This window comes from Henckelia pumila, chromosome 2, assembly GCF_033568475.1.
Source record: "Henckelia pumila isolate YLH828 chromosome 2, ASM3356847v2, whole genome shotgun sequence".
Lineage (NCBI taxonomy): Eukaryota > Viridiplantae > Streptophyta > Magnoliopsida > Lamiales > Gesneriaceae > Henckelia > Henckelia pumila.
The window spans coordinates 128,172,432-128,243,286 of NC_133121.1; the positions used below are offsets into that span (position 1 = coordinate 128,172,432).

Below are 70,855 nucleotides of genomic sequence, written 5' to 3' on the forward strand. Positions count from 1 at the left end.
AGGCAATGGGCGATGGGAGCCATGCCGAAGAATCATGCACCGGTGCCGTGGGTTCTAAAAAGATGAAGAAAGCCTCCGGTCGATTGTTTACAGTTCCTGTAAATCAAATTGAAGGTTACAACTTTGAAATTTCAAATTGTTGGTCTACGAGTGGAGGTTCGTTCTACAATCAAGAAACAAGTTCAGTTTCCCAGAAAGTTGTTAAGAATAAGCCTCCACCGTTGAAGTCTTCAAGAGGGCGTACGCTGACGCTCCCGATGAAATTGAGTGACTCGGTTTTGATTCCCATGAAGAAAGAAAAATCAGATTGTCGTGATGATCTGGATAACGGTTTGGCTGACAGAAGCGAGCATAATGACGACAATATATGCAATAAAAAATTTATGCGTGGAGAGTTTTATGATGACGTTTATTTAGTAAAAAAACGGCGAATTGAAAACCGTTCAATTCTCAAATTGCAGAACATGATCGTGGAACCCTATTCCAGTTCACGAAGTTCAGTTACATTTTTAAATGAAGGGAATCTTTTTGTTTCTCCAGCAGTGGAAAATGGTGGGGCGCTGAACGAATGTTTGAGTGCTAAGAAATCAGTGAAGGAGAAAAAGGTTGAAAAGAAGGCTGATTTTTATGAACCTGGTGATTTTGTCATGGGAGATATAGTTTGGGCTAAATGCGGTAAGAACTTTCCTGCTTGGCCGGCAATTGTAATTGATCCACTCTGGCAAGCTCCTGAAGGCGTGCTAAGGGCTTGCGTTCCTGGCACTCTTTGTGTTATGTTCTACGGATACTCAAGGACTGGACAAAGGGTAATTCTCTGTTTAACATTTTTTCGTTTCATGCATTTTCTTATATTTTTTGGGCATGCATAGTTTTAGATTTAAATTTTTAGTGGGAGAAATTTTGTGGGCAATTACCTTCTTTGGCTTTTGGCGGGAAATATTGCAGTTCTTGGTCAATGAAGAGGTCAACCATCATGCAACTCGTATTAATGCATTTCTAGTCTAGACAAGATATGTGTGTCGTGAAGATTATGAGTGTTGTAATTCTTTGTATACGGACCAACACGAGGAAACCGTCTCCCTTTCTTTGGGTAATGTACAATATCTTTACTTATATTTTACAGGATTATGCATGGATAAAAGCTGGAATGGTCTTTCCATTTCACGAGTATATGGACAGGTGGATATTAACTCACTTGTTGTCATGAATGCTAATCTAGGGAAGTCGGACTTTTAATCTCCTTTTTTATTTAGATTTCAGGGACAGACTAGGTTGTATGGTAGCAAGCCCCATGATTTTCAATTGGCCATAGAGGAGGCAATTCTAGCGGAAAATGGCTACGCACAATCGGCTGTTGGGTCTGTAAAGGAAGTTTTACCCGTGGCAGATGAAGCTGAAGCTGAAGAGGCCACTGGTTCAAATCAGGAGTCAGAATGTTGTACTATTCAGCAGGCATGTTTCTACTTTAGCCATGGGATTATGTCATATGGAAGTACCATATCCATTCTTTCTTGAAGATGGTTTGGATCTTAGACTAGTATAAATCTGTTTTCAGGATTTTCAGTTTCATACCATTGTCATTGTCATGGTAGAAACCACTTTTATGGTTACTAATGTTAAGTTGCTCCATCAATTCATATTACAAATTCTTTTGGGCTTGGGAGAGACAAGAATCATTAAATTGAACTTCCTATATCTGCAGCAGACATGTATTCTGTTTCACTCTTATTTACCTGTCTTTTTCTGTACTATTCCCTGCTGCCTTGCAGCTCTCTTGATGTCTCAATCTCTTAGTATGTCTTTCCAAATGTGGTCAATTTCACATTGTTTCAATATCAGGATGCATATGATAAAAGGAAAGACACCCGAACTTGTGGCAGCTGCGGGCTGACCTTTCAATGCAGAATGTTGAAGAAAATAAAGAACACGAAAACAAAAACTCATTTCTTGTGTGAACATTGTATTAAGGTGATGCGGTATACTTCTTTTTGTGATTGATGTAACCATATATCTTCTGTTATTTTATGCGTGCTAGTTTATTCTGACAAATTATCTTATTGTAGTTAAGAAAATCAAAGCAATTCTGTGGTATTTGCAAGAAAATTTGGCATCATTCCGATGGTGGCAGTTGGGTGAGACTTTTTGCATTTTTTTATGGATTGCGTGTTTCTTCCTGCTAATCAGTTGACTGAGTGACTTAATCCCTTTTGTGCGCATTGTTGAATTAGGTGTGTTGTGACAGCTGTGATGTTTGGGTCCATGCTGAGTGTGCAAGCATCTCTAATAAGTCATTGAAGGTTTTACCATGTTCTGTTGTATTAAGATGTACTTAGGCTTGCTTATAGCATTTTCCTGTACCAGGTTATGATTTATGACAGTTGACAAAATATCGTGGCCTGTAGGATCTGGAAACCGCTGATTACTTTTGCCCTGAATGCAAGGTTGAGCCCTCCTCTAAAGTGTTGGGTTTGGATAAGTGGCAATTATGTGTCAGGTAACCATCTCAGGGGCTGTCATTTTATATTTTGTTGCTTGAAAGGTTATCTCTTCCCCCCTAATAAAATTATTTATTCACACCTGTGTTGATATTTCGTGACCAGGTCCGCTGAAAAGGTTGCACGTAATATGCCACCTGACAAACTATCAGTTGTCTGCAATGGTGTCGGAGGGATTTATTATCCAAATCTTCATTTGTAGGTTTTAACTTTGATGAAAGGGATTTTGGTTATTGTTATTGTTATTGTTTTCAATGTTTGTTCTATCTGTAAGGTGTTTATTCCTTTTCTGGCTGTCCCTTTTGCATTTAAAATAAAGTACTACTGCTCCTTTATACTTCTCATGATCTTAATGCACAAATATTCATTTTAAGCCTTCATATTAAATTGACCTTTATAAATTTATACTAATAATACATGAAAAAGTAAAACATGTTTCATCATATTCTGTCACAAATAAGAAAACTCATTTGATCTCAGTTATACTAGCGAATATTATCCTTGTGATAGATAAACTACGTGTCCTGGTAATTTATTGGAGCTATTTTCCACAGCTACTAAAAATTAGTTTATTCACAAAAATTGTTATGTGATTTGGTTGCTTGTTATATCGAGGTTTCAGTGGCTTATAACCCCCAAAAGAAAATTTAAAAATATTAGTTCCAGATCACGAGTGCAGGTGGTTTTAGACTCCTTTATGCTACCCATATCTGCTTTCACAAAATGTCTCACACTTGGATTAGAGAAAGTTTCACTTTCACTTCACTTGTTTAGTTGTTTTAATTGGGATGATAATAAGTTTACTGGTTTGCTGCCTGCAGTGGTTTAGTTATTTCATTATTCGGATTAAGAGTGAATTTTTTTAATTTATTTTAATCTGTTCTCTACTCAGGGTTCAATGTGTCTGTGGCCCATGTGGTACAAAAAAATATGGGCTCAGTGAATGGGAACGACATACAGGTTGTAGAGCAAAAAAATGGAAGCACAGCGTTAAAGTGAAGGGTTCTAATCTTACACTAGAAAAATGGGTTTGTTCTTGATCTTTATGTTCTAATCTTTGACACTTCTATGATCAAATGTTTACAACGTGATTTTACATTTTTATCTCCACTTTTGCTGTAAACGGATGAACTCAGCAGTCTGATTTTGTATCTTGAGGAAATCATTTTCTCTTAGGTTGTGTTTGAATTGATGGATCCATGATTTTAAATTTCGATTCGTTTGGACGGACAAGATTCTAATAAATTTTAAATCCACTCAAAATCATGTCAAACAATTTTCGTAGTACTTGTGGTAGATTTCAATATAATCAAAATTGGTGTCATTTAAAATTCATTCCTTGAATCATTTCTCACCCATCAATCCATTTTCTCTTATTTAAAATGTATGTTCTTCAGTTTATCTACTAACATGTTGCAGATGGTTGAGCACAATGCACATGGCTTGAACCCTATGCAGTTAGATAAGCAGCAGCTCTTTGAATTTTTGAAAGGTAATTAGCATTTTTTTCTTTGCTATATTTGGTTTTACATATTTCTTTTTATCCTTCATCATGCATTTGGAATATAAATATAAATATAAACTTATTAAAATACAAGTTCTTACTAGTTTTCCTCGACAGAAATCTACAACCCTGTTCATGCGAAGTGGACAACAGAGCGATGTGCAATTTGTAGATGGGTTGAAGATTGGGACTACAACAAAATGATTATATGCAACAGGTTTTGATATACACAAACTTAATTTTTTGGTTTCATAGACGCCCGATTAGATATGTCAAAACAAGCTAGCGGAGGGTTCGACTTTTGGCTACCAACCCAACCCAACCCACCCTACTAATTTTAGGTGGTGGGGCGGGCTTGGCCAATTTTGTGTAATTTGGCGAGCTGACCTGCCATTTTGGCGGGTTTGGAAATTGCCAACTTAACCCGCCTATTTTTTTATGGCATGGCGGACTTAGCCTATTTTGACATCTCTACACCCAATTGAAATGAAATTTAGTTTAGATGTCACCTCATGTTAATCGCAGAAATCTTTTTCATGGTTTAGATGTCAAATAGCTGTGCATCAGGAATGCTATGGAGCAAGAAATACTCAGGATTTTGCTTCATGGGTTTGCCGAGCATGTGAAACTGCAGAAATTGGAAAAGAATGTTGCCTGTGTCCTGTAAAAGGCATGTCATCTGGTTGCATTTAATATTTTTCTTCATTAAACTTATGTGTAAAAAAGTTTTTTCCCCCAAAATCTTTAAGATTGAATGTTGCATCTACAGGGGGTGCTTTGAAACCAACTGATATCGATCCTTTATGGGTTCATGTTATATGTGCATGGTTTCGTCCTGAAGTTGCATTCTCGAATGCGGAGATAATGGAGCCTGCAGTTGGACTTCTTAGAATCCCACCAAATTCATTCACAAAGGTGCTGGATTTTCAGAGAACGGACAGATCCATGGTTAATTGTGGATTTATAGTTCATATAATTAATTTTTGAGATAATGCATTCATAGAGTTCTCTAGTGCCTTGAGGTTGAGATAAATTTTGTTCTGCATATAGATAAGCTGTCATTGTCATATTGTCTTCATCTGAAAATTTTTCATCTAAAATGATCTTTGTTTTTTTCTAAATTTAAATTATATTTGCAGGCATGCGTCATTTGTGAGCAGGTTCACGGATCTTGCACGCAGTGTTGCAAATGTTCCACCTATTTTCATGCTGCATGTGCTTCTCGTGCAGGATATTGCATGGAAGTGAGTCTACTCTCTGTTTATAACCCACAACCCAAACCCACCCACCCAACAAACCCCAACAAAAAAAAAAATAAAAATTCACCAGGAAATGGATTTTGAAATTGCCTTTTAGTTACTTAGAAATAATAAGCTTGGGTTCTGAGCACTTCCGTTGGCACATATGCCTTTGATTTTCAGTATTTTTTCCTTTTTTTCCCCTTATTTTAATTAACTCACAAATGATTCTTAATTTCAGTTACATTGTTTTGAGAAGAATGGGAAGCAGATAACCAAATGGATATCTTACTGTGCTGTACATAGGTATAGACTATGCGCGACTTTGTTATAATTACCGTTTATACACAAGTTATGTGTGACAGAGAAGATGAGTATAGAATGCTTTGATGTGTTCAAATACTAGTATTGATGTATATCTGTTGGTGGGGTATATGAGATTTTACCGTGTTCCTGACATTTTAGTTGTTTGGTTGTGGTCTCAGGGCTCCTAGTACCGAGAATGTTCTGGTAATTCAGACTCCAAATGTGGTTTTCTCTAACAAAAGCTTGCTTCAAAGCCAGTATCAAGAGCAATGCTCGAGAGGTTCAAGGCTCATCTCGTTGAGGCCTCCTGAGTGTTCTGATTCATCTCTGGCTGATACCAATGAATTTGATGCGATGTCAGCAGCAAGGTGCCGCTTGTATGCAAGATCTAACATTAAGGTAATGCAATTATGTGTCTTCTCTGACATAATTGTTTGATGCATAGATTCAGCATAAAAAATTGTATTAACACTTTTGCTTATGGTTATTTATTTTTATTTTTCTTATTTCACCATTTTTTTATTCTCTCTTGAGTAGAAGACTGGACAAGAGTCAGTATTCCACAGATTGAAGGGGCCAAGTCATCATTCTCTAGATGATATTGAAGATTTAAACTCACACAAAGTAATTATTCCCTTTATGAATATTCTGTTCTGATGACGATTGCAATTTCCCTTTGTTTTATGACCATGTCTTATCAAGAATTTGCAAACCAATTGGATCAATTTTTTCCCTTTCCTTTAGGATCCCGTGGATGCAAAGGTTTTTTCAACATTTAGAGAACGGCTAAAGCACTTGAAGGTAAATTTCAATTCTGCACCGTTTAATTTCATTTCTTGTAGGAGTAGAGGGGGACTTGGTTTATCCTTCATTTTTCCTTTTAATTTTATTCCTTGGATGAACAAACAAAACATCGAGAAAAATGTTCCAAGTCAGTCTCTTCTCTAATTCCACAATTGGAGATGTTGGATAGATCTGACCCTTCTCTTCTCCAAATACTCCCAAGTCAGCCTCCTTCCTCTTAATGTATCCCTTGCTTTCTACCAAACCAGTGGACCTCCAAATGCCACCTTTGGCCCTTATCGTTCTCCAAATCCTCCTTAACCAAACACACCCTTAAAAAGTCTACCTATCGGGTTCTCCCCTACCCACCCACAAAACATATATATTTACTCTCATGTATTGTGTAATAAATTACTTGGTTGATGTTTTCAGAAAACAGAAAACTATCGGGTTTGTTTTGGTAAATCAAGAATACATGGATGGGGCCTTTTTGCAAGGCAGAACATTCAAGAAGGAGAAATGGTACTACTTTAAAGGCTCACCTGTTATCATTCTTTAAATGGCACAATCTTCAATAACAGTTCCTTTCCAGGTTATTGAGTACCGTGGTGAGCAGGTGAGGCGTAGTATTGCTGACCTAAGAGAGGCGCGTTATCGATTGGAGGGCAAAGATTGCTACGTAAGTGCATTTGTTAAATGTGCTAATGATCTTGCTCTTGTATGGTCGAAGTTCATCTGTGTGATTACTTTATAATTATTTTTGACAAATTCTGATGTGTGTAACTTCATTTTTGCGTTGATGTGCTCGTTAATGATAAATTTAGAGGCTCTTGGATTCTTTTTCAGTACTCTGACCAGTTCTTTAGATTTTTTAACTGGCTTGTCTATGGTCGTTAAATTTTCCTCTCTTCTCTGCTAGTTTTTCCAGTTTAGCATCTGATATCTTGACTGTATAAATTTGATTCCGTTAGTCTCTGTTTTTTGAGCGTCTTAATCACCTGATGCCATGCGTTATGCAGCTTTTTAAAATCAGCGACGAAGTTGTAATTGACGCAACTAACAAGGGAAACATAGCCCGCCTGATTAATCATTCGGTATGCTCTTCTTTTTTGTTCCATTTGGCATTGTAGATATTGGTGCTAATATTCTATTGGCTAGTAAAGTATCAATCATCTAGCTTTGTTGCAGTGACAGATGAAAATTGATACTATATTTTTTTCACTATGTTCTTGATTCCTCTTTTCGACACATTATTCCCATACACCGTTCTTTATACTAATGCTTATCTTGTACAGTGCATACCCAACTGTTACGCTAGAATCATGAGTATGGGTGAGGAAGAAAGCCGGATCGTTCTTATAGCAAAGAGCAACGTATCAGCCGGCGATGAGTTAACGTACGACTACTTTCTTTGTTGTTTAACCATGCCGATTACTTCCCAAGTTCCAAAAAGTTTTGTTTTTTGTTTTTGTTTTGTTTTTTTGTCGATCACTAATGCGTTATAACTGTACCTTATTGTCTAAACAGGTATGATTACTTGTTTGATCCGGATGAGCACGACGAGGTTAAAGTCCCTTGCCTGTGCAATTCCTCTAACTGCAGGAAATTTTTGAATTAGTTTTTATATATAGCAACGGAGAAGGCCAATCAATGGCGGTCATGCCTACACAAGATTTATGACAACCATACATACATACATACACCATAGTTTCCATAACTTTTAACTTGGAATTTTTTTTTTTTACAACTTTGTGTAGAGCCGATACAGAATATTTTCATATGTTCATTGAATTTTTTCATTCTTTCAGTTGTTTCATGTATTTTCTCCTTAATTAATAATAATATATTTGGCTTTACTAGAATTCGTTCGGAGTTGGGCTCTAGTCAGGTCTTATGCGTATAAATAATTTATATATTATTATTTGATTTAAACTCCACAAAATATTATATATTAAGTTATTAACCAAGAAAACAGAGATGACCATCCCAGCATACAATATTCTACTACAATATTGTCATTATCTCACAAAATATTGATTAAACAATCTTAAACAAGGTTTAATTACACCCTCACAATGCTAAATTAATCCGTCATTATCAACTAACTTTGTAGAAACCGAATGAATCTACCAATCCTTCTCATTTCCATGGCTGCCTTACCAACCAAACCATACATGCCATTATCCACCTGAAATTTCAATTATTCATCCACTCCCAAATGAATTTACATACGGGAATTCGAATTCTCCAACTTCCCTTCCTCTTCTGCTTCTTCTTCTTCTTTTCATCTGTGCACACCAAGAAGCAGTGTCCAACTTCTTACTGTGGCAGCAACAACGCCCTGCCGATTCGGTACCCGTTTAGATTACATGATATGCTTGATAACCAACCTCAAAATTGTAGCTACACTTATCTAACATGTAATGATCAGGCCATGGCCATCTTAAACCTGCCATATGCTGGAGACTTTTACGTGCGTGGCATAGACTATGATTCCTTGATCATCAAACTCTATGATCCCGAAAACTGTCTCCCGAGGCGGTTTATGAGTTTCAACCTCTCCTTTTCTTACCCTTTAGAGGCCTCACAGTATATAAACTACACCTTCTATAGCTGTCCTAAGGAGCTGGCGGAATTAGCTAATTTAACTGTCATTGGTTGTCTGAGCAATTCCTCCACCGCTACAGTAGCTACTAGCGTTATTCCAAGCCTGGTGATGAACAAATTGTACAGGTGCAATGAGATTACGACATCTTTCATACCAGTTTCAGGGTCTGATTCATATGATTTTGTTGGAAACCAGACAGACTTTATCTTGAGCTGGAGTTCATTTTCTTGCAATGGCTGTCCAAATCCGACACGTGTGTTTACACATTCTTTTAGTTTCTTTGTTCTATAATCATATTTTTGGCAATTCAAATCTAGCTCCAATGTAGATTATGATTTTTTGCAGGTCTGGTGTCCATAGGTCTCATTGAAACAGCCATTGCAATGTTGTGGTCTCTTCCACTCGTACTTGCGCCGTTAATCTGCATTTCTTGTTGTGTGCATTTCACCAAAGAGGTTCGATTCGGAGATGGTGGGAACAAATCCTCTAACGTAACATAAGCTTGCGAATACAACTCAGCTTTTATAAACAAAACTCGGATTCGTAGATGCTAGATAGCAGATTGACTCACAACAGAAGCCACCAAGAATACCGCTCGGGCGACTGCTGTCACTCCATCAAGAACTTGGATTAAACAAAGTCATGAAAAGCAAGCATTTTCCAATGTGAAATTTTCATGGTTAACGGATGTAACTTGTTTCTTGGGGTGCATTTCATGGAAAGTTGTTGTATGGGATAAAGGGAACGGTAACTATGTAAAATGGGATGATAATTTCAATTATTATAAATTTTAAAGTTTTATTCACATTTTAACTTTTAAGTATGCCCTATTGCAAGATTGTTGATATCGCGCATATTCCAACTCAAATTCACTATATTTAAGAGCCCGTTTGCTTTCACTAGTTTTTTTTTACAAAATAAGTATTTTTTTTAAGTTGGCTTTTAAAAACATTTTTTTTAAGTAAAAAGGTGAAATAATTTTGTGTTTTATAAACATTACCAGTGAAAGAGATTTGCTAAGAGCAAAATAAAATCTTATGATCATTCTTATTTACGAGTGTATCTCTAGATTTGTGTAGTAAGGGTTGCATCACTGCGTTTTTTATTCGTTTTTGCATCAAGAAGTTCTTTTTGTTGCATTATTCCTGCATCAAGAATTGCCAACATACATAGCTAATATCAATGAAATTTGCTACTACCCATCTCAGACTTCAAGAAACTGTTTATTTCTTGTACATATCGTGGAATTGTCACAATCACTTGTCTTTATACTGTTGAGACTCCGTTATCCAGATTCCAAACAAACTTCCTATGTATTTTCTTGTTCCTGATGATTTGAACGAGGAGTAAGTAAATATACACAATTTTCTTACAAGCTTTTATGTACTTAATCTTCACAGGACCACGATTCCTCTACCTGTTTTCCAATCTGGAAGTCTTACATGGGAATTCTTGACACACTGTTCTTTTTTTTCTCAATCTTATCTGTTGTGCATGCTCAAAAACAAAATGTTTGTCCAACTATATTTTGTGGAGAATTCTCTCTAGACTACCCTTTCATACTACCAGATATACTACCCCAAAATAATTGTACTTACACCAATCTTTCTTGCAATGCCACTCTAAATTATGGAACACCAATTGTAACTCTTCCTTATGGTGGTGACTTCTACGTACGGTATATCGACTATTTGGATCCATACATAGAGCTCTATGATCCTGAAGGTTGCCTTATGAAACGTCTGATGAACACATTGGACCTATCATCTTCTCCTTTTAAGGTCATTACCTATGAAAACTACACCTTTTATACTTGTCCTTCAAGTCCAAATAATACAACGCCCTTGGATACGGTCATCATCAAATGCCTTAGCAATTCCACTAGTCTCACTGTGGCTACTTCTTACCCCACATCCGATTTATTTTCAGCATATAATTGCGAGGTCTTCGGCAGTTGGCTACTCCCGGTTTTAGGGTTGGGACAGTTTGATCTTCATGGAGGCGATGATGATCTTTATTTGACCTGGAATCAAGCTGTTTGCAAATCCTGTGAAGACACTACCGATACAGGACAGAATACAGGTAAACTCAATTCCTAGTTTTTCTTGAAATCTTGATCAAAATCAAGTTAATACTAATTGAAAAGTTTACTTATCCTTAACCTATTAATTCACAGATGATTCCAACAGTTTTTGGGGAGCATATGTTGGATCACCAATTTTCATGCCGTCGGCAGTTGTTATAGGCATAGTATTCACAATCTGTTTACTGCTCATGCTCAAACGTAGAGGCGGCAGAGATGAGATAAATGCACCCGATATCCATCCAGAGACTGCCGCCGCCACTACAGCACCACCACATCAACAAGGGTTGGATGACTCCAAAATCAACACTTGTACAGCATTGGTAGTCATTAATGAAAGTAAAACAAATTCAGGGCCAGATTCTTTTTCTTATATGTGCCCAATATGCTTGGAAGGATACAAGTCCCAAGATATTGTGAGAAGCATAGCCAAATGTGAACATTGTTTCCACGCCGACTGCATTGAATTGTGGTTAAGAAAAAACATCACATGTCCTGTTTGCAGAACAACTCTTTCTGATGTTGAATGATAACAGTCTGATATTTTAGATTTTGAAATTGTTTATCCATCCTATCCTGCTTCATACTTAAATCTTTTATTTAATTTTTGAGTACTTTTACGGAATGAAACTATATACAGCTGATAGTGACTAATTTATACAAGGAAATAGGATGGGAATGGAGTTTGCTTTTCAAGTTATATGTTTCCTTTTGCATGCAGAATGAATGGATTTACTGAATAAAAATTCAATCAATCTTTTCAAATTCCAAATGAAATGAATCATTTAGAGGACATTTGTCTCATTGAAATTGTCTTTTACTTTGTAAACTTTGATATAGTCCAAATTCCAATCCCATTTTTTCTACATATTTGGCCGGCCTGTCAAACCGTTCTCTCTATCATGCAAAATGGATGGAAAAATCCATCCAATTCTCCTCTCTCTTTTCTTCTTCACTTTCCCTGCAACAATACATTCCAAGGATTCATGTCCAACTTCAAATTGTGGAAAGTACTTAGTTTCCATCACCTACCCTTTCAAACTCGAATCTGATCAACCCCCGAAAAACTGTCCAAATTTCATCAACCTAAAATGCACTGATGATGGTCGTACCATGATAAATCTTCCTGCCTCTGGTGATTTTTATGTAAGTTATATTAGTTACTACGCACGAAAAATCTCCCTCACCGACCCTCAAAACTGCCTGGCAAGAAGGCTTATGACCAATTTTTCATACTATCCTTTAGAGGCTATTAATTATGTAAACTACACGTTTTATACATGTCCTGGAGAATCTGCATACAGAGATCTAAGCCATGATGTCATCCGCTGCCTAAGTAACTCGACAAATGCAACTATAGCAACAGACAAAAACTCAGCTGAGTACTTTGAAGAAAGGTATGGATGCAAGCCAATCGTCAGCTCATCGATCCCTGTTGATTATGATTATTATGAACTTTTTGATGAAATCCAGTTGACCTGGAATGTCCCTCTTTGCAAATCTTGTAAGCAGTATGGTATTCCAGCTTCAGGTGAAATTTGAAAATCCCGTTTTTAGTTCATTAAGAAACATGACTTTCATCCTCTTTATTTTTTTTTTCCTCCAAATTTCAAGATTCAAAGATATTCTGATTAATGAATCCTAACTAAATAACAGATTATTCTAGAGATAGATCATGGCAGGCGCGGTATGCTGCGTCACCTATGTTCATTCCATCCATGATAGGCTTTGCCATTATCTTTATAATCTTTTTACTGTGCCTGGGAAAAAGGGTAGGCAGAAACGAGGTAAATTCCGACTCCTTGACGTCGGAGCAGCCACCAAATCCTGCCTCAGCCACCACTTCAGCACCGCGACAAGGAGGAATGTGTTAGGTGGCAGCTAATTGGTGGAGGTTGACAGATAGGAGCTAGTAGTTGGGAAGTGGGGAGGTGATGCATTTAATTCACACGGTTTGGGAGCTCTATAAATAGAGCTCCCCATTCTCTGTTTCTATCATCCCAAATTCGAGAGAAGCAAATAGCAAGTGAGGAAAAGAAACAAAGAGTTTCTTGAGTGTTCTTTCTTGTGTGAGTTAGAGAATTATTTCTCGGTAATACTCGGCGAGTGGGATAGTGAGAGATATAGTGTTTTGTATACACTTGTAATATTTCTCCGGTCATAAATATTGCAGCAGCTCCGTGGACGTAGCCTATATTGGGTGAACCACGTAAATCTTGGTGTTCTTGTTGATTGTTTTATTCCGCAATTATTATTATCGTCATGATCATTTCGGCATAATCCATAACAACTGGTATCAAAGCTGTTACGGTGTTCGGGAGCCTTGGTGAAAATATTCTTAAAATTCTGAGTATGCTCTGTGGTTGCAGCCTTGTCTGATCTTCCACATCAGAAAAGATTTTTTGAAATTTTATTAAGGCAGGTGAAGCGATGGTCGGAAATGACGGATCGGGACCGGGAATCAATAAGTTCGACGGTACAGATTTCACGTTCTGGCGGTTACAGATTAAAGATTATCTGTATAGCAAGAAGCTACATCAACCTCTATCCGGGGAGAAACCAGAAAAAATGGAGGATGATGAGTGGGAGCTTCTTGACCGACAAGTGTTAGGGGTAATACGATTGACCCTAACAAAGAACGTGGCACACAACGTGGCGGAGGCAAAAACCACGGAGGAGATGATGTCCATTTTGTCGGACATGTACGAGAAGCCATCTGCAAATAATAAAGTGTTCCTCATGAAAAAATTATTCAACTTGAAGATGGAGGAAGGTGCTTCGGTGGCGGCACACATCAATGAATTCAACACGATTGTTTCCCAGCTAACATCGGTTGATATCAAGTTTGATGATGAGATTCGTGCACTTATTCTTTTGGCGTCTTTACCAAATGTTTGGGAGCCGATGCGGGCAGCGGTTAGCAATTCTGCTGGAAAGGGAAAGTTACAATTCAACGATGTCAGAGATCGAATCCTTGGTGAAGAAGTTCGCAGGAGGGATTCGGGAGAAGCAACATCATCGAGATCTGCCCTAAATCTCGAAAACAGAAGTAGGGGCAGAAGTGCTGAAAAGAATTCTAACAGATGGCGTGGCAGATCCAAATCAAGAACTGGAAAAGACAAAAATACCTTCGAAAAGAAATTGAAGTGCTGGAGCTGTGGTGAAACTGGTCACATGAAAAAGGACTGCAGATCACCCAAGAATAATGCAAATGCTGTTACTGAGGATGTACATGATGCCTTAGTACTATCCATGGAAAGTCCGGTTGATTCTTGGGTTATGGATTCAGGAGCTTCATTTCATACCACCGGTGATCGTGAGGTATTCAGTAATTACATTGTTGGTAATTACGGAAAAGTTTTCCTGGCTGATGGAAAACCGTTGGAAATAGCTGGTATGGGTGATATCAGTTTGAAAATGTCAAACGGATCCATCTGGAAGCTCAACAAAGTGAGGCATGTACCAAAGTTGACCCGAAATCTGATCTCAGTGGGACAACTCGATGACGAAGGCCATAAAGTGACCTTTGGTGACGGCTCTTGGAAAGTGAGCAAAGGAGCCATGATTGTTGCTCGAGGAACGAAAACTGGAACCCTCTACATGACTTCCAGTTGCAGAGACATGTTAGCAGTTGTGGATGCTGGAGCTAACTCAAGTCTATGGCACTGTAGACTTGGACATATGAGTGAGAAAGGAATGAAGATGCTGATGTCAAAAGGGAAACTACCGGAGTTAAAAAATGTCGAACACAAACTGTGTGAAAGTTGTGTTCTTGGAAAGCAGAAAAGAGTGAGCTTTTCGAAAAGCGGTAGAGAACCGAAAGCAGCAAAGTTGGAGCTGGTTCATACTGACGTGTGGGGGCCATCTCCTGTGACATCCCTTGGAGGCTCAAGATACTACGTCACATTCATCGACGATTCGAGCAGGAAGGTTTGGGTTTATTTTCTGAAAAATAAATCTGATGTTTACGAGACCTTTAAGAGGTGGAAAGTCATGGTGGAAAATGAGACCAACTTGAAAGTGAAGTGTTTACGGTCTGATAATGGTGGAGAATATGAAGATTTTGAATTCAAGAAATATTGTGCACAGAACGGGATCAAGATGAAGAAAACCATTCCTGGTACTCCTCAACAGAATGGTGTGGCTGAAAGAATGAACAGAACCCTGAATGAACGTGCCAGGAGCATGAGATTGCACGCTGGACTGCCAAAATCATTCTGGGCTGATGCAGTTAACACTGCAGCTTATCTGATCAACAGAGGACCTTCGGTACCACTTGATTGCAGAATACCAGAGGAGGTCTGGAGCGGCAAAGGAGTAAACCTTTCGTTCTTGAAAGTGTTTGGTTGTCTCTCATATATTCACATCGATTCAACCAACAGAACGAAACTTGATCCGAAATCAAAGAAGTGTTTCTTTATTGGTTATGGAGATAATGAGTTTGGTTATCGGTTCTGGGATGACCAAAATCGAAAGATCGTTCGGAGCAGAGATGTCATTTTCAATGAACAAGTTTTGTACAAGGACAAGTCAGACATTGCAGCAGGAGATAAATGTCCTGAAGTCCAGAAGTCAAATGAAGTGCCATTGATAGATATTCCTATGAATGAGTCGGAGGATAGTAACCATGAAGAAGAAACTGCACAAGAAGCTGATCCACGAACTCCGGTGATTGAACTCAGGAGATCGTCGAGAACAATCAGACCACCTCAGAAATACTCCCCTGCACTTCACTATATTTTGCTGACTGATAAAGGTGAACCGGAAACCTTTGAAGAAGCAATGCAAAATGATGATTCAACCAAGTGGGAGTTAGCCATGGAAGATGAGTTGGATTCACTGTCATCCAATCATACTTGGAAGTTGACGAAACTTCCGGAAGGCAAGAAAGAATTACACAACAAGTGGGTGTACCGGATCAAAGAAGAAGTTGATGGCAGCAAACGGTACAAAGCAAGACTTGTTGTAAAAGGCTTTCAACAAAGAGAAGGAGTTGATTACACCGAGATTTTCTCTCCAGTGGTTAAGTTAACCACTATCAGAACAGTACTTGGACTAGTGGCTAAGGAAGATTTACATCTGGAGCAGTTGGATGTAAAGACGGCGTTTCTTCATGGTGATTTGGATGAAGAAATTTATATGAAGCAGCCACAGGGATTTGAAGTACGAGGGAAGGAGAAAATGGTATGCAAACTTCAGAAGAGCTTGTACGGTCTCAAACAAGCTCCAAGACAGTGGTACAAGAAGTTTGACGGATTCATGAATAACAACGGTTTCCTGAGGTGCCAGGCAGATCACTGTTGTTATGTGAAGAAGATTGATGGTTCATATATCATTCTACTGCTATATGTGGATGACATGTTAATAGCAGGAGCGTGTCTGGAGGAGATTGATAAGCTCAAGAGAGAGTTATCAAAAGAATTTGATATGAAGGATTTGGGAGCTGCAAAACAAATTCTTGGTATGAGGATCTTGAGAGATAGGGTGAACGGAGTCTTGAAGCTATCTCAGGCAGAGTACGTGAAAAAGGTGCTTAGCAGATTCAACATGGATGAAGCTAAACCTGTGAGTACTCCTTTGGCTAGTCATTTCAAACTAACCAAAGCCCAATCACCATCGACGGAGCAGGAGCATGCTTATATGAATAAGGTTCCTTATGCATCTGCTGTCGGAAGCCTCATGTATGCAATGGTGTGCACCAGATCAGACATAGCACATGCAGTGGGAGTTGTGAGCAGGTTTATGAGCAATCCAGGGAAACAACATTGGGAAGCAGTGAAGTGGATTCTCAGATATTTGAAAGGTACTGTTAGTTCATCTCTGTGCTTCAGAAAGTCAAATTCAGGCTTACAGGGTTTTGTAGATTCCGACATGGGTGGTGACTTAGACGGCAGGAAGAGTACTACTGGATATGTGTTCACATTAGGTGGTACGGCAGTAAGCTGGGTGTCCAAGTTGCAAAAGATTGTTGCACTTTCGACCACTGAATCTGAGTATGTTGCAGTGACAGAAGCTAGCAAGGAGATGATATGGTTGAGATCATTCCTTGAGGAATTGGGTCAGAAGCTTGAGGATAGCACATTACATTGTGACAGTCAGAGTGCTATTCATTTGGCAAAGAATCCTGTTTATCATGCTAGGACGAAACATATACAGGTTCGGTACCATTTCATCAGATCTGTTCTGGAAGATGGAATCTTGATGCTTGAGAAGATTCCTGGAAGTAAAAATCCAGCTGATATGTTCACAAAGGCGGTGACCACTGACAAACTGAAGTTATGCTCGACTTCAGTCGGACTGCAAGTATGAAAGAGAAAACATGAGTTGCTGCATTGATTGTGTGAAGTCATGATTGAAATCAAGTCTTCAAGTGGGAGATTTGTTAGGTGGCAGCTAATTGGTGGAGGTTGACAGATAGGAGCTAGTAGTTGGGAAGTGGGGAGGTGATGCATTTAATTCACACGGTTTGGGAGCTCTATAAATAGAGCTCCCCATTCTCTGTTTCTATCATCCCAAATTCGAGAGAAGCAAATAGCAAGTGAGGAAAAGAAACAAAGAGTTTCTTGAGTGTTCTTTCTTGTGTGAGTTAGAGAATTATTTCTCGGTAATACTCGGCGAGTGGGATAGTGAGAGATATAGTGTTTTGTATACACTTGTAATATTTCTCCGGTCATAAATATTGCAGCAGCTCCGTGGACGTAGCCTATATTGGGTGAACCACGTAAATCTTGGTGTTCTTGTTGATTGTTTTATTCCGCAATTATTATTATCGTCATGATCATTTCGGCATAATCCATAACAGAATGGACGACTCTGAAATCAATATCTGCACAGAAATGGTGGTTCTTTGTGAAAGCAGAACAAATCCAGGGCCTGATTCTCATGCCTGTCCAATATGCCTCGAGTTATATATTCCTGAAGATATTGTAAGGAGGACAGAAAAATGTGGGCATTGTTTCCATGCTCAATGCATTGAATTGTGGTTAAGGAAAAACATCACCTGCCCTGTTTGCAGAACAGCCCTTCTTGATGTTGAATCATGATATATATTTTTTTAGTTTCAGATGATTTATTATATTATTTTTCTTCTCATTGAAAGAATAGTTTTGGAATGATTTTTATACGAGAGATTAAATAATTTAATTTCTATATTAGAATTAGTGGTCATGACATGATGTAAGATGTATTAGTTAGTTGTACTTGTAGTTAACTTTAACATAAAAAGGAAATGGAAATTTTAGAGGAAATGCATCTAATCAATTAAGCTTTATGTACATATAATATAATGTTTACCCATTGATTCTACTTGAAACCTCAGTTGGACGTTTCCTTCTGTTTTATCCGTTTATCATTTCTCTAATTCTTAACATGGGAATTTTTGTTAGCCAAGTGCCACAAGCCTTCCCAAAGGTGAAGGGGTCAATTTTTTATTTTTTATTTTTTTTGGTTATTATTATTTTTTACATGAATTGTACGGGTCAAGGTGGGAGTCTCATGTCCATAGTCTACTACCAATTTAGTAAATAATTGTTAACTAGTCGAACACTCATTTGTCGTAAGTTTCTTGTTCCCTCGCCATTATGTCAGCATGGTTCGATTTATGAATTTAGACAACTGAACACTTTTTAACATATTTTTTACGGACAAAATTAATATGATCCAAGTTGGGGTTTCGTGTTCAAAACCCAATTATTATAAATTATCCCCGCTACTTGAAAAAAATTCTGCTCGAGCCAAGGCCGGATGGTACCATTTATAATCAATAATTTTTTTTTGGAAGAAATCAATATCAAATCTATCTGACATACTGTACGCTACATTCAATGGTCCAATTTTAATTTCGTGGGTCCACATATTTTCATAGGCCTCACATGTTCAAATCAATTTTGGATCATTAGATCTTACAGTAAAATACTACTATTGTGCTAGCATGAACTCAACAGTGAGACACATATAATGCGTGAGCCGTGATATTAATGCCTAGAAAATCACTTAATTCAATATCATTCTATCAATCTCATTTTTTTAAAAAAACTAATTTCTATCAATCTTCGTTCAAGCTCGAGACTCACGAAGTAGGTATTCAATCAGTGGAAAATAGCTAACTACTTCTGTTAAATATTTTCTATAAATCAACTATTATTTAATTTTGATTACATATTATATTATATTGTCTTGTTTTTCAAAAAATACAGGTTACCAACTATTAATTTAATTATACGAGTCCATAAACAGAAATTCCATGCAGAAACCCAAACGTCATGCCTTTTTCCAATAGTTCTGTATAGAAGTAAAATAAGTAGTCAGCGTTAGGTAGTCGGTTAACGAAGAAGAGACTGGTAGATTTGGTCACCAAGAATTTTAAAACTTCTGAGCAAGAGATTTTGATTCAGGGGTTTTTATAAGATAAGATAAGATGGCCAATTTCAATTCTTAATTACTACCAGACGTTCTTTTTTTGAAACAGTGTATTGATGGCGGAAACAGACAAGTTCATTGTAGAGATTGAGAAGGCAAAGGAAGGCAAAGATGGGAAGCCATCAATTGGGCCAGTTTATAGAAATGTGCTTGCTAAAGATGGATTCTTTCCTCTCCCTCAAGAACTTGATAGTTGTTGGGATATTTTCTGGTAATGAAATTTTAATCTTTTTCTTGTGCGATTGATACTTTCTTGAAAATCGAAAACAAGAAGGAAAAAAAAAATGCTAATTTCCAAATATGAAACGAGAGAAGAAAGTTTTTTATGCACTTTCTCTCCGTTTTTGCTTGATATCCAAGCATGCCGTGTTAGATGACTCTGCTACTTCGCTTGCATTGCAATCCATTTTCAGTTCATTGGACACCTGTGAATGTAAATTGTTTGCAAGCAGATGTTTGGATGTTGGTGTGCATTTTTGTCTATATCTCAGTTTTGAAGGAGAATATACGTGATTGGCAAGGGATCTCTCTGCTTGGGAATTGGACTAGTGTTTCCTTTGTGCACTGATCAAGCGCAGAATGTTGATATACTCATAAGTTTTTGTGACCTCATTTGCAGTCGGTCTGTGAAAAAATTTCCCAATAATGCAATGCTTGGTGAGCGGGACATGGTGACAGGGAAGGTATGAAAATATTTTAATGCTTCTATATCTTCTATTTTATATTTTTGTCCAGGGGCATTGGTGATGCTGAAGAGGTGGGGCAAACACGGGCTAATGTACTTTTTTTGTTCGTTTTTGAATTTTGAGTACTTGCAGGCAGGTTCGTATGTGTGGTTCACTTATCAAGAAGTTTATGACTTAGTTCTTAAAATTGGAGCCTCCATTTGTTCTTGTGGTTCCATGCAGGTAAGATTTTCAGGCTTCAACTTCAACAGGTAGATGCTCTTTAAGACATAAAACGAAGTTTTGATATGTAGGCTGGTTTGTGCCATGCGTGTTTGATATGTAGATTGAGCTAATAATACTCCAAGTTCGGCATGTTTTATTGATATGTGGACTGGTTTGTCCCATGCCTTTTGATGCACCACTCAATCTTTTTGATGGAATCTATTCTTTATAACTAACTCATTTTTGTTTCACATGTTTGATTCAACTCCTTTTATATGTGTTGATGTTCCTTTCCGCACAATTAAATTAAAACTTCAACGCAAATTGAGACGAACCTATCGATCATAAATTCATAATGCGTGTGTTTGTTTATTGATTATTCTATTTTGTACAGGGTGATAGGTGTGGGATCTACGGAGCAAACTGCTCAAACTGGGTTATAACTATGCAGGTTATTGAAGCTTATTTGTAGGACTAAAATTTGAATATTATTTGTATCGGACGGTTATGATTGTTGACCGTCCAAGCCATAAATTTTCTGTGTGTTTCATTTCCACCATTTAATCAATATTCTCCTTTTTTATGTATGGAATATTGAATATATGACCCGTTTGATGCTTGCATAATGAGTGATTCCTTAATGGGGGAATAATATAATAGTAGGTATATCTTTTGCAGGCTTGCAATGCTTATGGTCTGTACTGTGTTCCCTTGTACGATACTCTTGGTAAGTTCCTGAGTAGTCTCCGTTCACCATACAGACTAAGAATTTGTTAGGCATGGTGAAATATTTACATATACATCATTTCCACAACCGTAATGGGAATTTGGCTTTTGAACACTGTATTACATTCATGGTTTTAGGTGCTGGAGCAGTGGAATATATTATTAGCCATGCTGAGATTTCTATTGTTTTTGTGGAGGAAAACAAAATTTCTGAGGTAATGATTTTATTGCAATATTGATCATCAGGAAACTGTTTTTTTTATTTTCAACCTCTTATATTCAGAAACTTGATGCACCAACTGCTTCAGTTATCTGACCGCTTTTAACAAAAAATGCAGGTACTGAAAACATTTCCTAGCACTGAAAAATACTTGAAGAGTAAGTTGCTTTTCAGGATTTTATTATAGGTAAATCAAACAATAATCCTTTTAAGTCACTAATTCATTGCTATAGCAATTGTAAGCTTTGGAAAGATCAGCCCACAACAAAAGAAGGAAGCTGGAAACTTTGGCATCAAAATGTATTCTTGGAATGAATTTTTACTTCTGGTATGCTGATTCTTTCAACTAAAATGAGACTATTATTAAAATTTGTGTCTGTCTAATTTCCCTCTTCCCTCCTTGTGGGATTTGCGCAGCATATACATTTGTGTTGAATTGCAGCATTTCCATGCATAACCGGGTAGTTAATATTATTGTATTATCCTTAAATTATATTCCAGGGAATTGACAAGCGATTTGACATTCCCACCAAGAAGAAAACAGATATTTGTACAATAATGTACACAAGTGGGACAACAGGTGATCCAAAGGGAGTCGTGATTTCCAACGAGAACATTCTTTCAGTTATATTTGGAGTAAATAACCATTTGGAGAGCATGAATCAAGAGGTGAATTCATATTGTCTTCATATACTCTTTGTGCCTAACCGAGCTGCTAGAATCAGCCTCTTTTTCACCCCTTTAATTGAAAAATAAGAATGCATTAAATGTGTCTCTCTCAATCACAGTTTTGCGAGACAGACGTATATTTTTCTTTTCTCCCTCTGGCACATATATTTGATCGGGTAACTGAAGAGTTGTTCATATCGAAAGGCGCTGCAATTGGATTTTGGCACAAAGTATGTGTAAGATAATAGATTTCAGATTCCTAAGATTTAAATTTTGTAAACATTGACTCAATCGTTATGAATGGTTTTCAGGATATTAAGTGTTTGCTTGACGATATCAAAGAGCTTAAACCAACAGTATTCTGTGCTGTTCCTCGTGTGTTGGACAGAATATATTCAGGTTTTTGTGAACTATGCTTCACTTGCAATTGGTAAAAAGGTCCCTTAATGTGTTCACATTGATATTAAAAATTCGCCAACTTCCATCCACTCCACCTCCAACCTCAAATTACACTTTCAAATTCAGAACAACTTAGTGTAGTCTGAAGTCTGAACTTTTCCCAACGCGTGACACTGCAAATGCCTGTTAAAGTGCTTAGTCCAAAAACAAGTTTCTGCAGATGATGTGTGAATCAGGTTGTCTTGTGTTTATATTGGCAAGTTTTACTGTTTTTCAGGTTTGATTGAGAAGATCTCTGCAGCCGGGGTCGTCAAACATGCACTCTTTAATATTGCTTATTCCTAGTAAGAATCAAAATTAATAATGATGCTTCCTAGTGTGAATCAGGTTGCCTTGTGCTGTATTCTATTCGTGATGCACTCTTAAACTTCAGAAATGGCAAAAAATTATCTAGGTTCTAGGATGTTGGTTATGTAAGAATCAAAATGCTGGAAACATATGATACGAATATGTGTGTTATAGTATTATATGGTCATTTACTCCATCCATCTGACAAACATATGAAAAACATATTAAAATTTGCTTGTAGGGACGATTATAGATGAAGTCAAAGGTTTGATTCCTTAAAAATATTTCTTTCATGTATTGATGATGGTGTACTTCGATGTTGCAGCAAACTGCGTAACATGCATAAAGGCTATAAACATGTGGAAGCAGCGCCAATTTTTGACAAAATTATTTTCGACAAGGTGATGAATTAACAGCTGTTGCCAGCTTATGGTTCTTAAGTTTTTCAGACTAATTTGAATGTGATCCCAAGTGTCGACGACCCATTGAGTTGTAAATTTTAGGTGAACGAAGGTTTAGGTGGGAATTTACGGCTCATCTTATCTGGAGCAGCGCCTCTTTCTCACAGTGTGGAAACCTTCCTCCGTGTCGTGACATGTGCTCATGTTCTTCAGGGATATGGTTGATAGCATACTAAAACTAAATTTATGTGGCCTAAATCTTATGTCTTTGATAGTGAAGATGGATACATGTGATGTACTGTGCTGTAGGTTTAACTGAAACCTGTGCCGGGTCTTTTGCTGCACACCCGGATAAAATGGCGATGATTGGTACTGTGGGCCCTCCACTGCCTATGGTAGATATATGCCTGGAATCAGTTCCTGATATGGAATATGACGCCCTTTCAAGTACTCCTCGAGGAGAAATATGCATCAGGGGGAAGTGTTTGTTCTCGGGATACTACAAACATGAAGATCTCACCAGAGAGGTGATGGTTGGTGATTGGTTTCATACTGGTATGTTATTTAAGTACTACATTGTTGCTAAGTTTCTTGATGTGTTATGTTTAGTAATATTGTTTGCCCTGAGCCTGCTACAGGTGACATAGGCGAATGGCAACCAGACGGTAGCATGAAGATTATTGATCGCAAGAAAAATATTTTTAAGCTTTCTCAAGGGGAATATGTATCTGTTGAGAAACTGGAGAGCATTTACTCTCTCCCCCCAAGTATTGATGCGGTTCGTCCTTTCTTTCAGGACTCCATTTTTCAATTAACTTGCTCAAGTTCTTCTCCCAACAATGTCCAAATCATGTTTCAGATATGGATATACGGGAATAGTTACAAGTCATTTCTTGTTGCTGTTGTGAACCCGAATTTGGAATCTCTTAAACAATGGGCTCAAGCGAACGAAGCTACCATAGATTTGAATGGCATGTGCTCGGATCCAAGAGCAAGAAATCATGTTCTTGGAGAGTTAACTAGTATTGGTGAAAAGGAAAAGGTATTTGATACTGATTTGAGGCTTCATTCTCTTCTTTTCTGGTCGATAAAATGTTTTTGTCCAATTGTTTATTCTTAGCCCATTATGTCTGGTTCTACGCTCAAAATCAGTGGTGAAACTAGAGAGAGGATTTTAATTGCTTGTGTTTGGCAGTTAAAGGGGTTTGAATTCATCAAAGCTGTTCACCTTGACCCGATGCCATTTGACATAGAACGTGATCTTCTAGGGCCAACTTACAAGAAGAAGAGGACCCAATTTTTAAAATATTATCAGGTAGTTAGTTCTGCACTATATACTCTGAAAAATAAATGTTGTTTTAGAAAATTATTCTTACAGGCTTACATAGAACCCTGACTTGGTGTTGAATTGCAGAGAGTCATCGAAGATATGTATAGGATCTGATTACCTTCAATACCCTCTTTTCAAACAAAGAAGAACACTAGAAAAAGAAAGGCAAATGCGCGGAGGGGAAAATCTCAGTTTTTTTATTGTCTGCATGGTATTCATGTGTCTTGTTTTATGATTGTACATTGTAAATGCAGAATATTGCTATTTTGTTAAATGAGTGAATTCGAGTAGTTTAACAACACAATGAACTCTTGAATCTTCAAAGCATGACTGGTCAAGATTAACATCTCTCTTGTTATTGTCTAACCTCTTTCAATATGCAATCATATGTATACTATTCCTCGAGAGATTAGTAGCAGAAGACATAATAGAAGCAAAAGGGGGTTACCAAGCTGATCATGAAAAATAGGAGGCATAGGATCAAGATGTCCAAGCTAATTGAGTTCTGATCAGTACAAAAACCTCAAGAATATAGAAACAACAATGGGCTTCATCAGAGTCTCCAGTATACTTGCTGATTGCCCTTCCTCTTTTACCAAAGCATAATTAACTCAATATTCTGCCTTTTTTATAGGCATCTCCATCATTTTTCCTGTGATGCTGATGACATGCTGCTTGTGTAAAGCAGGTACCCATGCCCGCCACTGTCCTGAGTCGACCCTAGCATGAACATTAGTAATGCTTATATAGCAATGCAGTAGTTAAAGCAGACAGAATAACGATACATATCTTCAATCCTTTATTTATCTGATTGATCACAAAAAATCCAATGCCAAAAGCTAGCTTTAAAAATCTTGCAAAGACGTATCTCTCCTTTCTTAGCTAATGGCTGCTCCAATCAACAATTTATTTGTTTAAAGGGCAGTAAACTGATCACTGATAAAACATTCACACTTGCATGAAAAAACAAAAAACAAAAAAACAAGTACTAGCAAAATTGGCTCTATTTCATTCAGTCAAGTTGAAATACTTTTCAGTTTTCACCTGCATTTTCTCAAATGTATAGTTAAACTTATTGTGTATTTTAAATTAATGGTAAAACCGAAACTCTTACACAAAACAAGGCCCAACCAGTTAACTTATATATTTTTTCTTTAAAAAAATTGTAAAAACTATTAGCACACATGTAATATCACCCGTTCATTGCGAACCTCTTTTAGAGATGAACAGGAATGTATGACACTTGGTCAGCAAACAATCTATGAAGCCAACTGGACAGCATAATATAACTCGTCGAGGCCGAGTCAAGAAGGTTAGTTCCAAAGTTGATGGCAATGCTTCCGATATTGTCTACGAAGGCTCCAATTACCCACTTTCCAACAGACGAGAGATCCAACTGTACAGATGTTTGGATATCACTATTAATTCATCAAAAAACATATTTGACCACACAAAATGTGTCTTAGAAAAATGCTCAGGCAAAGTATATTAAAATTTGTTGATGTAAAATATACAATATAAAATATGAGTTTGAATAGAAATAGGAAGAAAAATAATAGGAAATCTGGAGCTGTTGAAGGGGAATAGGGAGAGTCAACTATCATATGCCTATAGTCGATTCATAATCAGCAAACATGGCTCAGTCATACCTGAAACCTACAAGAGTCCCAATTTTGATATTTTGATCTTTGGTGCATGATTCTGAAATAACATCATAAAGCTAGAACAATTGTCGGTGTTAAAATCATAGCTGGTTTGCCAATTAAGACCACACGAAGCATCTTTGGCACACCGAACTTGAGCTTTGGCAAGAGCAATAGGTCCTCGGTTTCATTTCTGGGATCCACCAAATTGAAGTATCTCACAGAATATATCGTGACACTAGTCCTAAGATGAGATCATGCAAAATTATAAAGCTAATATTTGATCAGGGCCGGTAGTGAAGCATAGAGTTCAGCAAAGCACTGGAAGATCCAGTTGAGCAATTGTTCTCTTGGTAGTTCCAAAAGTAGTCCAGCCTACACCACACGAAATGAAAGATGTGAAAAGGCATAATTTGTAGGTCATTAATGATGTTCTCACCAAGTTACTCATGCAAGGAATTTTGTGAAAGGGAAAATAAATAATGCACAAGAAGACTTCAAAATGGAAACTAGACAGAGTTAACTTGTTTAACTGGCAACAGGCAACAATATAGTACACTATACATTTTCATTTGTAAACCACCAAGTTTGAAAGCAATACAAAAGCATTCTCCAAGCTCTCTAGTGTTCTTACAAACACTTACACACACTTGCGCAACAAAGTTTGCTTTCCTAGTACTCGCGAGGGGCGAAGTCAACGAGCGAAGGCCGTACGTGATCTTAGAAGGACTAAGTCCGTGACATTCTGCTCCTATAAAAATTGATGGTGTAATGATTCAAGAAGATACTAAACCTATTCACACAAACACGTACAACCACCTGGAGATCCTGAGGATTCAACTTCTTTCGAAATCCTTCATTAGTGAATATCTTTTTTAAAAAATAAAAATAAAAATTTGCATACCTTGATTGATCCATCCTCATAAATAAGAGAATTGCGGTGTATTTCAGACACCATAGAATCTCTTATCAGTCCGAAAACCTTTTCACTCATGTTCGTTTTCATGCAGACCATCTTCCCTGAAGCATATACATTAGTGATTCCCAAATCTGCGGACATTCTCCTGACATATAGTTTCTTTAAAAGAATTTCCATGGAATAAGGCTCTTTTCCATATTGGCGGCGCAGATTTTCAGTAAACTGAACGAGCTCCCACATGTCTTTCTCTGCAGCTTTCTCAGCTTCCTTGACTGTTTCCAGAGGATTCTCTAGATAATTGATGTATTCTGAAGGGAGATGATGATGTAAATTCATGTCGAACTGCATCGTGTCAAGGATGAGGGAATGAATGTGAATCCCAGAGTTAGTCATATATTCTGCTACATTTGAAAGAGATACACAGAAACAAATACCAGAAAAAAAAATACAAATATTCCAATTCATAAGAAATGTCATTTAAGACAACACTTCTTTTTATCCATGTGGTAACCAGATTACAAGAAAGAAAAGGAATAAAGTAGACCATGTATAGAACATAAACAGAATATAAACTAAATCAATAGGCCCCTAAAAAATTTAAATTGGCTGTAAAATGTGATCGTCTGTGGGCTCATTCACTTCAGCTCATGGGTATTTTACACATTTCTAGGTCTTCCTTCCCCATACATTGCATATGATGCTCCTAATCGACTCAGCTGCTACGAGATTTAACAATATGATGCAAGTCACTTGGAATGGTGAATAAAATCCTGACCTTTGAACAAGTTAAAATAGTTGATAAACTATCAAACATTGCAGTTTGCTTTTTTTCATTTATGATTTCATGTTTTAGATAATAATGTGACAATCTAGTGTGATAACCAATTTTTTTGCATGAATACAACATTAGCCCAAATTAACTAATTGCAACGTACTGATTAAAATCACTTTCATGGATACACGATCACTACATTGTTCTGAAACACTTCGGACAAAGAAACACATTGGAGAAATCATACTTCTAGAACCTAAAAACTGATGTATTCACGCCCTACTGAAACTAAAACAATCACCTAGAGATACTACTTGATATTATTAATAAAGGTTACAAGGTTTTCGTAAAAAAAAAAAAAAGAAACTGAAACAATCACACGTGAGAAGAAAGTAAAGCATCGTTTCAAACTACATATATTTTTCATTTTATTATTATTATTATTTTTTATTTTTTATTTTTATTTTTTTAAAAAAGGCATTAACATTTCAATTTCTTGTCCTGGAATTCATTTACTTCAACTTCTTGAAGGCCTCAAGGTAAGCAGGAGAAAAAGCATGAAGCCAATTCAAATGAAGGATATAAAAATGAATGCTAACAGAATGGTCCCTAGTGAAAGAAAGGAGTGTTGATTATCATAAGCTTACTAAACGTCAATGCATCCTCGACTATCTCGAAGTGTACTGTAATATTTCTTGAAGCATACAAATGAAGAGTGATTTAATTACTTAATACAAATAAACAATTAAATTAAATACCAAAAAAAAACATTCTGGTTTAATTTTTTTTAGATATTAAAATTATTTTAAATTCAATCTAATAATTGAGTCAAACTATTAAAGAATTTGACTTCCCAAGGCAAATGGAATGTATACCTATGACAAGAGAGAAGAGATTGAAAAAAATATCCTTTCTTTTAAACAACAATTAAATAAGCTTCCAAAGGGAAAAAAGTGTTCTGGTTGCTTAGCACCAATACAACTTGCTAAATGGTACAGCAAGAGTAATGTTTTGAAGTGTCTTGTCAAAAGAGAGCACTACCTGCACAGATTGGAAAGAAACAGGGACCACACGGTGTTCATCAACCTGCAGGACAAAAATAGTTTGTGAATTGGAGAAAAATAGTAAGTCAACAGTGATGGATTAAGCTGCGATATTTGAGAAAGCGTCATAAAATTGTGCAAATACATGATTTTTTTCAAATGACACAGCGTGCCTTAACAAACCTTGGATAGGCTTTCAAAAAGCATTTCAAAGAAAAGATCAATCCCCACATTTCCGACATCCCCGGTTTGTTGTTCACCAAAGATGTTACCAAAACCTCTAATTGCCATATCTCTTTCTGCAAGGTGAAAACCTTGACCAAGATCCCGGCAATCTTCAAGTGCAGAAAGCCTTTCCTAAAGCATCAAAAATCATTTTTTATATCATAGAAGAGCGTGTTCTATCAGATTAATATAGATGAAGTACTGATATGATGGACAAAACTGTATTGTTGCATTGGTATTAACTGAAGCATGAAGATGGACATACAAGTGCCTGATCAGAAAGCAATGACTTGTCCGGGTAAAATAAGAACGCATGAGCCTCCTTATCTGCTCGGCCCACCCGTCCACGCAACTGGAAAATCAAAGGAATTGTCAAGGTATGTATGCAAAACATTACAAATGAAACAATATCATGAACAAGTGGAGTATTATTTTGTTCAGTATATACAGAGCAAACAAACTATGAAACTGAAAGTAGTCAGAGTTAGCAAGAAACTAAACATTGTTGCTTCTACATTGTGTTAATCAGCAGTTATCACGCAGGGTTAATTGAGCGAAGTTTAAAGTGAGAGCATCTAAGCTCTGGAACCAAAGAAAGGCTAAACACACAATATGTGAAAAATTAACATAAAACGTGAACAAAAGTGAAGAAATAGAAGGGTGCATCGTAGCTTTGGTTGTGGTAGAAAAAATAAACTCCAACACAATACAATTTCAACCGTTCAACCTCATCCTAAATTCTACCTGCTTGAAATTTCAAGAGAGTGTGAAAAACACCTGATACAATTGTGCAAGGCCAAATTGCTGAACTTCCTGGATAATAATGGTGTTCGCATTTTGAATGTCAAGTCCACTTTCAACTATATTTGTGCATATCAAAATCTTAATGTGTCCAAGGCAAAACTTTTCCATGGTGCCCTCAAGCTGTCTTGAGTTTTGCTGCAAAGGGACAAAAACTTACATGAAGAAAAGTTAAACAAGTCACGACACTTTTAGCCCAGTAAATTTTATCAACCAAATTACAGAACCATGCATTAAAGCCACATCACCTTTGTGGTTTTTCAAAAAAAAATCTCGAAGGTTTGCCTCCATAATTTCGACTGCTTGTTAATAGTCTCATCAAATAAAACTATGTCACAACTCACAACAAATATCAGAGCTTATACTGATGTACAATGTTGGTATTTCATCTAATACTAATTGCAGAAAAGGGTGAAATATGACATGCCTAAAATTGATAGGAAAAATCCTTTTGTCACATGTTGACTATAGTAATTACTACTACATCATAAATAACTTCAATCACCTCACATTCATGACATAAACCGCTCCTTCCTATAACACCCATCATATCATTTTAGATATTATATCAGATACCTTCTAAATGAATAAATATAATTCTTAAATCATTACGTCTTCCCATTATCTTTCATACAACATAATTTGGCTCCTCAGAAAATCTTTTTAACCAAATTGATTACTGAAAGTGATGTATCAACCATAATTATTTGCTCAACTTTTCTGTCTCAAGTCTGCATAGTGTGATTGACAAGGTCAGTTTGGCTATAACTGCAACTTTAACCACGATCATATATTATTTTATCTCAAGTCTCTTATAAAAAAGTTCAATCATCCAGGTTTCTCTAAGATCTTCCAAGCATGCCCATCAGCAATAATCATCAGATCCACTAAGCATCACTTTCTTCAACAATGTAAAAGTATCGTCATTACCACATATTTACAGTGAATGCACACTCACCAAAATGTGAAAACTAGGACAAACTTTTTTGGACTAACTGTTAGTTCCGACTCTAACCAGATACAGCATCATCCAAATATTTCATAAACTCTTGCTTAACACTTCATCTGGTCCCAGGTGTGAGTCATACACTCAAGAGAAAGTTTGGATGGTAACTGGAGCCCAATATAAATAATTAAGGGAGAATACCTTTCCATGAGCTATTGCTATCTCAATATGTGGAAAATGTTCTTCCAGAAATTCCATAACCATTTCAAGCCCTGTAAATGGTGCACAAGCTTATGATTATGTCTGTGGTGCTATGTGAAGACATGTCCTTATGCAATACATGGAAAGGTCTATATTGAGGCTACCTTTAATACGAGGCAAAACATAAAAAACCTGGCCACCACGGTCCAGCTCATACTTGATAGCGGCTATCACTTTGTCTTTCGTGAATGCAAAAAGATGGGTTCGTATTGGGACCCTCTCTGGAGGCGGTGTTGATATTAAACTGCAGTGAGAAAACAGAAAATGATAGGAGTGAAAAAGTTTGATACATAAGATGAAATTCTAAAAGGCATATATGAGCAATCAAGAGAAATAGGGATGCCAAACAAGCTAGCAGCCGCTTAAATTTTCTCTATCGGTAACAATGGATACCCAAGATCATTATTGTATAATGTAAGTGGTTAATAATGCAATAAGGTGAAACAAATTATTCAACTTCATAGAAATGCTTGTTTCTTACTCTTCCGTTAATTACCCCAAATTTATGTGGCATATTCTTATCCCAGCACTGCATTCATTCCCATAGAAAAGATAAATATTAGGAGACATCACATGCTATCATATTGAACAAGTACCTGGCATCACGAAACCCGGTTAATGCTAAATAAAGTGTTCTCGGAATAGGTGTTGCCGAAAGCGTGAGCACATCAACTGAACTTTTGAATGAGGCAATCCTCTCTTTCTGTTTTACTCCAAATCTCTGGATACAAAAATTGCATACAAGCAGGTGGGTAATGCTTTAAAAAATTAATAGAAGAAATCCAACAGTTGTGAAAATTATAACCAAACAATGGCTACTTGAAGATAGAGATTTCACATTTTCTCTTCTTCTGGTTACACGAAGTACTTTGATTATGTGTACATTTCTCCTGCTAATCTCATATACGAGTTACCCATATACCAATAGATACCTAATGTCTTTTGAGGTATATGGGATTCAAACCTAGATACCCAAATGAAATTTATCTTTTAAAAAAAGTAAAAAACCCACTACCAAAAATGGACTTTCAAATGTAGAGAAAGATGATGGTGAATATGCATTACTTATATGGAAATCCATATAATGGCACAATATTAGGTAGAAATAACAGCAAAGAGTTGGACATGTTGATTTTACCTTTCATGGGACAGATATGAAGATGGATGCATCTTCCGAGTTTGAATTTTATTATTTGGAATTTTATTGAGGAATGTTACAGAATGACTAAGGTTGGGTTTACAGAAGTTCTTTTGCTGGGAACATGCCATTTAAAATTCAGGCAATACTCAGTTATAGTCACTGGTAGTTGAGGTTTTTTACATGAATCCAAAAAATACTTAAATATTCTTTTTTTAAGAGAGACAGCCTCGAGCAGCATTAAACTTCCTACTAGAAGGGTTTTAACTCACATAAGTCCAGCGATAAGCATATGAAGCAGGAGATTTATAGGTCTCAAACCTTTGGATTGAACTAGGTCCATGTTCTGTTAAAAAATATTCAAATCCACTTAACAGCTAAGCTTTTGAAATCTGGTTCGGTTACCAAGAATTTAAAATACTGGCAATTTAAATCAATAAAGTTGGCAATCTAAAGTAATCATATACACAATTCAAATTCCTTTTCCTATCAAAGCACTAGTACTGAAGTGAAAAGCTCATAAAAATATAGTATGTCACAGGCATAACCGCATAATTACTTTGTTTAGATTCAATAGTCAAAAACCAAAAGTTGGGTCCACTGCATCAATTCAATCTTGACAGCATTTGATATGGGAGACCTCCAGGGTTTGATTATTCCATCATCTAAAACTAAGAAAGGGGCAACCGCCTTTGATTTATAGTTTGAGAAAGCTGGTCCATAGTGATTTTTATTGAGTAATTCAGTAAATGTTTGACCATTGAAGAAGATGCTGAAAGCTGAATGCTCACTTAATTTTTTCCGAACCAGTTCAGATACACTCGGTACTGCAGGCGTAGGGTAGCTTGTTACTGAAACATATATTTATGTTAGGAATTTTAAAAGGATATGAATATGAATAAGATAGAAATCCTTCAGAATGCAAGCTTAAGGATGCTGACCATCCAATCATAAAAATGAAAACTAAACCTCGCAAAACTTTAGCAGAATGGATTTCCACTCATTTGGCAGCTCAAAATAAAATTAAAGGAATTTAATTCATTGAAGAATGAAGGCACGCACAATGACGAGTGTGAAGAATCAAGTGGATGAATATCTGTAAAAGAATTAGAAGTAGACAAACCTGCTCCTCATCGATAACAAGCAACCCAAGGTTACTATAAACAACACGATTTCCCAGTAGCGAGTGAGTACCGACAATGATGTCTAGATCACCATGTTTAATCATATTTAAATGAGCCTCTTTTTCCAACTTGGTCTGCATGTTCAATGTGACAGAATTAATATGTCAAAATATTACTATTGACTCATCGAAAAATTATTTTGATCACTCAAAAATGAATAATTGAAGCAGAATGTATGATAAAACATGAACGTGGATGGCAAATTAGGAAGAAACATAAGCAGAAAACTGCAAAAATTTAAGGATTATAGGGTATAAAGTCAACTATCACATGCCAGGGGTAGATTGAAAACCAGCAGGAATGAAACTGCTCGATCATACCTGAAACCTACTTAAGAGTCCAACTTTGATGTTAGGATAACTGGAAAACCTTTCTGAAATAACATCAAAATGTTGTTTGGCAAGCACTATTGTTGGCGCTAAAATCATAGCTTGCTTGCCAGCCGAGACCACACAAAATATGGCACGCACTGCAACTTCAGTTTTACCAAAACCAACATCCCCACAAATCAGTCTATCCATGGGGGTTTCTCTCTCTGTCAAATCCCTCTCCACGTCCATGAAAGCCTAAAAATATATAAATTATGAGATAAATGAACATTACACAATAGTATCTACAAGTGTAAATGTGAATATTAAATTAATTGAGTTGAAAAATGAATTGATCCAAAGTAATGAGGGACTGAGGGTTTTCATAAAAATATTATCCAAATATTAGAGAGTAGTGATTCGGTTAGAGCAGAAATGACCGGATAAGTGCATAGACATCTGAGAAGGAATTATCTCGAGTAGAAATACTAAAATCTCTACTAAATGGATTCAAAACTAGTAAATTTGGAAGTGATGAAGAAAATACAGTAAGTACCTGTTTTTGGTCTGGAGTTGGCTCAAATGGAAACTGAGATGCAAACTCAGACATGGAAGAACTTTTAGGGTAGGGAGGCCGCTTCTGTTTCAATCTATGCAAGTACAATTCCATCAGGTCAACAACCATTTTCTGAACCGCAACTTTGCCCTTTATCCTTCTCCTTTCCCATGCACTGGTATCGCTCAATTTGCTTAGAGTCCTTGGTTTTTTGGTTTCGCTTGGTCTGTTAGCAGAGGAAAAAAGTAAAAGAGCATAACAATTGGTAGGTCAAATTTGCCTTATCATTGCCAATTCCATCGATACTAGGAAACACTTGCTAACTTAATTTTTCAAGCGATATCAAAGGATACTTTTGGACAAGGAAGGGTGACGTGAATAAACAATATTTTCTTCTAAAGAGTGAATTGCATTGAGTACCGTTTTGAAAGTAAAGATTAGAGAAGATTATGGCATCATTTAACTATGGCAGGACACAAAATGAGTCAAGAGTCAACTGAGAATCACCAAATGTGATTTTTTGCAATTTAATTCAAACGTAATCATCAGAAACAAGTGCTTGCCAATCAACTTTTTAGCGGGGAGATTAAATTGAGGATTTACAAACAGAGAGGGGAAAGGGATCTGAAACACCTACAAATTGTAACGGTAGAGCACACGAGATGCCTGCCTAACAGGAAGCTTGGCCATTCCATCTGCGAACTCTATGTAAACATACTCAATTGGGTCCAAGGAACCATTTGGAACATCATATTTTACCCCCACAAATCGTCCAATGCCAATTTTCTTGTGCACAACATAATCTCCAGAATGGAGGGAATGCGGATCGACCTTGTAACTGAAGGCATCTCCAGTCCCATACGCATTGCTCCCCTTGAGCTTCTTCAAACCCCTCTGCTGCTGCTCTTTCACCAGCTGAATGTACTTGTCGGCCTCCTCGGACTCCACGGATGGCCTGGACGACGGGAAATCTCTCTTGCTATGCTCCCGCCGAATCCTCTCGTTAAGCAGAGATATGGCGTCACCCCCCTCTGATGGAACAGAAATACATAACTAAGACAAATGGGCAGATTACAAAGATGCCAGAGAAATCGAAACAACTGTGGAGTTGAAAGACCAAATGCTGGATTGAACCCAATTCGAAGGACTGAGTGCATTCACCTTACCTGAAAAACATTTGACGGAAATCGTCTTTCTTGTACCAGAAGATGTATAGCAGAGATATCCCAAAGACAGAGCTGAAGTGGTGAAGCGCAAACAGCCGCAGATGCTGATAACTCTACAATTAGGATGGCGATGGAACATGGAGGTCTCCGGCGGCAGTGAGCGATTCCTCGACCGGAAAGCGGATGCTCCCACTGTTTGACTATAAGCGGCAATCGCCATTACGGTGGCTAGCCAAGTTCGTTATTATCTGTAGCTAAAAACATCAGCCACCTGATTTCTGATGATGATGATAACGGAAAACGGCTCGAAATCAATTGGGCAATGGATAAGTCCATTCCAATCACCTCAAAAAGCCCATTAAAATTAAGAAAGCTTGACACGGGCTGGTGGCCTAACAGTATAAGTCCCAAGTCCAACAAAGGGATAATCCGTTTATCAAATGTAGAGACTTTTAACTTCGACCCGGTGGATGCGAACCCATTTTTTCGAGCGAATCTGTCCCATAAGATTTACTTGATATAATTTATTAAATTAATATGGTTTATAAGTTATTATAAAGTAGTTGGTTTTGTAGAAATCACAAATTTAACAAGGCATCAATTTTCCATACGAGAGATCAGAAGTTTAATCCATTAATAATCAAACAAAGAGTGGAAATATATCATTGGAAAATACGACATAGCATCATGATAAGATCTTTATTTTAAAGATGTCATCATGTTCGTTAACCATCATACATAAATCAAAGATTACGGGATACTACTAGAGCAACGGATGAGCCTGTATTAGCTGAATGCCTAACATAGATAATACATAGCTATTATTTCTTATTTAGTTATTATCATTGTACATCGCCTCAATCTAAAGACTAAATTTAGAGCAAAGCTTCATGGAGATAGATGTTTTCCTCTCACATTAGGCCGACTAAGGTTTATCTTCATCCGACGGTTGGCATTGCCCGGGGATAGAATCCGAATCAACGAAGAACTCCTCGACTGCAAGAAGCCCAGAACAAGTGAGAAAAGAAACATGAAATATTTCGGGCCATAATTAAAAAACACAACTCACATGCATTTGCATTCTTAGTCAGAAGTGAAGTAAAACTATGAAGCATTACCTATATCCTCTTGTTCCGGAGAATCGAGTAGAATATCTGAATCAGAAGGCAAAAATGGCGATCCGGGATAATTTCCGAGAGCTCCCAAGTCTGCATTTTAATATGTAGTAGAAAGTTTCAAAAAAATATGACAGGCTCTGCAGCTAGGAAGTTTCAAGAAAATATGCAGTTCCGTGTATAGCAGGTATATAAACCCTTAGCTTGCATGCTTATACGTTATTGTGACATATGAGCATCAAATCTTGTTCCAAACAGAACGAAATTAAATTCAGAACATGCAAAAGGTTCGGTTATATTAGAATTTACCTCCCAAGTTTGATAAATCTGCAGTTAGGTCTGAAAGACTGAAATTCCATGGAATCTGAGCCAAGGATCTGAGTGAATCTCTGGAATTCCCAGCTCCGCTGTCTTGGGAAAGCTGCAGTCCCACCGAACCAGCCACGTCCGTCGTGAAAGCCGTATCAAGGGCTGAATTGTCCACGGCCATGCCTGATATTTCCGATGCAGTAAAGGGAAAATGGCTACTTGATGCCACTGAAGTAGGGCTAGCAGGCAAATCTGACATGGATGAGAGTCCGTTGTTTGGTGGCATAACGGGAGATACATCAGCAGCAGTATTGTCGATCACCATTCTGAAATAAAAATCCGTTTATAAGCACAGAGATTTGGTTAGATAATTAGTGATATAATCCAAAATAACAATAGTATCAAAGAGTTAATTTTGTCAGATCCTAACAATTATCTCCCTCTTCAAGTTTAAAAGTTGCTACCATCACAAATAAGTCTCCCCCGTAATTTCTCCACAATAAAAATTAAACAGAAAAATAGAGTTCGGGATACACTGAGTAAAAGAGAATCCTCACTCATTTCCAGAATTCATCCGCATCGGAAGATAATTTCCCGGAGCTGGAATTCCATTGACAATGTGACAGTTGGGTGTGGGAAAGCCCATGGGATCAATATGAGGTTGCCCTGTAGCAGGAACTGGAGGCTGCTGCATGACTGGGTATCCCATCGGTAAGTTGTTGACTGCACTGCAAAGAAGCACCATTGAATATTGATGATAATATAAATGTAACATGTTACACCATTAAATAAGATAGTGTAAATATTTGGACAAGTGTTTTCATGGCAAGTCATTTTTTTTTTGACTCCGCACTTCTTTTTTCAATTCAGAGAGAGCGAAAGGTCAACAACAGATATTTTAAAATTCTTGCCACCAATACTTGGAAGGATTACTGAGAAGCTTGGTTCTAGACGGACATGAACTAGAGAACAGATAATTTTACACTTGAATAAAGCACCAAAAGGTGAGTCTAACCGGGCATTGGATGGATTCCATTCTGCATTGGATGAATTCCATTCTGCGCAGGAGCCAAGGGAACCTTAGGAGGCACTTGATACCTCATCAGATGATACTGATGCTCGAGCAAGTGGTTAAATGAGATAATTTGCTTTTTCAATTTCAGCCTTATATAGTATGCCCGGAAAAATTCAGAATTTTCTTCTTCTAGTTTCTGCCATACTATTTGTGGAATGAATGGAAGGATGCATAAAAAAAAGGTTAATAATACTGAAAACATCCTTGCACGATGAAGGAAATACGCGTCAAAATCATCACGCATGTTTGACAGAAGGGTTTCTATCACAACTGAAAGACACATACCTAATGAGGTGAATCCAGGATCTATTCGGGCACGATTAAGTAGGGTCTTTACCACCTCATCTCTATTCATATATAACTGAAGACATCTTTCAATCAGATTCTGAACCTGTAGTAGATATGTTAAATCAATTAAAACAGATAACCACAGTATGAAAGTTGTTGCATAAAACTTAAAAGAAAAAGGGTTCAAAAATTTATAGTTGGCTTACAAGTTCAATATCCTCACGGGACACTTTTCTCTTGTCATTGCTTGATACTGAAACTGAGGCCGAGTCTGGTACAGGAGTCTCAGTGGCATTGTTTGGATGTTCACTTTGGCTATCATTTAAAACAAGATTAGTAGGCTTTATGTCCCGAGTGTTTGGTGGATCCTGCATAAGGTTCTTTAAGTCAGTCAAAAGAAAAGCAGACTAAACAGTCATAATTTCAAGGATCTAAAAATACTGACATTCAGAATGAGCAAAATGTTTAACATGTTTTTCCATATTATAGTTATACAGAGTTAACTCCATAGCTAACCTTTCGTGATGCAAAATCTCCATTTATAGGCAATTTATAGCTTCAAACAACCATTTTGCATTCAATGTTTGCCTGGTTATTAGACTTGAAGAAGAAAACTGAATCACATGGTAAAAACAATATTCATCTGCTACGAACAACAAAACGGTAAATGGATGTGCCGTCACAAAGAAGAAAAACACAAACAAAGAAAGAAAATGCAGACATTATCTTCTTGTAACTAAATATATACAATTAACCTTTGCATCTCAATTTTCTTTTCTTTTTCTCCTTCCCGTGTTGATATCAAGAATAAATGGTAAGTATCCAAATGCAAAATCTATGCTGCAATTTTCAGGAAGAATATACAAAAAAGGCAATGCATATCTGATGGTTTTAAACCAGAAATCAAAAACAAAAATTCAATTCTAGCAACACATAAGTTATTCTCCTCCAAAAAAAAAAATCAACTTCAATTACAGTTGGGAAAAGAAAATGTTATCCATTAGAAAACTTAAAGGAGGGTTCAAATATAAGAGTAACCTGTGTGCTCTTCATTTTATCTAAAAGCCAGTTGATAATGGCTCTCCATGAAGCTTTTGTATCTCTTAAAGGTATTTAATTTTACCCACTTTAAACTGAGGCACTTCTTCACCTGAAAGAAATAATGTGTCGCTAAGAAGTGAATATTCGTATTTTGGCATGAAATTATCTGAAATATTATTGTCTTCAGTTTCGCAGGATTACGGACACATAATTTATTAGCCTAGTAAACCAATCATAGGACAAATCAACGGTTTTAAGCATACATCTGGCATCAAAATTATATTTATTTTACCATCATTTCAAAAGTGTAATGCATATCACAACCAAATATAAATATCCGACAAGCAAATATCATCACCTAGAAAATCAATTGGTCAATTATTGCAATAATGATATCAAGTTGTACGTAGTTGTGAAACATGTGTTACAGGACATGTAGGTACTATGCTGCATTAAACCTACGAAATCCATGTTGAGCAAAAAAGTTGAAGGATCTTGGGTTTCAGATCTCTAGAAGATGGTTTGAGTTACTCATATGCAGCACATACAACCACTTGTGATTAGAGAAAGAGGACTGACGTTGTCGGAAAAAAAATTAGTGCTGACTGAAGGTGACCATTAGTCCATTTTCCGAATCTACCACCAGGAATATCCATGTGTGTCGAAAGCTGGTCATTTACCGTCAACATGATATGATTGTCAACAAAGATTAGGGATTCAAACTACAGCAGTCTCATTCCGCTGGAGGTAAATTTTAATTGTAAGTATAGGATTCAAATTATTATCCTTTTCCCACGGTAAACACTACAGACTCTTCGGTGGTATTGATCCAAATAAGCCACAAAAAGGCAGAAGGGGCTCTTCAATCCCCAAATAGGAGAAAGGGTAATTTTTTACCCTCAAATTCAAGTGTACCCCATGATGCGTATCATGTTCCCCAGAAAACTCAAGGAAGTCCAAAGTCGCAATCAAGAATTACTGCTATAAAAATTCGATATTTTCCCTTCACAAGGACACTACTTATCGGCTAAGCCAAATTCCATCTGATTCCCGCATTTCCTCTTGAGTTTCAAATCTCAGGAACTTAGCTCATCACACAAAAAATGTCCGGCAAACCCATTCAGAAAGAGATTGCAGACACACACAATCACCATCAGCACTGTAACCACAAGCTCCAAACGGGCAACATTTTTACAACGTCGACAGACAGAAAAATGACTTAGTTTCCGCGCATCTAATTAGCCACAAGCAGTAGTGGGGGGAGTGAAGGTCCAGCCATGTGGTGGTCGGCTGTCTTCGATATTGTATGGTTTTCGTACACTAAGGGGTGAAATGTATTTTGCCTCCTAAAGTTGGAGCATTTTACTTCCGCCATCAACTAAAATTACTCCGCTAGAAACCAAGAGAGCTTAATTTAGTCCCAATAGCCAGAACAGGCGCGCGCCAAACTTGCGGGCCTATTACTACATTCAAACAGTTCATCATGAAAGACGAGACGTTTAGCAGATACAGTTTATTGATAAATCCACAACAGTCAATGTTTAGCACCAAGATTTTATACTTTATAACAAGACAAGAATATTAATATTCTAACTCTTCACTATAATCAAGGCAATAGCATTTCTTGTTTTTCCACAACATGTTTGAAGCAAGAATGATGATCTGAGAGAAGAAAAAACCCAAAAAAAACAAATTTATTTTCTCTTACATAACTGAAAACATCAAATTTTCAATCTTTTGCAGATATCCATCAACGGGTGCAAAATCTTCCCGTATATTTTAATTTTAACCCATAAACATACATCCATCCAAATCTAAGAATTCCCATATCCACGATAACTTAAATAGTAGAAAAGATCTACAGAATTTGAAAGCACAATTCTCATTATTATGAAAAATGATAGACCCACATGGATTTAAAATAAATAAATCAAGAAAGTACCTTTTTAAGCAGCTTGAACTTCAACCGCTCGAAAAGGTCCAATCTTTAGGATTATATCGACAAATTATCCAACACCAGTAAAGTAAAAGCAGATTCGGACTAAAATTTCAATATGAGAAGCGAGAGTTCAAGAACTCTCTATCGTGTTTGCCTCAGCTTGCATTGCGAAAACCAAGAAAATGTATGCTTATATTATTGAAGAGAAAGAAAATTGGGAACAGAAGTGGAGCAACTGAGCATTTTTCCCCATGGTGAAGTTGGTCGGAGTCATGGAGGATCTGCTTTCGGTTAAAAATGGTGGCTGTGAATCATGTGAGAGGTTTTATTATGGTTTTGTTGTTGCTGTCACTGGCGAGGGTGGCGCGTGTTCGTGTTGTGATAAGTTTGACATGGAGACGAGAGAGAGAGAGAGAGAGAGAGAGAGAGAGAGAGATTTAATTTTCAAAAACAGAGAGAGAGAGAGAGAGAGAGAGAGAGAGAGAGGCCGAGAAATCTGCACCGTGACCCAAATTATGTGAGTTATTAAAAAATGGAATATCAATTTTGATTTTGTTGGCAAGTGTGTCCGACCAAGGGGAAGATAGGGGATTTTAGCTTCTAACATCAAATATAATTCGGGATTAGTTTTCACATCATGAGATTTCGAATATGTTTGCTGAGTATAAGCTCCTTAAATTTACTTGAGATTTTGATATAAATACATTTTAATTGGGTATATTACTTATATCATGCGTGAGAAACAAAATCTAACAAAATTAATCTATTGACATATACATTTCAAGTATCAACCAAATCAAATCGGATGTGTGATTATAATTTTTAGGTATGGAATATTAACACTTTTTTGGGTCAAATAAAGTAATTGCTGAAAATATGACTCTCTCTCTCACACACACATATATATATATTAGGCACATGTAGCTTAAATTAAATATCACTGTATCAGTACTCAACTTAATTTGGGTACATGACTGTAATTTATTTTTTATTTTTAAGTTCAGTGAACTGAAATGAAAAAATATGTCAGCTCATAGACTTATAACTAATTTTTTCTTACACGAAAACTCAATCATAACTTATGTCTTCAATCATAACTTATTTGGAGTTAAGACGAATCTCAATTCACCCAATTTATACTTTTCAAGTTTACTATATGTATAACATATAATATTCAATCTCGCGTTATTCTCGTCATATTATTTATTTATTTAGTAACTATTTATTTACATCAATCAAATCATTAATTATTTATATTATATCAATCAAATCATTGAATTTAAATTACTATATTATCATTATAAATAATATTATTCATATTTTATTTATTCTTAAAAACATAAAATGGTAATTTATCATTTTTATATAAAATTTAATCAATCAAATCAAATAAACTATAATCTATCAATCAAATCAAATATTATGTTAACTATTATTTTTTTATTTATTTTATATTACATTATGTTATTTATCTATATATTATTTATCACATTACTCAAACCAAACACTAATCCATACAAAATTAAATTAATCATATTTAACCCTTCCCAAGCCAATCCCTGCTCTTAAAACATGAAAATTCTCATACAGCCATTCCTATTATATTGGCTTTTTTTTTTTCTGGAGACTTGCTTTTAGACAGTGACCTCTTTTGGATGAAATCAATTTGGCGTGTTGCAGCTCCTCATATGTCATATGAAATTTTCTTTACAATATGGTACCACATGTGGTTTCGCATCTGGATGCTTCAACGAAGCTTGCGAGTCATTAAGTAAATTTTGACTACCTAAGCATTAGTTGATGGTTATTTTTTTTATTTCGTTACATGTTTAGTTCAAGCTCGATAAATTATTATAGTAATAAATCATCATTTTATTCATATAAATTGATTTGTCATTTATATGATATATATCTGATGCGATTATCATAAAATGGGTATCCGAAGTGGGTATGACCCAGGGATAAAAATAGCAGCAAGCTTTCTCGCCTCGTCGTGAAGTTTCTCTACATACCAGAAACAAGAAAATTCGTCAGTGGGATGCCGGAGGGTTCTCCGGCGTCGTTATTCCGATGCTTAAGTTAGATTAAGATGTATGAAATGAGCTTATTAGATTTAAAGAAATTGAGTGTGAATGTGAAGATGTATATGAACGTAATAATATCATTCATCATTGATTCATTTCATTCCGTCAAATGATGATGAACATGAATGATAATCTCTTTTGCAAAATAAAATTCGAACTTATGCATGAAACGTTCATAGTAGGGGTGTAAACGAACCGAATCGAGTCAAATAATGGTAAAATTTTAAGGCTCGAATTCGAGTTCGAGTTCGATTCGAAGTTCGATAATTTCAAATATTTTGGCTCGAGTTCGGCTCGAAATGAAGTTCGAGTTCGGTTCTAAATATTCGAACCTATTCGTGAACTATTTGGATATTATGATTCAAAAATCTTGAAATGTATATATTTTATTATATAATTATATTATATTAATTAAATATTAAGGCTCGCGAACTATTCGCGAACTATAGAACAGAGTAATTTTGGCTCGAGCTCGACTTGAAAAAAAGTTCGAACATGTTCAAATTCGGCTCGAGTTCGATAAGCTCGAATACAAATCAAATATTTATCGAGCGGGTTCGTAAAGCTCACGAACATGTTCAGTTCGTTCGCACACTTCATAAGACGAGTCAGCAATGAAATCTTCGATGAATGAGTTAACTCCGTCATTATTGGTTTTTTGAATAAATTGAGAAATCATTGTGAGTAAAAAGGAAGTGTGTATATGATATAAAAAACGTTAATTAGTTTTTTTCTCAATGCATGAGAACTCGATACATGATAAATATTGAAGCATATATACAGAATATCAATAATGAAAAAAATATTAAGATATAGAGATAAGATTGGCGGGTAAATTAGTATTGAGGTTAATAACTGAAGTAATGACGACATTAATATATTAATTAAATGATTTGTTGAACTCCTTAGACACTCTTTCGCCTATGAGTCAATTTGAGACATTCATTAAAAGCATTTTCAACCGTCCTCTATAATAAAGAATTCATCTATTATAGAAAAGGTTTTATGTGATATTTTTATTTTAAATGAGAAAAATGAAAGATTTGAAATGTGTTTATAATGGGCTACAATAAAATTCTATGACAACATGGTCATTTTGTTTTGTTTTGTTTTTTCGTTTATTTTATTTTTCTAATATTTGTTTACTTGATCTGAGTGTTCAAAATTTTAAATTTGTTTTGATATATATGTGTGTTTGTTTAAAAAAAAAAAAAAAGAAGAATAGAATAGTGGAGTATTTGATATTTAGAAGATATGGATTAGAGAAATTTTTTGAAAATAGAGATTAGAGACCCATATTTTGAAAGATAGAAAATGAAAAATAAAGGATATGTGATGAAAATGACCTAATGATTAAAAGTATACGATATCTTGTAATTAAATAGTTAAAACCTTACAAATTCGACGAGTGGAATATTTTTTTCTAGCCGCCGATAGAAAAATTGGTTTTTCCCTTATTAACATTTGAATCCAAATAACACATAAAGTCTATACATGCATAAAGAATAAAAGAACCTAATATATTTATTCACGTTCCAAAGGTCACGAGAGTTTCCTGATCTCCTACAGTATATTATATTATTAACGCATAAACATTGGAAAACATAGCATAAAAATTTAGATATCTTTAGTCATTAACCCGTCAAACCAATTAAATTAACAAAGGTTGAATAAAATTACTTTTCGATGCCAATTAAAATCATCAAAATGGGCTAAGCCGTTGGATTGAATCATCCGCCAAATAAACGGATTAAATTGACAAAAAATTTTTGTTACGATTCATAATATAATACTAACCCGTTTTGACCGATCAATCATTGAAATATGAACCGGATTGCAAAAGGGTAGCTTCTGGTGAAAGAATATAAGTCCAAATGAAAATAATTATAATGATAATATTATTTATTTTATTAAAAAGTTTTGAATCGCTCGGTTCCTTTTTCCAGATCTGAACAAAAGGAGGAGAAAAGGTTGAAGGAAAGGAATATTAAATGTAGGCCATAAGGTTAGTTGTTTGAGCTTTTCTCACATCAAAAGGCCAGGCAGGGAGAAATTTGGGAATTCACACTCTAAATGACACTCTAAAATCCAAATCGCCTTTTCATGGTCGTGTCTTTTTACCTTAATAATCCGTTAAAATATTTTTTAAACATATAATTTTTGCTATTTTAAAATTAATGGTTTTTTTATTAGAAGTGATAAAATATTTTAAAATTTTAAAATATTTATAAAGATATTATTTTATTAAAAAAATAAATAAAAATAGGATTGATGATTTAGAAAGAATAATTATTCAACAATTTTTTTAAAAAAATAATTAATAAAGTTATATAACGAGTGTATATTGTAATTTTATATAAGTTTTATGTATGTGTTACGTGCTTGTATAATGTATGTTTTTTAATATAATTATTTAAAAAAATTGAAAAATTTAAACTTAAAATTTGTTGGTTTTTAAAAATATTATTCGGGAAAAAAACTTTTGGTGTCAATTAAAATTTTATCCTTTATAAAGATTTAATGATCATATGATTGAGGCGATTCTATTTGATGACTAGTTGAGAGTTTAAAATCGAGTTTGGATGAGATGATTTGATTTTAAATGATTAATTTGATTCGATAAGATATTTGAATAAAGATATATCGAGTGATTTTCAAATAATAATAAGTATCATTAGATATACATAGATTAAACAAGGGGTGTATTTCAACAAAAATCAATCAAAACAATATAATTGAGTCTCGAACTTTAAATATCATCACAAACTTAAGATAATGATGTCAAATAAGCTACAAGTCATCGACATAGATATCTATAAAATAGACGATTACCCTATTTTATTCGTATCATGCCCATTGCAGTAATTAAAATATATATATATATATTTCATACCTGATGTTATGGGATATATCCCGATATATCGTCTGATATCTCGGGATATATTTATTTTTTCGCATGAACTTAGATCGGGATTTGTGATCATCAGACAGATTATTGGTGGTAATTGGTGTTTGATAATTATTAATGGATATGGGTCTGTCAAATATTTACTATCTACATCTGGGTTTGGACTTGTCAATATAATTAAATCATGGGCCGCATCCCATGAGACCAGGGACCTGCATATCATCTGATCATGGACTTTTGCCCTCTTAGTTATGGACTGACATCAGGGGCTACACGTCTTCCACGATCTACATCACAGGGGACACCAGTACACGTCTTCCACGATCTACATCACAGGGAAGTTTTTACGATATATACTGGTTTTTCCTGATTACACAGACAAGTTGGGAAGAGAGTTTCTACACTTTCTTCCCCATGATGTCTCTCACAATTTTCTTCTATATTTTTCTCTCATGTTTCTCTGCCTGACTTAGGCATCGGATGGGTCACGCCGGGAGAAATCCTGGCGCCCCCTGACCGGTTTATTCATGATTTTCAGGCAAGGACAGTCGGAGAATTCACAAAGACGACGAAGGAAATTTTTTGGGATGTCATCATTGGCGCCGTCTGTAGGAAATTGAGTCTGATTCAATTTCTCTCTTTCTCTTAAAAAAAAGCATCCGGGCAGAAAGAATTCCTCTCTTACTCCCGCTTAAAAAAAAGGATGTACCTTAACCAGGACATTCTTGGGTTTATTCCATCGGTTGTTGCGGCTTTTTCAAGTTTTTTCAATTGTTTCTACAGCCCAAGTCTTGAACCAGACAACATCTTCATTCTCGAATTTTCTGCTGCTCGATGGGGAGAAGTAACATGAGCAACAGATTTTTGGTGAAGGTGGGCCACCGCAAATTTCATTTCTGCTTAGGAATTAGGGCTCTTACATTCCGACTTCCGGATTTCGAATTGCTGCTGGGTTGGGGTTGCTTGGATTCGATTCTAGAGTGTTTATGGGCTTGTTGTTCGTATGTTGAAGCTATTTTCTTGACTACCCTGTGGTTGCATTTCGAGCTTGAACAGTTTTCTATCTGCTCAAATTTGAGAGCTTCTAATTGCCATCTCTGTTTTGGTTCGAGTTACTGGTGCGTGAAGGCTGTTGGGGAGCGTTTGATGCAATGTTTATCATTGTTTGGAGTTTTTGTGGTGCTGTTCTGGCTGCCTTTGTCACTTATGAACATGTCTCAAAATTATGCCCGCCAAGTGATTGACATATTGCTTGCTGGTTGGATTATGGTTTCTCTGATATGTGGGGAACGATTTCATGCTCCTCGGTCTCATTATAAGTTGTACGTCTCAGTTAGTGCTTCTTTGGGCTTCCTTAATGGCCCAGTAGATAACGTTTCTACATGGCTGCTACATTGTGCATCCATCGAATCGGCGCGCGACGTTATCCTGAGGAATATGATGATATAATTTTGATCTTTGGCTTAATATTTTCTTTTAAGTGCAGGGACAACACCTGAAGCATGATTCCATTGGCAATGATCTCGGGCCAATACGAGATGAATACATCAGGAAGAACAAGGGAAGTCAATACATAACCACGAAGTTTTCTTGGGGTGTTCGAATGTCGGGAACCGAGGCGCTACATCTCATTTATGTTTTGCTTGCAATGGACTTTTACTTTTTTAATTATCAAGAGCTGTAGCTCGACATGACGCATCGACTTCTAGCTCAATGCCACGCCTCGATTCCTTCTGTTGCGCTCGGTGTTTGATGCATTTTTTGAATTGGTTTTTCACATTTGCCGAGTTGAGTTTTGGCGGGACAGTGGTGGACGCGAAGCCGTCTCCGGTGGTGATGGTGTTCATCTCGAGGAGACCCAACACGACCATATTGCAAATTCGGAGGTCTCGTATGGTGAAGTCGGACTTAAATATCTTACGACATAAGCAGCTTGACAGCTTGATTTGGAGCAGTCGGGCCCACCGGGCTTGGGATGGACGTTTGGAGGGAGTCGGGTTTCCTTTCCTAAATCCTATAAGCCCAGCGCATATCTCCGGGAGAAATATAAGTATTGATTTTGTAGTGACCCTGCATGGTATCACCTACTAACTGGCAACTAATAGCATGCATTAAACTTAATTCAGCAAAATAACTTAACAGAGTAAAACATGCGAAAACAAAACCATAAAATACATATCAGCTTAGTAATAAAATCCAGGCTTAAATCTGTAGTGATACAACCAAATCGAAAACTTAAACAGTAAACATTATACAGCTATATTGAATCCTGCTGTATAATAAAATCTTCAAGGCTCATGCTCCCTAATCCTGCCTTGAACTACCAGCTCCGTCCATCCTGCGACCTGCCCCATGGAATAGGGTGTCCAAGATAACAACTAGGACGTGAGCGCTAACGCCCAGTACATGAGTACACGTAAATATATGATGCATGCAACATGATGACTGGTAACGGGTCATTTGAAAATCATGCTCAGTGCCGGCGCCACATGAGTGCTGCCACCACACGGATCAACCTCTGGGTGCAACCACACTCGTCCAGTACACCAGAGTAGACAGACATAAATGCCCCCACCGTCGCGGTACTCTCAGTGACAGACTATCGAATATAGAGCTGAGCGGCTCTATAGTCAGGTATAACAAGGTATAGGCTCAACGTGTATATGCACATGACATATGAATATATAAAGCGGTAAATCATATATCATGCCAAATAAATGCAACATATAAACATGTATACTCGCTGGCAATCTCAGTCAATGTGTACGTACCTCTAGGCTAGTTCAAGTAAAATAGGATTCTAGGTTCCAAGCCTATATTCAAAAGTTCACCGTATCACCTCATAAATTCTATAAGCCTTAACTAAGCTAATAAGTACTCCCAAAACTTAAACAGATTCCCGGACCATACCTTCGTCCGTAGTTAGCCCTTTGGAGTCGCTAGTCCCGGATGACTATAACCACACCTTGGTTATTCCAGAACCTCTATTATAACCGATAGGGCCCTCAAGTGTATATCTCACACTATATAACTGAAGAAAGAAACTCGGGAATTCGTATTTAGAAATGAATCTGAGAAGCCCTATTTATAGGCAAAATTCCCGGCCAGGATCGGAACTTCCGATTTCAGGATCGGAGCTTCCGATCAGCTCACTGCATGCATGTGTGACATATCGGGATCGGAACGTCCGATCGGGCGATCGGAGCTTCCGATCTGCTCTACGTTCAACACTTGTCAAAACTCGCGGCTGAGTCATCGAGCATTGCTGGCAGCTGGAGATCGGAACTTTCGTTCCAGGATCGGAGCTTCCGATCTCTGTGCTTCCGATGAGGTTCCGAAGTGGCTAGGATCGGAGCTTCCGATCTGGGTTCGGAGCTTCCGATCCGGCCCAAAGTCAAAAGCCCAAATTAAACTCCGGAATCAGTTAATTACTAACCCTTAATCATGTTTAACATATTATTATCTTAAAATATAATCTGGGTTACTACATTCTCCCCACCTTTAGATATTTCGTCCGCGAAATAACATCTAAAGACAAATCAAGATAACAATATGAAACATCAAACCATGTTTTATTACAACAACTGTAATTACATCTTACATGGTAAATCAAAAGTACAAAGCAAACAACTCAGGATATTCCGCTTGCATACGACTTTCAGTTTCCCAAGTTGCTTTTTCAACGCCTCGGCGCTGCCACTGTACCATCACAAGTGGTATAGTCTTATTCCGAAGAACTCTCTCCTTCCTGTCTAGGATACGGATTGGTCGTTCAACAAAAGACAGATCTGGCTCTAGCTGAATATCAGTAGACTGAATCACATGAGATTCATCAGCTATATACTGTCGAAGTAACGACACATGAAAAACATTATGTATATTGGAAAGAGTTGGCGGTAAAGTCAAACGATATGCAACATCTCCGATCTTTTCTAGTATCTGGAAAGGTCCAATAAAACGAGGAGATAACTTTCCTTTCACGCCGAATCTCATCACCTTTCTGAAAGGTGATACTTGGAGAAACACATATTCACCAGGCTCAAACTGAAGTGGCTTGCGACGAATATTAGCGTAACTGGCTTGTCTATCTTGAGCAACTTTGATCCTATGCTTGATCAAATCTACCTTGTCTACAATCTACTGCACCAATTCAGGACCCTCGACTTGTCGTTCCCCGACTTCATCCCAGAATAACGGAGTACGACACCGTCGACCATACAATGCCTTGAAAGGTGTCATATCAATACTACGATGATAACTGTTATTGTAGGCAAATTCGTTCAAAGATAACTGATCCTGCCAAGATAAGCCAAAATCCATGACAGAAGAACGTAGCATATCCTCCAGCGTACGAATCGTCCGTTCTGACTGCCCGTCAGTCTCCGGATGATATGCAGTGCTCAAACTCAGAGTGGTACCCAACGCCTCCTGAAAACTACCCCAAAAACGTGAGGTAAATCGTGGATCTCTATCACTGACTATGCTCACTGGAATCCCATGTAATTGCACTATCTCCTGGATGTATAAACGTGTCATGCGATCATAAGAATACTCCCGGTTATAAGGAATAAAGTATTCTGATTTTGTCAAACGGTCAACAACGACCCAGATAGCATCACACTGACGTGAAGTCATAGGTAAGTGGGTAACAAAATCCATAGTTACGTGCTCCCACTTCCATTCGGAAATCTCAAGATTCTGTAGTAATCCACCTGGTCGTCGGTGTTCAGCCTTGACCTGTTGACAAACCAAACATCTTGAAACAAATTGATACACACTTCGCTTCATCCCTTTCCACCAGAATCTAGTTCGCAAGTCCTTATACATTTTCATGCTTCCAGGATGGACTGATAATCGACTCCTATGTGCTTGAGAAAAAATATCATTCCTGAGCTCCGCAACATTATGTACAACCACTTGATTAGATAAGCACAATAAACCATCTGCCTGAAAATGAAATCCAGATGTATTAACTCCATTGGCTAAACGTGCCAAACGGTGAGTCTTAACATCAGATATCTGAGCATCTCTGATCCGAGAATACAATGCTGGCTCATACAAAATAGTATACAACCGAATCCCATTTCTCCCTTTCTTGTGCTTGAGCGTAAAACTCAATGAACAATACTCTTGAATCATATGAGATATTTCACTAGTCTGAAGTGCAGAAAGTCTCACCTGCCGACTCAAGGCATCAGCAGTAAGATTAACAGAACCTGGATGATATTTAATTTCACAATCATAATCCTTCAGAAGATCCATCCAGCGTCTCTGTTGCATATTCAACTCCGCCTGAGTGAATAAATACTTCAAACTCTTGTGATCCGTGAATATCTCAAATTTCTTGTCATAAAGATAATGCCTCCAAATCTTGAGTGCAAATACAATGGCGGCTAATTCGAGATCATGTACTGGATAATTACTCTCATGCGCCTTCAACTGTCGAGAAGCATAGGCAATAACATGTCCATGCTGTGTTAGAACACATCCTAACCCCTGACCAGAGGCATCAGTATAGACAACATAACCTCCTGATCCAGAAGGTAGAGCTAGCACAGGTGCAATAGTCAGACGTCTACGCAGCTCGTGAAATGACTTCACAATCCGAGGACCAAATGAAGGTAACATCTTTCCGAGTAAGCTGAGTCAAAGGCCTGGCCAACTGTGAAAAATTCTCGATGAACCGACGGTAATATCCAGCTAGACCCAAGAAACTACGAATCTCAGCAACCATCGTTGGACGAGACCAGTTCAGCACTGCCTCTATCTTACTAGGATCAACAGATATCCCTTCATTAGAAATCACATGACCGAGAAACACTACCCGATCAAGCCAGAATTCACACTTGCTCAATTTCGCATACAGCTGCTTATCTCGTAACGTCTGTAAAACAATCCGTAGATGTTGTGCATGCTCATCCTTGTCATGAGAATAGACAAGAATATCATCAATGAAGACGATGACAAATCTATCCAGATACTCTCGAAATATCTTATTCATCAGATTCATAAAGACTGCCTGTGCATTCGTCAAACCGAATGGCATCACCAGAAATTCATAATGCCCGTATCTGGTCCTGAAAGCAGTCGTAGATATATATGAGTCTCGTACCCGCATCTGATGGTATCCAGATCTCAGATCTATCTTCGAGTAAACAGAAGTACCCTGTAATTGATCGAACAGATCATCAATCCGCGGCAAAGGATACTTATTCTTGATGGTGACACGATTCAACTGCCTGTAATCAATACATACTCGCATTAATCCATCTTTCTTCTTGACAAATAAAACAGGTGCTCCCCACGAAAAAACACTCGGACGAATATATCCCTTATCAAGCAAATTCTGTAATTGATGTTTCAATTCCCTCATCTCTGAAGGTTCCAGACGATAAGGTGCTCGGGATATAGGCGTAGTTCCTGGTACTAAATGAATACCAAATTCAACCTCTCGCACCGGAGGAAAACCAGGAATCTCATCAGGGAATACATCAGGAAACTCGCTGATAACCGATAACTGATCAATACTCGTACTACTCGTGGACATATCAACTGCGTAGATGAGGTAGCCCTCCTCACCTGACTCCAATACATGACATGCCTTCAGAGCCGAAACAAGTGGCATCGGAAGTCGCGCACCCTCACCATAAAAATACCAGCTATCACCCACAATCGGATGAAACTGTACCAGACGCTGATAACAATCCACAGTAGCATGATACAAAGTCAGCATATCTATTCCCAAGATACAGTCAAAATCTGTCATCGCTAATTGTTAGAACCTAATGGGAGGGGGGGGGGGATTTAGGTTCTATTGGCAACTTTAGCAATTTAAAGAGATTATGCAAATACGCAAGCGGAAAACTTAAAGCAATTAATAATAAGTGCAGTAAATAAATGCGTAAAGTAAATAAAGCAGTAAAAGGGATAAGAGATGTTTATGGAAGTTCGACGATAAATCATCTACGTCTCCCCTTCTTGGGTTAAGATCGATTAACCAAGAATCCACTAGCACTTTGAACAACTTGTCTTTGATGGATCCAAGGATAGCCTTACAACTTGACACGTTCACCGCGCCGATACAACTCAACACTTGGTCTTAAGGGTTCCAAGGATAGCCTCAACAATCACACAACACTTGGTTTCACACTCAAGTGTTTACACCAACGATGTTCACAACCCCGGATACAACTCGATATATGAATATATTTTGAAAGCTCAAAGGGGCTACAAATTTCTCAACAAATAGCTCAAATAATGCTTAAGAGGATTCAGAGACTTGAAGATGTTGGGATACTTGAAATGGTCTCGGAATGCCTCTATTTATAGTTGAAAATTTGGCATCGATCGGAACTTTCGTTCCCAGCATCGGAGCTTCCAAAATGTGAATTGTGAGTCACACGGTTTGTACAGGATCGGAACTTCCGATCTCACTTCGTAGCTTCCGATCGGCGCATTAAATATGTTGTCGGGAAAAAGTCTTCCAGACAAGATTATCAGGCCGCCGTAGTAGATCGAAACTTCCGATATATGATCGGTGCTTCCGATCTCGTCACTTCGTAGCTTCCGTTCTGTTTTCGAACAATATAAAATTCCTTGAAAATAGATCGGAGCTTCCAAACCATGATCGGAACGTCCGATCGTCCCTTAGCTTTCGAAGATCCTTCTGTTCTGGATCGGAGGTTCCGAACTCCAATCGGAACTTCCGAACTCGTAGTAGAGTAAGTCTTTGAAATTTGTTTCTGATCTTGAATAAACTTGTACGAAATTGAGCCTTGAAAATTTTAACTCTGTAATAAGCTCATTGTAAACATTAGTAACATTTTAACCTAGATTTGTTAATCATCAAAACATAAACAAAAGGGCCTTGTTAATGCATTAAAAACATTAATCTCACAATCGAGATTTATATGCGTTTAAGGCGTAACAATCTCCCCCTTTTTGATGATCACAAAACTTGGTTAAAAATAGAAAATAAAAATAGACAATAAAAAGCATATAAGTATTTAAATTGCATGTAAAAACTCCCCCTGAAATAAGCAACATAGTTTTTAACAAATAAATAGTTTTTACTCAATTTAACTGTTAAACCAATTAATTCTCCCTTTTTTTTGTGATAAGCAAAAAGTAATAATAAGTGAATAAAAGAGAATGAATATAAAATATTTTATTTCAATAGAATTTAAATTTTACATAAGACCAAATACAACTTAAAATGCAAAATAAAAATCTAAGAGTCATCATCGCGAGTCGGCGGAGGATAGCGAGAGGTGAACTCATCAAATTGGGTCTCCAAAGAAGCAACTCTAGCAGTCAACTCGGAAAAGTGAGTGTGCATGCTCGTCTCCATACGATGAAGTGTCTCGAATATATGGTCGCTAGGGAATTGGTTTGCTGGGGTTGCAGGGACCTCAGGAGTTTGGAAAGGAACATCTTCAAGGTTTGCCGCAAAGGCCTCAAAACTGGAAGATGATGGAATATCAGAGTTAGGAGGACCAGTCGGAAAACCTTTGATTTGGATAGAGTGGGGAAGAGAGGAATATGGTAAATGAAAGGCAGAAATAGGTGAAAATCTAGAAAATACTCTTCCTCGATCTTCAACCCATCGAGAATACACAAGATTCCAGGATAAATCTATCCTGGTGATAGACTGATGGTTAAATATGTGACTTGGTGGGATTTCAATAAAAGGTATCCCATCAAATTTAACATCAAAACGACTCAAAATCCGGTTGATAAACCGGGCATAAGGAAAAGAAACCTTTTTCACCGTCTTTGCCGTGTGATGCATAGTCTGCATAATAAAGCGCGGAAGGTTAAAAGGTCGAGATGAAATGATATGAAATAGAATGTATAAATCTAAATATTTGAAAGTGGAGAGGTCTCCACTGCGAGGAACGATAGAAGTGGTAATGAGTTTTTGAATGATTTGAAAATCAGGACAAAGACTCTTGAGGTGAATACGATCATCAGCAGCAGTAGCTGGACGACCAAGAATGGTAGAAAGTAACAACTCGCAATCAAAAGTAGGATCATTTTGAGGCCAGTTTTGCGAGAAGTATTCACCGGGTCCATTCCTGGGAAGATCAAACCAGGAGGACAAATCAGTAGAAGAAAAACGAATATGCCTGCCTTGAACAATCGTGGCAATGATGATCTCACCATGACCTAATTCGAGTTCAAGATTGGCATAGAACTCGTGAATGAGAGAAATGTAGATGGAGTCATGGACAGATGGAAGAAAGAAAGATTCCCACTGTTGAGCCTTGATAAGGTCCAATAGAAGGAGATGAGACTGGGCTAAATAGGCGGAATCTAAGATACGACCAGGATGAATAGTACGGTCCTGATAGTCTTCGGGAATGGGCCTAGAGATGGTAGGCTGGGTCGGATCATGGGATTGGGCTTGGCTTGTAGTGGCTACAGCACGACGGCATTTGGATGCCATTTAGAGAGGTTTAGATCGGATTAAAGGGAGAAAAGAAGATGATTTTTAGGTGTGAAAAATCGGAATGAGCGATCTGATATTTATAGGGACGGAATCGATCGGAAGCTCCGATCTGCGATCGGACGTTCCGATCAAGCGGTCGACTTAAATCAAGACACGTGTCGATCGGAAGCTCCGAACGTTCTTCGGACGTTCCGATCCTGAAGCGGTAATTAGTTTTAAGGCGGTGAAAATAATTCAAAAAGCCGGATAAGATATGGATCGGAAGTTCCGATTTGTGATCGGAGGTTCCGATCTATGTCTTGGAGGGAAAATTACCGCATAGAATAGGAAATGGCGGGATAGGGATCGGAAGTTCCGATTCTCAATCGGTCTTTCCGATCCGGAATTGGTGATTCTGATCCAGAATCGGTGGTTCCGATCCACCTAAGGTAAAATTGCGATTTTTGACTCTTTAATTTTAAATTTTGCAAATTAATTCTTAAACAGATAAATCATATAAAAATGTGAGCTTTATAGTATTGAAAAATACAATTAATTTGTATTCTCCAACATTAATTTGCTCGATTTTTTAATATTAAGCTCCCCCTTAATATAACATTAATTTTAACTTATGTCTACAAGCGATTACAACTCAATCATGCCAAGTTCACCACGCAAACGAATAAAAGTATTTTCATCTAGTGGTTTTATAAAAAATATCGGCAATTTGATTTGACGTGTCAACATATTGAAATTCAACTCCATTTCGTTCGATGTGGTCACGAATAAAATGATGACGAATGTCAATATGTTTGGTGCGCGAATGTTGAATTGGATTCTTTGTAAGACAAATGGCGCTAGTGTTGTCACAGAAAATAGGGATTTTTGAAAAAGAGACGCCATAGTCGAGCAATTGATGCTTCATCCAAAGAATTTGCACACAACAACTACCGGAAGCCATATATTCGGCTTTGGTCGTTGACAATGCAACACAGTTTTGCTTTTTGGAAAACCAAGAAACTAAACAGTTTTCTAAAAAGAAACAGGTTCCACTAGTGCTTTTCCTGTCCACCTTATATCCACCAAAGTCGGCATCACAGTATGCTTTTAAATCAAAGAAATAATTTTTCGAATACCACAAGCCGAGATTTGGAGTATTTGAAAGATATTTGAAAATGCATTTTAAGGCGAACAAATGTGATTCCTTTGGACATGATTGAAATCGTGCACACGAGCAAACACTAAACATAATATCCGGTCTACTAGCAGTAGCATATAATAAGGAGCCAATCATACTACAAAAGGAAGATTGATCTACAGTTTTACCATTTTCATCCTTGTCGAGTCTGATTGCTGTGCTCATCGGTGTGGATGATGATTTTGTGTTCTCCATTCCAAACTTCTTTAGAATCTCCTTGATGTATTTGCTTTGGTTCACAAAGAACCCATCCTTGCACTGTTTGATTTGCAATCTGAGGAAATAGTTATGTTCCCCCATCATGCTCATCTCAAAGTGTTCCTGCATAAGCTTGAAGAAATCTTGACAAAGAGATTCATCAGTAGAACCAAATATTATATCATCAACATAAATTTGCACAATCAAAAATTTTTGACATTCTTGGTGAATAAATTAATGTCGATCTTTCCTCTTGAAAAACCATTTGAAAGCAAGAAAGTAGACAATTTATCATACCAAGCTCTAGGAGCTTGTTTCAATCCATACAAAGCTTTGTTTAATCTATACACATGATCAGGCAGTAAAGCATCAATAAAGCCATCAGCTTGTTCAATATAAACTTCTTCTTTCAATTCATCATTCAGGAAAGCACTCTTAACATCCATTTGAAATAACTTAAAATTTCTAGAGCAAGCAAAAGCAAGTAGCATGCGAATGGATTCTAGTCTAGCAGCAGACGCATATGTCTCATCATAATCAATGCCTTCTTCTTGACTATATCCTTTAGCTATAAGCCTAGCTTTATTTCTAGTGATAGTGTCATGCTCATCAAGTTTATTCCTAAACACCCATTTAGTTCCAATAATATATCTATCATGCGGCCTAGGAACAAGATACCAAACATCATTGCGTTTAAACTCATTCAATTCATCTTGCATAGCAATAATCCAAGAATCATTTAATAAAGCATCATCAATGCACTTAGGTTCAACGTGTGAAACAAAAGCAAGATGATTGCAAATATTATTAAGAGAAGAACGAGTGGTTACACCCTTCGAAGGACTTCCAATGATAAGATCTATATGATGATCTTTGTGAAGCGTTCAATCCTTCGAAAGTGGTGTTTCCATAACAGAAACATCTAAATCATTTAGACTTGATGAAGCCATCTCTTCTTCGAGTAATTCTACATCATCATTGTTAGTGCGAGAGACTATTGACATAGATTCATCAAATACAACATGCATAGATTTTTCAACAAGTAAAGTACGTTTATTAAAAACTCTAAAAGCCTTACTTGTTGTGGAATATCCAAGAAAAATACCTTTGTCGGATTTGGCATCAAATTTGCCAAGGTTATCTTTACCGTTATTATGTATGTAGCATTTGGAACCGAAAACTCGAAAGTAAGAAATGTTAGGCTTTCTCCCTCTCCATAATTCATATGGAGTTTTCTTAAGAATTGGCCTTATTGATACACGATTAATGATGTAACAAGCAGTGTTCATTGCTTCAGCCCAAAAATATTTTGATAGAGAATGCTCACATATCATGGTCCTTGCAATCTCCACAAGTGTCCTATTTTTCCTTTCAACGACCCCGTTTTATTGAGGAGTCCTAGGACAAGAAAAATTATGACCGATGCCTTTCTCTTCACAAAAATTTGTAAAACTCTCATTTTGAAATTCAGTTTCGTGGTCACTACGGATCTGTTTTATAGAAAGATTTTTCTCATTCTCAACTCGTTTTACAAAAGTTTTAAAATAATCAAAGACATCATTTTTGTGGGCTAAAAACAATGTCCACGTGTAACGTGAGAAATCATCCACAATAACAAATGCATAAAGCTTCCCTCCTAGGCTAGCGTTCCTCGAGGGACCACATATATCTAGGTAAAGAAGTTCAAGGGGCATAGAAGTAGATATAAAATTATTGCTTTTAAAAGATTCTCTTGTATGTTTGCCAAGTTGACACGCATCACAAACAGAATCTAATTTTAAATTGAGTTTTGGCATACCAATAACTAAATCAAGTTTAAAAAGTTTTTCTATGGTACTAGGACCAACATGACCTAGTCGTCTATGCCAAAGAATGTTGTCATCAACATTCAAGGATACAAGGCTTTTAATATTTGATAAAGATAAATTGTTTAAAGAAACCTTGTATACATTTTCACTTTTATATCCTTTGAAATTTATGGATTTGTCAGTCATGAGTGATATAGTGCAGTGTTGAAGAGTGAATTTGACTTCAAAACCTCTATCGCACAATTGAATTATGCTTAGTAGATTATATTTAAGCCCTTTCACTAGGAGTACATCATCAATCAAGCAGGATTTAAAAATACCTATTGAGCCGATTCCTTCGATTACTCCTTTGCTATTGTCTCCAAAGGTGACAGATCCCTTCTCCTTTGGTTTGATGGATTGGAGTAGCTCTTTGTTTCCCGTCATATGTCTAGAACATCCACTGTCTAGATACCATATGCTAGGGAGAACAGTTTTCCTATTTCCCTGCAAAAATTGGTTTTGGTACATTTTAGTTCTTTTGGGTCCACAATGTTAGAAAAAGAGATATAAAATAGACTTCTAAGAGTTCAGTCTCTCATAAAAACATCATCGCCACTTTCTAAGAGTGCTCCCAGTAGTAGGTAGGGCTATGGCCTCTTTAAAAATCTATTTTCTTGGACAGAGCAGCGTTCATCAGGAAGACCAGTCGCAAGTCAAGGCAGTTTAAACCGGTCTATGATGAACTCCCTTAGATCATGATCTCATAATGCCAACTGATGAGTTGTTAAGTACTCTTAGGCCTCTATTTCATATAACTCTTTTGATCATATTGAAATCTCAAGGATCTACATTTATATCTAGCATGACCAATTTTACAACAATAAGAGCATGTAGGGGGTGATCTCATTTTTGCTTTAGCAATTAGACTAGTAAAGTCTATTGATTTCTTACCGTACCCTATTCCACCCTTATCAAAACTACATTTCTGCATGCTAAGTAGATTATTCAATTTATTACTACTGGCATTGAACTTATTAAAAGATTTTTCTAAGTGGGCTATGTCATCCTTTAATCTTACGTTTTCATGCCCCTTAGTTTCTAATTCATTTTTAAGGTTTTTATTTTCCTTTCTAAGTGACTTAGCCATATCAAACATTTGTTTATATGCATGTAGTAGTTCGTCATAGGTAGGTACATCGTCATCGTCGTCGGAGACGATGTCATCACTTTTAGCCATGAGGCAGATGTTAGCTTCCTCCTCGTCATCGTCGCTATCACTCCAAGTGGCTATGAGTGCTTTCTTCTTTCCCTTGTCAACTTTCTTTTTGAGAGGACACTCATTTGCATAGTGGCCTTGTTGTTGACAGTTGTAGCAGGTAACTTCTTTGTCCGTCTTCTTTTTGAAGTTGTTTTCTCGCATAAATCTTTTGAATTTTCTTGCAAAGAGTGTCATATCATCGTCTTCATCTTCTTTGGATTGGCTAGATAGAGCAATCCCCTTTGCCTTGATATCTTCTTTCTTTATTTCCTTCCTTGTTGAAAGTTTCAACTCATGGGTTTTTAGAGTCCCATGAAGTTGATCAAGGTCATAGGAAGCGGTGTCGCCTTTGTTGGATTCTATGATATCCGTCCTCTTGGCATCCCACTCCTTGGGTAAGGCGCGTAGAGCTCTCCTCCACACTTGTTTGGTTGGATATTGTTCCCCGAGTTGGGCTAGCTCATTGATAATTTGAGTAAGCCTTCGGAACATAGTATCTACATATTCATTTGATTCCATCTCGAATGTTTCGTATTTGAGTTGGAGTAGATCGATCTTTGTTTCTTTGTCTTGATTAGTCACTTCATGGCATATCTCCAACTTGTCTCATATCTCTTTAGCGGATGAGCACATTGAGATCTGGTTGTACTCGTTCATATCTAAGGAACAATGAAGAATATTCATGGCTTTAGCATTTTGAGATATAAGTTTCATATCCTCAGAAAAGTCGTCCATTCCCTTAGGAATTTTGACACCCTCAACCTCTTTAGTAGGTATATAGGGACCTTTCACAGTAACCTTCCAAAGGTCATAATCTACGGATTGGATATATAGGGACATTTGGTTTTTCCAATATCCGTAGTTTATGCCATTGAAAAGAGGAGGACGATTTGTTGATGCCCTTGAGCATAGTCGCTCGCTAGATTTGCCATAAAAACATTTTTGAAAATATTTTGAAAAAGGTGGCTCTGATACCACTTGTTAGAACCTAATGGGGGGGGGGGGGGGGGATTTAGGTTCTATTGGCAACTTTAGCAATTTAAAGAGATTATGCAAATACGCAAGCGGAAAACTTAAAGCAATTAATAATAAGTGCAGTAAATAAATGCGTAAAGTAAATAAAGCAGTAAAAGGGATAAGAGATGTTTATGGAAGTTCGACGATAAATCATCTACGTCTCCCCTTCTTGGGTTAAGATCGATTAACCAAGAATCCACTAGCACTTTGAACAACTTGTCTTTGATGGCTCCAAGGATAGCCTTACAACTTGACACGTTCACCGCGCCGATACAACTCAACACTTGGTTTTAAGGGTTCCAAGGATAGCCTCAACAATCACACAACACTTGGTTTCACACTCAAGTGTTTACACCAACGATGTTCACAACCCCGGATACAACTCGATATATGAATATATTTTGAAAGCTCAAAGGGGCTACAAATTTCTCAACAAATAGCTCAAATAATGCTTAAGAGGATTCAGAGACTTGAAGATGTTGGGATACTTGAAATGGTCTCGGAATGCCTCTATTTATAGTTGAAAATTTGGCATCGATCGGAACTTTCGTTCCCAGCATCGGAGCTTCCAAAATTTGAATTCCGAGTCACGTGGTTTGTACAGGATCGGAACTTCCGATCTCATTTCGTAGCTTCCGATCGGCGCATTAAATATGTTGTCGGGCAAAAGTCTTCCGGACAAGATTATCAGGCCGCCGTAGTAGATTGGAACTTCCGATCTATGATCGGTGCTTCCGATCTCGTCACTTCGTACTTCGTAGATTCCGTTCTGTTTCCGAACAATATAAAATTTCTTAAAAATAGATTGGAGCTTCCGAACCATGATCGGAACGTCCGATCGTCCCTTAGCTTCCAAATATCCTTCTGTTCTGGATCGGAGGTTCCGAACTCCAATCGGAACTTCCGAACTCGTAGTAGTATAATTCTTTGAAATTTGTTTCTGATCTTGAATAAACTAGTACGAAATTGAGCCTTGAAAATTTTAACTCTATAATAAGCTCATTGTAAACATTAGTAACATTTTAACCTAGATTTGTTAATCATCAAAACATAAACAAAAGGGCCTTGTTAATGCATTAAAAACATTAATCTCACAATCGAGATTTATATGCATTTAAGGCGTAACACTAATATCATCAAATTAGCTGCTAACACATTACCCTCAAACTCCAGAAGGCAACCCATCACTAGATGCTTAGTTACTATCTCTTGCTCCAATGGAGTAGATACAACTAAATCCATATCTAATGATACATAAGGTAATCTATGTCTTTTAATAAAGCGACTAGAAATAAAGGAATGCAATGCTCCAGTATCAATTAATACAAGTGCAGGAATACCACATAACAGGAAGGTACCTGCCAACATGCGATCGTTTCCCTCTGTAACCTGCTCCTGAGACAGAGCAAACACCTGCCCTTGAGTCTGGGGACGATAACCAGAAGAACTCTGTGGTGCTAGCTGCTGACGTGGAACAATAGAAGCATGAGATCCAACATGTGATCTCGATCCACTAGCAGAACCCATGCGCTGAGGACAATCTCTCCGCAGATGTCCCTACTGACCGCAAATATAACAAGCACCAGTAGCTCTCCGACATGAAGCTGCAGGATGCTTCCCTCCACAATAACTACAAAACTCCTCCTTCTTCTTCTTCTTCTTTCCAAAACGGAACATACCTCGTGAACCACGAGATCCAGATGAAGTAGTAGGAGTAGAAGAAGACGTAGGTCCAGATTGCACAACAGATTGAGCTCGAGTCTCAAAAGATCCACTAGGTTGTGCTGGCATCATCAACTGTGCTCACCTGTTGCTAGTCTCCACAAGACGGCAACGGTTCACCAAAGTCTCAAAAGATACCGGGTCATCACAGACGACAACCTGAGAGTAGATATCTTGGTTCAAACCTTGCAGAAAGATATCTACTCTCAGGTTGTCGTCTGTGATGATCCGGTATCTTTTGAGACTTTGGTGAACCGTTGCCGTCTTGTGGAGACTAGCAACAGGCGAGCACAGTTGATGATGTCAGCACAGCCTAGTGGGCATCACTCTCATTAATATGAGGACTGAAAGGTAGCAGATCAAGAAATCGTTGCTGATATTGATCAATAGTCATTAATCCTTGCCTCAGAGTAAGCAACTCCATAGATCGTGCTTGGCGAACAGCCGGAGGAAAATACAATTTTTGGAACTCCCGACAGAAATCCCCCCAAGTCACCTGTCCTCTCTCAGTACGTGCCTGAGCAGCTTTGGCATCCCACCAAAAACGTGCTCGATCCTCTAGAACAAATTCTAGAACTTCCAATTTCTGATCCTCAGTACAATCGAAAGCACGAAAAGTACTCTCGAGTTTAGACATCCAACTCCTCGCCTGTTCAGGATTCTCGCCTCCGACCAAGGGTTTCGGTCCTACTTGCATGAACTTATTGATAGAGTAGCAACATCTACCCTCATGAGGACGATGTCGATCATCCTGATGATGATGGCGATGATGATGATGACCACCTCCCTGGCCAACACTACCGTGACTCTCGTCAGCCATATCCTGAAAAGAATTGCACATTAAAATCCCAATGCGCAAGAATTACTCAAAACTAAACTAAATCCCAAGTACTAATCCCAAAATCTAAGCATGCTCTGATATCAAAAATATAGTGACCCTGCATGGTATCACCTACTAACTGGCTTGTCAAACGATATGCAACATCTCCGATCTTTTCTAGTATCTGGAAAGGTCCAATAAAACGAGGAGATAACTTTCCTTTCACGCCGAATCTCATCACCTTTCTGAAAGGTGATACTTGGAGAAACACATATTCACCAGGCTCAAACTGAAGTGGCTTGCGACGAATATTAGCATAACTGGCTTGTCTATCTTGAGCAACTTTGATCCTATGCTTGATCAAATCTACCTTGTCTACAATCTACTGCACCAATTCAGGACCCTCGACTTGTCGTTCCCCGACTTCATCCCAGAATAACGGAGTACGACACCGTCGACCATACAATGCCTTGAAAGGTGTCATATCAATACTACGATGATAACTGTTATTGTAGGCAAATTCGTTCAAAGATAACTGATCCTGCCAAGATAAGCCAAAATCCATGACAGAAGAACGTAGCATATCCTCCAGCGTACGAATCGTCCGTTCTGACTGCCCGTCAGTCTCCGGATGATATGCAGTGCTCAAACTCAGAGTGGTACCCAACGCCTCCTGAAAACTACCCCAAAAACGTGAGGTAAATCGTGGATCTCTATCACTGACTATGCTCACTGGAATCCCATGTAATTGCACTATCTCCTGGATGTATAAACGTGTCATGCGATCATAAGAATACTCCCGGTTATAAGGAATAAAGTATTCTGATTTTGTCAAACGGTCAACAACGACCCAGATAGCATCACACTGACGTGAAGTCATAGGTAAGTGGGTAACAAAATCCATAGTTACGTGCTCCCACTTCCATTCGGAAATCTCAAGATTCTGTAGTAATCCACCTGGTCGTCGGTGTTCAGCCTTGACCTGTTGACAAACCAAACATCTTGAAACAAATTGATACACACTTCGCTTCATCCCTTTCCACCAGAATCTAGTTCGCAAGTCCTTATACATTTTCATGCTTCCAGGATGGACTGATAATCGTCTGATATCTCGGGATATATTTATTTTTTCGCATGAACTTAGATCGGGATTTGTGATCATCAGACAGATTATTGGTGGTAATTGGTGTTTGATAATTATTAATGGATATGGGTCTGTCAAATATTTACTATCTACATCTGGGTTTGGACTTGTCAATATAATTAAATCATGGGCCGCATCCCATGAGACCAGGGACCTGCATATCATCTGATCATGGACTTTTGCCCTCTTAGTTATGGACTGACATCAGGGGCTACACGTCTTCCACGATCTACATCACAGGGGACACCAGTACACGTCTTCCACGATCTACATCACAGGGAAGTTTTTACGATATATACTGGTTTTTCCTGATTACACAGACAAGTTGGGAAGAGAGTTTCTACACTTTCTTCCCCATGATGTCTCTCACAATTTTCTTCTATATTTTTCTCTCATGTTTCTCTGCCTGACTTAGGCATCGGATGGGTCACGCCGGGAGAAATCCTGGCGCCCCCTGACCGGTTTATTCATGATTTTCAGGCAAGGACAGTCGGAGAATTCACAAAGACGACGAAGGAAATTTTTTGGGATGTCATCATTGGCGCCGTCTGTAGGAAATTGAGTCTGATTCAATTTCTCTCTTTCTCTTAAAAAAAAGCATCCGGGCAGAAAGAATTCCTCTCTTACTCCCGCTTAAAAAAAAGGATGTACCTTAACCAGGACATTCTTGGGTTTATTCCATCGGTTGTTGCGGCTTTTTCAAGTTTTTTCAATTGTTTCTACAGCCCAAGTCTTGAACCAGACAACATCTTCATTCTCGAATTTTCTGCTGCTCGATGGGGAGAAGTAACATGAGCAACAGATTTTTGGTGAAGGTGGGCCACCGCAAATTTCATTTCTGCTTAGGAATTAGGGCTCTTACATTCCGACTTCCGGATTTCGAATTGCTGCTGGGTTGGGGTTGCTTGGATTCGATTCTAGAGTGTTTATGGGCTTGTTGTTCGTATGTTGAAGCTATTTTCTTGACTACCCTGTGGTTGCATTTCGAGCTTGAACAGTTTTCTATCTGCTCAAATTTGAGAGCTTCTAATTGCCATCTCTGTTTTGGTTCGAGTTACTGGTGCGTGAAGGCTGTTGGGGAGCGTTTGATGCAATGTTTATCATTGTTTGGAGTTTTTGTGGTGCTGTTCTGGCTGCCTTTGTCACTTATGAACATGTCTCAAAATTATGCCCGCCAAGTGATTGACATATTGCTTGCTGGTTGGATTATGGTTTCTCTGATATGTGGGGAACGATTTCATGCTCCTCGGTCTCATTATAAGTTGTACGTCTCAGTTAGTGCTTCTTTGGGCTTCCTTAATGGCCCAGTAGATAACGTTTCTACATGGCTGCTACATTGTGCATCCATCGAATCGGCGCGCGACGTTATCCTGAGGAATATGATGATATAATTTTGATCTTTGGCTTAATATTTTCTTTTAAGTGCAGGGACAACACCTGAAGCATGATTCCATTGGCAATGATCTCGGGCCAATACGAGATGAATACATCAGGAAGAACAAGGGAAGTCAATACATAACCACGAAGTTTTCTTGGGGTGTTCGAATGTCGGGAACCGAGGCGCTACATCTCATTTATGTTTTGCTTGCAATGGACTTTTACTTTTTTAATTATCAAGAGCTGTAGCTCGACATGACGCATCGACTTCTAGCTCAATGCCACGCCTCGATTCCTTCTGTTGCGCTCGGTGTTTGATGCATTTTTTGAATTGGTTTTTCACATTTGCCGAGTTGAGTTTTGGCGGGACAGTGGTGGACGCGAAGCCGTCTCCGGTGGTGATGGTGTTCATCTCGAGGAGACCCAACACGACCATATTGCAAATTCGGAGGTCTCGTATGGTGAAGTCGGACTTAAATATCTTACGACATAAGCAGCTTGACAGCTTGATTTGGAGCAGTCGGGCCCATCGGGCTTGGGATGGACGTTTGGAGGGAGTCGGGTTTCCTTTCCTAAATCCTATAAGCCCAACGCATATCTCCGGGAGAAATATAAGTATTGATTTTGTAGTGACCCTGCATGGTATCACCTACTAACTGGCAACTAATAGCATGCATTAAACTTAATTCAGCAAAATAACTTAACAGAGTAAAACATGCGAAAACAAAACCATAAAATACATATCAGCTTAGTAATAAAATCCAGGCTTAAATCTGTAGTGATACAACCAAATCGAAAACTTAAACAGTAAACATTATACAGCTATATTGAATCCTGCTGTATAATAAAATCTTCAAGGCTCATGCTCCCTAATCCTGCCTTGAACTACCAGCTCCGTCCATCCTGCGACCTGCCCCATGGAATAGGGTGTCCAAGATAACAACTAGGACGTGAGCGCTAACGCCCAGTACATGAGTACACGTAAATATATGATGCATGCAACATGATGACTGGTAACGGGTCATTTGAAAATCATGCTCAGTGCCGGCGCCACATGAGTGCTGCCACCACACGGATCAACCTCTGGGTGCAACCACACTCGTCCAGTACACCAGAGTAGACAGACATAAATGCCCCCACCGTCGCGGTACTCTCAGTGACAGACTATCGAATATAGAGCTGAGCGGCTCTATAGTCAGGTATAACAAGGTATAGGCTCAACGTGTATATGCACATGACATATGAATATATAAAGCGGTAAATCATATATCATGCCAAATAAATGCAACATATAAACATGTATACTCGCTGGCAATCTCAGTCAATGTGTACGTACCTCTAGGCTAGTTCAAGTAAAATAGGATTCTAGGTTCCAAGCCTATATTCAAAAGTTCACCGTATCACCTCATAAATTCTATAAGCCTTAACTAAGCTAATAAGTACTCCCAAAACTTAAACAGATTCCCGGACCATACCTTCGTCCGTAGTTAGCCCTTTGGAGTCGCTAGTCCCGGATGACTATAACCACACCTTGGTTATTCCAGAACCTCTATTATAACCGATAGGGCCCTCAAGTGTATATCTCACACTATATAACTGAAGAAAGAAACTCGGGAATTCGTATTTAGAAATGAATCTGAGAAGCCCTATTTATAGGCAAAATTCCCGGCCAGGATCGGAACTTCCGATTTCAGGATCGGAGCTTCCGATCAGCTCACTGCATGCATGTGTGACATATCGGGATCGGAACGTCCGATCGGGCGATCGGAGCTTCCGATCTGCTCTACGTTCAACACTTGTCAAAACTCGCGGCTGAGTCATCGAGCATTGCTGGCAGCTGGAGATCGGAACTTTCGTTCCAGGATCGGAGCTTCCGATCTCTGTGCTTCCGATGAGGTTCCGAAGTGGCTAGGATCGGAGCTTCCGATCTGGGTTCGGAGCTTCCGATCCGGCCCAAAGTCAAAAGCCCAAATTAAACTCCGGAATCAGTTAATTACTAACCCTTAATCATGTTTAACATATTATTATCTTAAAATATAATCTGGGTTACTACATTCTCCCCACCTTTAGATATTTCGTCCGCGAAATAACATCTAAAGACAAATCAAGATAACAATATGAAACATCAAACCATGTTTTATTACAACAACTGTAATTACATCTTACATGGTAAATCAAAAGTACAAAGCAAACAACTCAGGATATTCCGCTTGCATACGACTTTCAGTTTCCCAAGTTGCTTTTTCAACGCCTCGGCGCTGCCACTGTACCATCACAAGTGGTATAGTCTTATTCCGAAGAACTCTCTCCTTCCTGTCTAGGATACGGATTGGTCGTTCAACAAAAGACAGATCTGGCTCTAGCTGAATATCAGTAGACTGAATCACATGAGATTCATCAGCTATATACTGTCGAAGTAACGACACATGAAAAACATTATGTATATTGGAAAGAGTTGGCGGTAAAGTCAAACGATATGCAACATCTCCGATCTTTTCTAGTATCTGGAAAGGTCCAATAAAACGAGGAGATAACTTTCCTTTCACGCCGAATCTCATCACCTTTCTGAAAGGTGATACTTGGAGAAACACATATTCACCAGGCTCAAACTGAAGTGGCTTGCGACGAATATTAGCATAACTGGCTTGTCTATCTTGAGCAACTTTGATCCTATGCTTGATCAAATCTACCTTGTCTACAATCTACTGCACCAATTCAGGACCCTCGACTTGTCGTTCCCCGACTTCATCCCAGAATAACGGAGTACGACACCGTCGACCATACAATGCCTTGAAAGGTGTCATATCAATACTACGATGATAACTGTTATTGTAGGCAAATTCGTTCAAAGATAACTGATCCTGCCAAGATAAGCCAAAATCCATGACAGAAGAACGTAGCATATCCTCCAGCGTACGAATCGTCCGTTCTGACTGCCCGTCAGTCTCCGGATGATATGCAGTGCTCAAACTCAGAGTGGTACCCAACGCCTCCTGAAAACTACCCCAAAAACGTGAGGTAAATCGTGGATCTCTATCACTGACTATGCTCACTGGAATCCCATGTAATTGCACTATCTCCTGGATGTATAAACGTGTCATGCGATCATAAGAATACTCCCGGTTATAAGGAATAAAGTATTCTGATTTTGTCAAACGGTCAACAACGACCCAGATAGCATCACACTGACGTGAAGTCATAGGTAAGTGGGTAACAAAATCCATAGTTACGTGCTCCCACTTCCATTCGGAAATCTCAAGATTCTGTAGTAATCCACCTGGTCGTCGGTGTTCAGCCTTGACCTGTTGACAAACCAAACATCTTGAAACAAATTGATACACACTTCGCTTCATCCCTTTCCACCAGAATCTAGTTCGCAAGTCCTTATACATTTTCATGCTTCCAGGATGGACTGATAATCGACTCCTATGTGCTTGAGAAAAAATATCATTCCTGAGCTCCGCAACATTATGTACAACCACTTGATTAGATAAGCACAATAAACCATCTGCCTGAAAATGAAATCCAGATGTATTAACTCCATTGGCTAAACGTGCCAAACGGTGAGTCTTAACATCAGATATCTGAGCATCTCTGATCCGAGAATACAATGCTGGCTCATACAAAATAGTATACAACCGAATCCCATTTCTCCCTTTCTTGTGCTTGAGCGTAAAACTCAATGAACAATACTCTTGAATCATATGAGATATTTCACTAGTCTGAAGTGCAGAAAGTCTCACCTGCCGACTCAAGGCATCAGCAGTAAGATTAACAGAACCTGGATGATATTTAATTTCACAATCATAATCCTTCAGAAGATCCATCCAGCGTCTCTGTTGCATATTCAACTCCGCCTGAGTGAATAAATACTTCAAACTCTTGTGATCCGTGAATATCTCAAATTTCTTGTCATAAAGATAATGCCTCCAAATCTTGAGTGCAAATACAATGGCGGCTAATTCGAGATCATGTACTGGATAATTACTCTCATGCGCCTTCAACTGTCGAGAAGCATAGGCAATAACATGTCCATGCTGTGTTAGAACACATCCTAACCCCTGACCAGAGGCATCAGTATAGACAACATAACCTCCTGATCCAGAAGGTAGAGCTAGCACAGGTGCAATAGTAAGACGTCTACGCAGCTCGTGAAATGACTTCACAATCCGAGGACCAAATGAAGGTAACATCTTTCCGAGTAAGCTGAGTCAAAGGCCTGGCCAACTGTGAAAAATTCTCGATGAACCGACGGTAATATCCAGCTAGACCCAAGAAACTACGAATCTCAGCAACCATCGTTGGACGAGACCAGTTCAGCACTGCCTCTATCTTACTAGGATCAACAGATATCCCTTCATTAGAAATCACATGACCGAGAAACACTACCCGATCAAGCCAGAATTCACACTTGCTCAATTTCGCATACAGCTGCTTATCTCGTAACGTCTGTAAAACAATCCGTAGATGTTGTGCATGCTCATCCTTGTCATGAGAATAGACAAGAATATCATCAATGAAGACGATGACAAATCTATCCAGATACTCTCGAAATATCTTATTCATCAGATTCATAAAGACTGCCTGTGCATTCGTCAAACCGAATGGCATCACCAGAAATTCATAATGCCCGTATCTGGTCCTGAAAGCAGTCGTAGATATATCTGAGTCTCGTACCCGCATCTGATGGTATCCAGATCTCAGATCTATCTTCGCGTAAACAGAAGTACCCTGTAATTGATCGAACAGATCATCAATCCGC

General features: G+C 37.7%; 5 protein-coding genes across 13 annotated transcripts in view; 3 read left to right on the forward strand and 2 right to left on the reverse strand.

Moving 5' to 3' along the window:
* LOC140877070 (histone-lysine N-methyltransferase ATX3-like) overlaps positions 1-8,182 on the forward strand; it is an 8,877-nt gene extending 695 nt beyond the window's left edge. Inside the window, exons 1-23 of the mRNA XM_073280559.1 lie at positions 1-806; positions 1,124-1,179; positions 1,254-1,452; positions 1,840-1,968; positions 2,064-2,132; positions 2,229-2,297; positions 2,403-2,494; positions 2,601-2,693; positions 3,388-3,523; positions 3,915-3,987; positions 4,117-4,216; positions 4,545-4,669; positions 4,769-4,914; positions 5,139-5,243; positions 5,479-5,543; positions 5,723-5,942; positions 6,081-6,167; positions 6,288-6,344; positions 6,759-6,848; positions 6,919-7,005; positions 7,346-7,420; positions 7,622-7,722; positions 7,854-8,182. The exon at positions 1-806 is cut by the window's left edge and continues 695 nt beyond it. Coding sequence (XP_073136660.1) covers positions 1-806; positions 1,124-1,179; positions 1,254-1,452; positions 1,840-1,968; positions 2,064-2,132; positions 2,229-2,297; positions 2,403-2,494; positions 2,601-2,693; positions 3,388-3,523; positions 3,915-3,987; positions 4,117-4,216; positions 4,545-4,669; positions 4,769-4,914; positions 5,139-5,243; positions 5,479-5,543; positions 5,723-5,942; positions 6,081-6,167; positions 6,288-6,344; positions 6,759-6,848; positions 6,919-7,005; positions 7,346-7,420; positions 7,622-7,722; positions 7,854-7,944 — 3,071 coding nt within the window. The 3' untranslated portion in view covers positions 7,945-8,182. The remainder of the gene's footprint in view (positions 807-1,123; positions 1,180-1,253; positions 1,453-1,839; positions 1,969-2,063; positions 2,133-2,228; positions 2,298-2,402; positions 2,495-2,600; positions 2,694-3,387; positions 3,524-3,914; positions 3,988-4,116; positions 4,217-4,544; positions 4,670-4,768; positions 4,915-5,138; positions 5,244-5,478; positions 5,544-5,722; positions 5,943-6,080; positions 6,168-6,287; positions 6,345-6,758; positions 6,849-6,918; positions 7,006-7,345; positions 7,421-7,621; positions 7,723-7,853) is intronic.
* A 3,744-nt stretch (positions 8,183-11,926) lies between these two features.
* LOC140878382 (putative RING-H2 finger protein ATL21A) lies at positions 11,927-12,559 on the forward strand. The gene has a single exon (XM_073281982.1). The coding sequence runs from the start codon at positions 11,927-11,929 to the stop codon at positions 12,557-12,559; it is 633 nt and encodes a 210-aa protein (XP_073138083.1).
* A 6,685-nt stretch (positions 12,560-19,244) lies between these two features.
* Positions 19,245-24,631, forward strand: LOC140883464 (long chain acyl-CoA synthetase 4-like). Of its 2 annotated transcripts, none has more exons than XM_073289937.1 (19): positions 19,245-19,646; positions 20,055-20,118; positions 20,254-20,343; positions 20,720-20,776; positions 20,989-21,052; positions 21,190-21,266; positions 21,390-21,429; positions 21,505-21,599; positions 21,773-21,940; positions 22,060-22,170; positions 22,252-22,339; positions 22,617-22,683; positions 23,013-23,088; positions 23,191-23,308; positions 23,398-23,643; positions 23,727-23,866; positions 23,948-24,130; positions 24,284-24,403; positions 24,503-24,631. In XM_073289937.1, exons 1-19 carry the CDS (start codon positions 19,492-19,494, stop codon positions 24,530-24,532), a joined length of 1,989 nt encoding a protein of 662 aa, XP_073146038.1. In that variant the 5' UTR covers positions 19,245-19,491; the 3' UTR covers positions 24,533-24,631. The 2 variants fall into 2 exon arrangements, with proteins under 2 accessions (XP_073146038.1, XP_073146039.1); XM_073289938.1 differs by having other exon boundaries at positions 21,004-21,052.
* A 120-nt stretch (positions 24,632-24,751) lies between these two features.
* On the reverse strand, positions 24,752-35,651 carry LOC140883463 (ATP-dependent DNA helicase At3g02060, chloroplastic). 2 transcript variants are annotated; one of them, XM_073289934.1, is made up of 16 exons: positions 35,381-35,651; positions 34,852-35,245; positions 34,215-34,440; positions 33,671-33,916; positions 33,290-33,424; positions 31,625-31,749; positions 31,133-31,272; positions 30,969-31,039; positions 29,798-29,959; positions 29,286-29,372; positions 28,979-29,152; positions 28,794-28,838; positions 26,966-27,322; positions 26,068-26,436; positions 25,630-25,814; positions 24,752-25,138 (listed from the first exon to the last, which is right to left on the reverse strand). In XM_073289934.1, the coding sequence occupies exons 1-14, from the start codon at positions 35,598-35,600 to the stop codon at positions 26,335-26,337; spliced, it is 2,484 nt and encodes an 827-aa protein (XP_073146035.1). In that variant the 5' UTR covers positions 35,601-35,651; the 3' UTR covers positions 24,752-25,138; positions 25,630-25,814; positions 26,068-26,334. The 2 variants fall into 2 exon arrangements, with proteins under 2 accessions (XP_073146035.1, XP_073146036.1); XM_073289935.1 differs by having other exon boundaries at positions 25,615-25,814.
* A 387-nt stretch (positions 35,652-36,038) lies between these two features.
* Positions 36,039-41,615, reverse strand: LOC140881958 (uncharacterized). 7 transcript variants are annotated; one of them, XM_073287648.1, is made up of 9 exons: positions 41,151-41,609; positions 39,206-39,317; positions 38,374-38,535; positions 38,165-38,270; positions 37,820-38,023; positions 37,362-37,527; positions 36,805-37,130; positions 36,499-36,588; positions 36,039-36,376 (listed from the first exon to the last, which is right to left on the reverse strand). In XM_073287648.1, exons 2-9 carry the CDS (start codon positions 39,218-39,220, stop codon positions 36,306-36,308), a joined length of 1,140 nt encoding a protein of 379 aa, XP_073143749.1. In that variant the 5' UTR covers positions 39,221-39,317; positions 41,151-41,609; the 3' UTR covers positions 36,039-36,305. The 7 variants fall into 7 exon arrangements, with proteins under 7 accessions (XP_073143749.1, XP_073143752.1, XP_073143753.1 ...); XM_073287651.1 differs by lacking the exon at positions 41,151-41,609 and adding an exon at positions 38,684-38,810; XM_073287652.1 differs by lacking the exon at positions 41,151-41,609 and adding an exon at positions 38,684-38,781 and having other exon boundaries at positions 39,206-39,309.
* Between the last annotated feature and the right edge of the window lie 29,240 nt (positions 41,616-70,855).

What these genes read in the sequence shown, in the direction of transcription:
- LOC140883463 (XM_073289934.1), bottom strand. Translation starts at nt 35,600, where the DNA reads ATGGCGATTGCCGCTTATAGTCAAACAGTGGGAGCATCCGCTTTCCGG. An exon ending in TTGTTATCGATGAGGAGCAG is followed by an intron (nt 31,750 to 33,289) that starts GTTTGTCTACTT and finishes TTTTGTATCCAG; the next exon opens with AGATTTGGAGTAAAACAGAA. An exon ending in TAGCAATAGCTCATGGAAAG is followed by an intron (nt 29,960 to 30,968) that starts GTATTCTCCCTT and finishes GTCCCTTTGCAG; the next exon opens with CAAAACTCAAGACAGCTTGA.
- LOC140881958 (XM_073287648.1), bottom strand. An exon ending in TCCTGGATTCACCTCATTAG is followed by an intron (nt 38,024 to 38,164) that starts GTATGTGTCTTT and finishes TTCCACAAATAG; the next exon opens with TATGGCAGAAACTAGAAGAA. An exon ending in AGATTTATCAAACTTGGGAG is followed by an intron (nt 36,589 to 36,804) that starts GTAAATTCTAAT and finishes ATTAAAATGCAG; the next exon opens with ACTTGGGAGCTCTCGGAAAT.
- LOC140883464 (XM_073289937.1), top strand. Translation starts at nt 19,492, where the DNA reads ATGGCGGAAACAGACAAGTTCATTGTAGAGATTGAGAAGGCAAAGGAA. An exon ending in GGGACATGGTGACAGGGAAG is followed by an intron (nt 20,119 to 20,253) that starts GTATGAAAATAT and finishes GAGTACTTGCAG; the next exon opens with GCAGGTTCGTATGTGTGGTT. An exon ending in TCATGTTCTTCAGGGATATG is followed by an intron (nt 23,309 to 23,397) that starts GTTGATAGCATA and finishes ACTGTGCTGTAG; the next exon opens with GTTTAACTGAAACCTGTGCC.
- LOC140878382 (XM_073281982.1), top strand. Translation starts at nt 11,927, where the DNA reads ATGGATGGAAAAATCCATCCAATTCTCCTCTCTCTTTTCTTCTTCACT.